Below are 72,089 nucleotides of genomic sequence, written 5' to 3' on the forward strand. Positions count from 1 at the left end.
AAATTAAAAAATATATTTGCATTGTATGCTTTCTAATGACTGTATTTTTACCATTTAAAATTTCAGCAATGGTTCAAGAAATAATCCATATGAAACCTGTTCTTGACTTTACAAAATTGATTCTGCCTCCCTAATAAAATTCCATCATCTTCTTCCAGTTATCTATAATTCCCTGAACGAGATGTAGTCTGCATTCCCTGGTAGGAACGCCTCAAAGACAGGAGTCAACTACCTTGTTGCAGGACTGTGGGTATCAGTGTTAGCCCTGCAAACTCAAAATAAAAATTAAAAAATGTAAAATGAGTTGAACAACGAAAACAAAGAATATCAAGGTAGAGAATAAATTTTATACAAAATTTATTTCCTCATAAATTGAAAAATAAATGGAAAAAGAAAACCCGGAAAGTTTCTCCTTAAATGAGAGTCTCTTCCTGTGACTGAAGTAATAAATGATCTTTATGAGATGAAGTGGAAATAGTTAAAATTCTAGATTGGATAGACCAGTTCTTTTCAGAAATACTTAAAAACATAAAATTTAACAAGAAAGTCATCCAGGCTGGTGAAGTAATGTTCTTTTAAATGAAATTAAAACGATCAGAATTCAATTGCTTGCTTCAACAAAGAAATCTGATAAGGGTAAAAATCCATTTCGACATAGAGAATTAAATGATGGGTGAGCACGAGTTTAACGTCACGAGGACGGAATCAATCTTATTGTTTACAGCATACTGAGCTGAGCTCAACTGTTTAATTTATGTGCGCAAAAGCTTATATAACCAGATTCACAACCCAACACAATGCAAACAATTCCATCAATATGACCAAACACACTACCAGAGCAACCTAGGCAGTTACTTGCTGAACGACTCTGGTATCATCTTTTTGTAGCCCGTGGACAAACTTATTTTCGCTGTAGGTGGGCCCGACTAAGACACTTACACACAATTCTTGAGCGCTTCCACACATGCCTGTCACAATATCTACCCTTGCTGTAATGATAGAAAGTTTAATTAAACATGGCAAATAGTGGATTAAATACTTGAAAGCTCACAACTAATTCAATTTCCATTGTCTTTCAAGGAAGAAAGTGTAGTATCTGTTCTGATGTTGCACTTAGTCCATTCTGTCTTCAGTCAGTATAAGAAAAATCGGCGGATCTGATTTTTATAGTATGTTTTAGAGTGTAGTATAGTTTTCAAGTTTGGGGGTGTTTATTCCTAAACCTGTTCTTAACATGGGGAGGTTGGGGTGTTTATACTGTGCTGGGTTACGTCGTAACAAAATACCAACTGCAGAATACTGGTTAAAATTGAGGGGGGGGGCGTAATTCTCGTTCAGGTTTGCTGAGAGATCCTTCTAGATTATGGCAATTTTTATTCTTGTTCCAATCAAGAGTGACTCTTTTTAGAAAGCTGGATTTTTCCCATAAAAAGAAAATGAAAAATGTGTTTAATTTTGCCCTTGTGGGTAGGCAAATAAGTAGGAACTCAGTTTGTGGACTCCTATCAAATGCAGTATGGATTCACTTGTGTCTTTTTTTACACAATTCCCTTGAGAGTGTCTAAATCATGGTCAAATGTTCGGTACTAGTAAGGAATTAACACCTAGAGGATTTCAGTTCTTATGCAGTTTTAATATTGATAGAGAATCCAAAGCCAGTGCTGAAAATGGCCGAATCAGTTTACAGTTTGAAAATTATTTTCCTTTTACATAAAACGTCTTTTGCTTTGGTAACTTTTTATTTACTTTCCACTTTAACAATCACCTTTAAAATGACGACTTTTATAGATTTTTGAGTATGCTGAAAACGAACATCATAAATTAGCGCACGTTTGCGTGTACAAAAATGGCCACCAGTCAAAACATAAGGAATAACATTGCTTAATATCCAGAAAACTGTGAAAATTTAAATGCGATATTCATGTTCAGCATATTCGAAAGTCTTTATTTTAAAGATGATTGTAAAGGTAGAAAGTAAGTAAAAATTTACCTTGTTTTTGTTTTTTTTTTACTTTAATGTTTTGATACTTATGCAGAATACGGACAGTACTGATGAATGATGTTATTATTAAGAAACCTATTCTTAACTTGGGGAAGGAGCGTTCTATAATTTCACATAACAATTTAATAAACAAAAGCTACCGTAAACTTGAAAATCCTATCTAAAAAAATTTTTTTTAAATAGCACGGTCCATATTCTGCATAAGTACCTTTTTTTTTTTTTTTTTTTTTAGTATAAACACACCCAACCTCCCCATGTTAAGAAAAGCTTTCGGAATAAACACTCCCAACCAAGCCGTTCTTAACATGGGAAGGTGTGGGCCCCATGTCGTAAAAAAATACCCATTTTTTTTTATAATGGAATTTTTTAAAATCCTAATCTAACCCTTTCCATGTATCGTCAGCTGTTTTTATAATTTGCTTAGCAGCTTTTAAATCGTAAACTGTTTTACCTATTTCCGAGACTGACTCGGCGGGGTGTGTACACATAGTTCGAAAAAGTTGTCAAAAAACAAATATATAACAAATAAATGTTATCAAAGGCAAGATAAGTTACTTTTCTACCAAACTGGATATATTTTTCGTGTTTTTATTCAATGTAACATGTTTATTCAGCTCGAAAACCATACAGTGTTTACCAATGTATTGGAACATTCAAGATGGCGTCTGATTCTCTCTTTAACACGGTAAGTTTGGGAAAAGATGTTATAAATAAAAAAACGGATAAAATACTGTTAAAAACTCGCTCAGACGCTCAATATATGTTACCGTGACATAGGTTGACATATATTCATTATTTGTTATATATTTGTTTTTTGACAACTTTTTCGAATCTATGTGTACAGTAATACAACCCCCTTTTTGGCGAAAACTAACGATTTCGAGAGTAAACAAACAAGTGGACGTAACGTTGCCTTAGGAACGACGCGACTGCAACGGCTTTGTGGCAACCAATTCAAACTGATCTTTTGAATAGTCACTGGCTCATTCTTTTTTTGCACGTGTTCTAGAACTAAAAACATTGTACAGTGAAATCAGTTAATTTTTGAATAGAAGTGTGGTTAGTTTAAGATAGTTGAAGCACGTGCTTTGAAGATAGAGCGGAAGTAACCTCGAATTTCTATATTAGTAGATTCGCAGTCAATAAGTGTAAGGCTTCATTTTTCACAGAATTAAAACAAATAGATACCTAAAATATTTTAAATAATTCTTGTTTTTAATGATAATTTTAATACGATTTTATCCGGTTCGAATTATGTAGAGTAAATTGTGGTTTTTGAACAACATTAATAACAATTAGTTCGGTGTTACTGTGAGCCTGCACTTCCGGTATATTGCTTTATTTGAAATCTATTCTATTTCAGCAAAGAGCGCTTCCTTCACTTCAATCTTCTTTCTGGACGCTTTTTATGAATTGAAAATAATAATTTAAACTTTTAAAAAATAAATTCGATAAAAGAGAAGAAAAATGGTGACTGTTGAACAGTTGTATAAAGATTTTGGAATACTACAGGACGCTACTAATAAGTCCGATGTAAGTATATATTTTTCTGTAATTCATTTTTATAGTTTTTGTTTCTATTTGATTTATTTTTAATTTTAGAAATGTCCACCGCCAAAAGATTATTTTTTATGGAAAAAGGTATTAATTTTCATAAGCATTTTACAAATTTAATATGTGAATATTTTTATTTTATTAATCGTTTTAATTCTCTCTTTGTAATTATTATGTTTTGGGGTTTAAAAAGAGAGGGAAAACATACAATCAATAATTTATATATTTCGTGTTTTTCATTTCCAAAAAGAAAATTTAGATTTTTACATTTTAAAATATATATTTAAAAAAAAAAAATAATAATTAAAAAGTGGAAAATTAAAAAAAAAAAAAGAAAACTTTTTAATTTAAGTTTTCACGTGTCGTCTTCGGCGTGTTGAGTGTGTGTGTGTGTGTGTGTGTGTGTGTGTGTGTAAAAACTAAATTTTTTAACAAAAGTTAAAAATACAAAAAAAAAAACGATTTATTTACATTGCATTTTATTTATTTTTACTAAAATACTTAGATTTGTAATTTGGTTTGAAACATGTCGCTTCAAAATGTAATTGTATTGTTATTTTTATGTTTTAGTCACGTGGGCAATTTATTTATTTTTGTAGATGCCTGCATTTCACGTGTACAGAAAATAACGATCGACGTGTTTATCTCAATTCTATCCCAAATATCTCATACCCTTAAATAAAAGGGTATTTGTACACTTTTGATACTGTGCTGAAATAATGTTATAATTTAGAAAGCTATTCTTAACATGGGGAGAAGAAGTTGTATTGTAACTATTCTGTACTTTCACTTCACAATTTAATAAAAAGATATCGTATAATTTTAATTTAACTTGAAAATGCGACAAAAACAAGCAACAATTTACAGATGATGATAATGTCTGCAGAAAACGGAAGTAAACAGATATACAGAACATGAACAAAGCCAATAATAATGAAAACGTACAGTGTAAATAAGTCTCTGTTTCAGGAACCCGGATTTCACTTTTAAATTCGGGATCGTGATATTATTTTAGGATTTTAAAGTTGAATACAGTTTTTACGATATCTTTTTGTGATATTGTTAGGTAAAAGTACAGAATAGTTAACGAAGGCTCCTTCCTATGTTTTTTTAAGACCGATTTTCTAAATCATAACGTCATTATTTCAGCATGGTCCATAAACTACAGAAGTACCTAAAATAAAATATGAATAAATCAGTATCCATTTTAAGAACCCGGATTTCATTTTGTGTGATTTCTCACCTTTCATTTGTTGACGTTGGGATTTTATCGAACGAATATCGGCGTCTATTTCGACATTTTTTTTTTTTTTTTTTTTTTTTTTTATTACATTTTCACCCCAAACAAGGCACATTGCCACTTTGTTGTAGGGGGCTACTATCAGGGACATAAGCATCAGGGGTACTGTGTAGGAAGTTGGGCAGCAAGATGTTGGTTCACGTTGCACTTGAACTTCTGCATGTCAGTACAGTCGGGGAAGCAGGGACTCGGAAGGGAATTCCAAAGTCTAGCCGTTCTGAGGAAGAAACTACTGGAGTAGAAGGCTCTCTTGCTGCAACGCTGCCTCTATGGATCTCTACTGTGAAGGGGTGGAACTTAGCTGCTTGTTGGGTTTGTGGGGGGTATTTACGTCGAGGGGGCACAAGCGCTTGCAGTTTGTCAGAGCATTCACCGTTAAAGTACTTGTAGAACAGGCAGAAGGATGCAACATTTCGTCGATGTGACAGAGGCTGAAGTTTAGCTGACAGTTCAGGAGTGGCGACTCTCTTTTGAACCTTGCACCAGCCCAAATATGACAACAATACGCCATACATGGGCGAATGGTGGCCTTATAGAGGTATAGGATACTTTCAGGTGTTAATAGCTTTCTAGCACAGTAGAGAGAACCCACCTTCTTCGCAACGGTCCTGGCAATATTCTCAATGTAATTGTTCCAACTCATGTTTCCTGTGAACGTTAGGCTGAAGAGTTTAAAAGATGTACTTTCAGATAAAGAGTCTTTGGCCATTGCTATTGGCACTAGGGAGGGTTTCTTGTAATTATTGAAGGAAACAAGTTTAGTCTTGGCAGCATTGAAGGTGACCATCCGTTTTTGTCCCCATTCTACTACGGCTTGGAGGCCTTCCTCTAGTGTTTCTGCCATTTCTTTAGATATGTGTTCATTTTTTTTCTTGTTGTGTCTGTTATAGAGTGTGGTGTCGTCAACATACATACCCATCTCACGGACAATTTTGTCAGGGAGATCATTTCTGAATATTAGGAATAACAGAGGTCCAAGGATAGACTCCTGAGGCACTCCTACATATCATATTGTTTAGATGTACGACCGTCAAGGACAACCTGAATTTTTCTCTTATCTAAGAAGGATCTAATTATGTTATGCATTCTTCCAGTGATGCCGTATGATCTGATTTTCTTGAAGACCCTCATGCCATACCCTGTCAAAAGCCTTAGATATATCTAGAGCTACTTCTCTACCCTCTCCTGCTTTGTCCAGTGACTGGTATATACGTTCTGAGATTAGTTATTTTGATAAGTTTTATTTTTTATTTATGTTTTTCAATGATTTTCAACCACATGTGATTATTTTGGCAAGGAATGAAATGCAATATAATCTTAAGTCCTATTTCAGTCACCTGAATTCTTAAGAATAGGAATAAATTTCAAAACCAATTTACTTAAGAGTAATTATTACTATTACTGGTCTATATTAGGTTGGTGCAAAAATAATGTCGTTTTTTGACGTTCAACTTCAAAAGATCATAAATCCTTTCATAATAAACTTTATTAATCGAAAAAATAACCATTAGAATCGACACATTTTTGCCAATGAGAAACAAGTTTATTTATCTCATTAGAATAGTAATGCGGAGTTCTGGAAGCAGTGAAGTCATTGAAGGCCGATTTGACATCATCTCGGCTTTTGAAACATTTTTCGCATAGGAAGTTGTCAAGATGATTGAAAACATGATAATCGGTGAGCGAGAGGTCCGGTGAATATGATGGATGAGGCAGTTTCATAACCCGATTTGTTCAGCTTCTGCAGGGTCCGTTGAGCAACATGCGAGCGAGTGTTGTCATGGAGGAGAATTGGTCCCTTCGTATTGACCAATGCCAGGCACATACGTTGGAGCTTCCGGTGTATTTTATCAATTTGTTGACAGTACTTCTCCGCCAGAATCGTTTTGCCCTGATTCAAAAAGCTGTGATAGATGAGACTGGCTGCAGACCACCAAACAATCACCATAGCCTTTTTTTGGTGCAATTTCGGCTTTGGGAAGTGTTGTGGAGCTTTTCTGGCATCCAACCACTGTGCCAAACGTCGCTGGTTGTCGTAGAGGATCCACTTCTCATCACACGTCACAATCCGCTTGAGAAATGGGTTGTTTTTTGTTGTGCAGAAGAAGCAAAGACACCTCAAAATTATGATTTTTTTTTTTAATTACATTAAATTCATGCAGCACCCATTTATCCAACGTTTTTTTACTTCCCTATTTGCTTTAAATGGCGAATGACTGTTGAGTGGTCGACCTCGAGTTCAACAGCAACGTTTCGTGTGGTTTTGCAAGGATCAGCTTCAATTAAGGTTTTCAAATGTTCGTTATCAACTGCAGTCGGCCAGTCACGACCATCTTCATCCAACGAGGCTCTTGTCACCGTTGCGAAATTTCTTGAACCACCGTTGTGCCACACGTTTGTTAGTGGTTCCTGGGCAAAACACATCATTGATATCACAAGCTGTCTCGGCAGCTTTTCGGCCTAGTTTGCTGGAACAAGAAAATTGTGCGAATTTGAATTTTGTCCATGCTATTGAAAAGGCTGCAAAAAAATGAATGAGAAGATTGAGAACGTCAACGAATAACACGATTCGATAGAGCGAAAAATGCGCTTCTATGTGACGTGTAACATGGCTATTTGAAATGAATGGCTCTCGTTTTCAGGAGACCTATAGTTTTGACAAGCTTCTGGGGTTGACAATTACTCCTGATCTTAAATGGAACACATACATCAAATCTGTTGCCAGGGCTGCTGGAAAAATGGTGGGATCTTTCTATCGATCCAGTAGATATCTCACTGCTGATGCAATTCTCTATCTATATAAGAGCCAGGTACGTCCAAGGATGGAATACTGTTGCTACATATGGGCAGGAGCTGCTAGAAATAACTTGTCCTGCCTTGATAGAGTTCAAAATAGACTTTGTAGCCTCGTAGATGTCCTTTTCTCTTCCCTGCAACCTCTAGCTCACAGAAGAGATGTTGCGAGCTTGTTTCTGATGTATCGTTATTTTCATGGAAAGTGTTTGACTGAGCTTCAGTCTATGGTCCCCCCTCGCCAAACTTTCACAAGAAACACTCGTCTAGCTGTAAACACTATCAATAATTTCCCCCACTCTTTATCTGTGCCTAAACCTAAACGTAGATTCCATGAACAAAGCTTCTTTCTTAGAACTGCATGACTGTGGAATTGTCTTCCGTTTTCCTGCTTTCCGGCTGACTACAATATGGTTGTCTTCAAGTCTAACGTAAATAAGTTCTTGATGAGCCGTTCCATATAAGTTAACAAATTTACCGAATTTTCATTACTAATGATTATTATATTTTCCAATTTCTACTGTACACTCTTTAACCCTTATCCTTGAGTGGCCTCTTGGCCTTGATAATGTGGTGATGCCTGTGTAAATAAAAATATATATATATCTCAATGAATTAATTCAGAAATCAGACATAAAAGTAACAGGTGAGAAAACGATATTGTTTTTTGCACCAACCTATTTTTAAAGGAGAGTTTAAAATCTGTCTTAAAAAAAAAGGTTTTTCTTTTTAAAGATTTTTAAGTGGTCGTAAATTTTTGATCAGCAGTGTATGAAAATTGTTACGCTGAAGATAACGCATTCATTCTGGCAAGGAAAATATAAGAATCTTACATATAAAAATTACGCTAAAAATGCAATCTAAAGAAACAGGAAATATTTTTTGCAATGATCATGTTTTTTTTGTGTGAAAATAGTAAACAATGCTTAATTTAATGATAATTCTGATAGTTCGAGAAATTAATTTTTCTTAAAGTTATATTGAATTCGTCATTACAGACGTTAGGGGCTTTTTTTTTATAATATTCGTGAAAGAAATTAATTTTTCCTTTTGTTTTTGTTACAACTAACAGTTCAGCCAGGTTTTGCTTGGGCCCGATATACTGTTCATAACTTTATGTGCATATGTATATATATATTAAAAAGTTTGATTTCTGTCCAGGTAACCTACATCTAAAATTTCAAGTGTATAGACCCAAAATTGGTGGAGGAACTTGATAGAATCTGCAAAGGTCAACTCTTTCAACTTTGACCTCTTGGCAACCAAATTTTCACCCTAAAACTGATTAAAAAAAACTTGTTGCATGTCTGAATACCCTTTACATGTAAAATTTCAAATGTTTAGACCAAAAATTGCCTTAATAGTTTGCTATACACCGCAAATCTTTTGAACTTTGACCCTTTGGCAGCTAAATTTTCAGTCAAAAACCGATTTAAAAGCTTGACCTATATCTGAATGCACTTGTAAAATCTCAAATGTTTAGACCAAAAATTGGCTGAGTAATTTGGTAGACACCACCGAGGTCAAATTTTTTTTTTTTAATTTTGACCCCTTAACATTATTGTTTTGGGCTCAAATCAAATTAAAAAGTTTGATCCATGTCCAAGTAACCTACATCTAAAATTTCAAGTGTTTAGACCCAAAATTGGTGGAGGAGTTTGGTAGAGTTTTCAAAGGCCAAATCATTGAACTTTGACAGCTAAATTTCTGGCAAAAAACTGATTAAGAAGATTTTCCCAAATCTCAATACCCCTTATGTCAAATCTGTAGACTGAAAATTGACAGAGTAGTTTGGTAGGGAAATGTACACACACACACACACACACACAATTTCACTTTTATAGATATATAGATTTACAATGCTTTATTTTCATAAAAAAGCAAAAATAAATTCATTTATTTTTTACTAATAAAAACCATAACTTTAGTGAAGCTGTTTTTTGTTTAAACAAAATAATACATTTCCACTAAGATTCAAATAAAAATTATATTCTGTGATCATTTGATAAATACTAAAAAAATTTCATTAAAATTGGTTAATTTCCTGATTTTTTAATTTTTAAGTAAAGGGAGAGCTAAAAATGTTTATACATTTTGAACATTGGCATTAATTTTGCACGTGTATCTAGTATTGATAATTTGAGTTGCATTATTTTTATCTTGAGTTTATTTTTACAATCTTTCAATCAATGTAACATCAACCTTCTTCAGGTGTGTCTTGTTAAACTTGGTGATTTTTCTGTCACACTCGATTTTCAGCAAATGTCTCAATTTTATCACACCCATCAAGTTGATTTCATACTCAGACATGATCATCATGCTATATGAATGTGAAAATTCTATTGTTGGCATTGGTTTCTTTGATATTTTTCTGGTCAGAATTCTTTCTAGAAAGACATCGGGTACTTATTACAGGAGGGACCACGTGAAAGTTGGCAACATTTTAAGTGAACATGATTGTTGTGAAACAAACTGGATTCGAACTTAGGACATCCAGTTTTTCAGTCTCTCCCTTAAACATGATAGCTGCGATAGACGAGGCAACCATAACTATATCCAAGGCACAAAGAGATAAACTAAGGGTGGAAAGTGAGACAAGCACTTGAGAATTAATTGCCTCGAAAATCTAATTTCTCAAACAAAGAAATAATATTGGTTATCAAGTCACTACACAGTGACAATATCATAATACTACACAGTGACAATATCATAATACTACACAGTGACAATATCATAATACTACACAGTGACAATATCATAATACTACACAGTGACAATATCATAATACTACACAGTGACAATATCATAATACTACACAGTGACAATATCATAATACTACACAGTGACAATATCATAATACTACACAGTGACAATATCATAATACTACACAGTGACAATATCATAATACTACACAGTGACAATATCATAATACTACACAGTGACAATATCATAATACTACACAGTGACAATATCATAATACTACACAGTGACAATATCATAATACTACCAGCAGAAAAAGGCAATATGGAAATGTTAATGGATAGAACAGAGTATTCCAAGAAATTGAAGGATCTAATCCATGGTCCTGTACTGTTCTAGAAGGTCCACTCTTCCAGGTTTTACTTTCTCCCTTTGATAAGGGATTAGTTTATTGCTAATCACTTGAGACATTTCTACTGCTTTACTGCTTTTTAATCCACATTTTGGGTCTTGTGTTACATCTTTCTGCAGTGAAGAGGACAGAGATACCTGCTTAAATCCTTATTTATTTATTGCGACAGGAAGAAGAAAAAAGTATCTGAACATTGGATTCGTGCTTACATTTTTTGATCCCCCGATTTATCGGAGAGGAACCTATGTTTTCAGTGGCGTCTGTGCGTCCGTTAGTCCAGACTTATATGGAATGGCTCATCAAAAACTTGTTTACATTAGACTTGAAGACAACCATATCGTAGTCAACTGGATGCTGCCTTTGCTGCTTCTTGTACAACTATCATAAGCTGCCAGATGCCATAGCTAAACGATAATGTTCCCCATTCCATTCTTTTTTCTGACACTTAATAGATCATCGTATCTCGTGTCGTTAATGAATATCAGGAATAATAGTGGTTCAAGGATTAATGTTATGATGTTTGGATGTACGCCCATTGATAACAACCTGGATGGTCCTATTAGTATACGTCTAGTAATACCGTACAATTTAATTTTCATTAGCAGCTCTTTGTGCCAGACTTTGTCAAAGGCGTTGGATATATCAAGAGCTGCAGCCCTGGCTTTGCCTGCCTTATCCAGTGCATTTTATATGCGGTCAGAGATGGCTATTAAAATATCTGCAGCAGAACGATATTGCCTAAATCCATACTGTTTATCAGAGAGAAGATGAGCTTTTGTGAGGTGATGGACTAGTGCTTGATTAATTAAGATCCTAAAGATTTTAGTGAAGAGGGTGAGGAGGCTGATAGGGCAATAATTGAGAGGGTCAGTCCTTTCACCATAATTCTTGTACACTGGTACCACAGAGACCATTTTCCAGCTATAGGGGAAACAAGATTAAGCAAGACATTTGTTGTAGAGTTTAGAAGCTAGCTCAGCTGAGCATTATTTAATTAGTATGGCAGGGATGAGATCAGGCCCACACGCCTTGGAGGTGTCTAGGTTTTTGATGTTACAGACATAAGAAAGGGTGATTTTCAGATCATCAAGTGTGGCTTCAGTCTGCATGGGGAAATTTGGGAGGGAGTCATTTGTTTGCTCTAAGGTGGAGTTGGCAGCAAATTGCCGGACAAGCAGTTCTACCTCCTTGGTTACCATGCATGCAATCCTGTTGTTGGACAGTGGAGGAATTTTCCAAAAATCATGAGTTCTTATCTTTTTATTCTAGGCATTTCCTGGTTAGTTCAGAATGCCATCTTTTTGTTGTGGTTATTTCTCTCTTACAATGATTTCTAGCATCTATAAATTTTTGCCTATTTGTATTTGACTTATGACGTATGAACCGGTAGAATGCATGCTGTCTTTATGCAATGGTAGCTGCACAATCTGTAGTGAACCATGGGGGTGAACGGAGCTTGCTATAATATTTCCGTGTGGGAATATATCCCTCAATGCCAGCTTTGCACTATTAGGTTGTTTTATCTGCACACTGTTCAGCAGTTCATGGCATAGTGGATAAAGCACTTGGTTAAATTCGGTTGTAAAGTTACATTCTTCTGGAGTTTGAAAGTTGAATCCTCAGTGTGGGCAACACTCAAAATACAATTACGAACTACTTGGGACTTCTATCTAGTCATGGCTGATGAAACAAGAGCATACTACTCCAGCCGATTAAATAAAGGCTTCCATGCAGAATCCCAAAGTTCAACAGAAAGATGCCTTGATTTTTACAAGATAACCTGAAGAAGGTTGGAAAGAAACGTAGTGAGAATAAAATCAAGATGAGAAGAGTGGTTTGAATAATTCAAATATGAAAAAATGTTCATTGCATTTTGAAAATGAAGTGGTGGGAGAGCAACCTGTTGCACATTTTGTCCTGGTGCGGAGGACTTATCAGTATTTCTCCAGAAGTCCCTCTACATTAAAAACAAAAGTAAAGGAAAATCTGTATCATGTACATAATTGTGATGGAAAGAAAATCATACACCAAAAATCGAGTAAATTAATCTAGTAGTTTTATTTTTAAATAAGTCAAATTTTCTGGCTAAATAAAAGACAATCTCTCAATACTATCTTGAAAATGTTCTGGAGGAAGTAGGGAGATAACTTCAAATAATTCTAACTTGTTAGGTTTAAATAAAGAAAAACATTCTTAATATGGGAGCGGAGATATTGGGGAAAATTTGAATTAAAAATGGTTTTCTTTATAAAAATAAAGTCACTTAACCAATTTCCATGATTTTGCACGTACAATATTTTCTTTCCACCATGGATATGTACAACATAACAAATTTTTATTTATTTATTTTTTTTTTTAACGTATGAAAACTTCTGAACTTGTAGATGCATGATGGGATGTTGCAGTCATGTGTTAACTCTTGTCATCTCCCCGCACTTCCATAACAAATTATCGAAAGATTAATTTCACAAAAAATTATTCGTTATGTATTATTTTAACATTTAACTTTATATGCTCTTACTGAAAAGAAACAGTATGATCTTTTTTATTTTTTTCATTTTTGATACATTGTTTCCAAAATTTTGAGAAAGAATATTTAGTCCATTTTGTGAATGTATCTCTGATAATGTCCTTTCACTACCCTAAAAAGCATAGAATGTAACAGATTTAAATAAGAAGACATGTGATAAATAGAAAACTGTGTTTAGAAGACAACAACCTAAGGAAGAGAAGAACTTATGAAAAGAAACATAAGTATTATTAAACTGAATTGTTGAGAAGAACTGAAGAAACATTGTGTTCGAGATGCGTGTCTTTGCTGATGATGCAATATTCTATAATATGCACGAGGGAAGAGCAAATGTATACAAATCTAGGACAATGGTAGGATTCTTAAAAAATGACCCCTAGACTGTAGTGGAATGGGGCCGTAAATGGATGGTAACATTGAATGCTAGTAAGACTTTACTTGCACATTTACAAAAAGCCTCCCCGACCACCAATATCCATGACAAATAAAACCCTACCTGAGAATTCTTCCTTCAAACTTCTTGGCCTAACATTCACAGGCAATATGAACTAGAGCAAATACACTGAGGACATTGCAAAGGCTGCTGCAAAGAAGGTGAGCTCCCTCTATTGTGCTAGAAGACTACTCACACCTGAGAGTATCCTGTACCTCTTCAAAGCCACCATTCCCTCATGCATGGAGTATTATTGCCACATCTGGGCTGGTGCATCTATCACTAGTCTCTCCCTGTTAGATAGGGTCCCAAAAAAAAGTCTTCAATCTGATAGGTCTCACTTTGTTAACTAAACTCCATCCCCTGTCCCATTACTGCAATGTTGCATCCTTTTGCCTGTTTTACAAATGTTTTAATGGAATGTGCTCTGATGAACTCCTTGCACTTGTGCCCCCTTGATGTACATATCCCTGACAAACCCACCTACCAACAAAATCACACCCCTTCACTGTTGAGATCTCTAAATGTCAGAAAACCAAGAAAGTCAGAACACCAGATTTGATTGACCAAATAAAGAATTTCATAGATAAAGACTGTCGTGTGTCTATAGAGACAATAAGTGCACAGTTTGATGTCAGTGTGGGAACTGTATGCACAATTATTTGCGAGGAACTGAAGATGCTGAAGTTTTGTGCAAAATTTGTCCCAAAGGTGCTCGGAGAAGATCAGAAAGAAGTTGTCATGGCCAAGATGGGCATCAAGACAGTTTCTCATCCTCCTTATTGTTCAGACCTTGCTCTCTGTGACTTTTGGTTATTCCCTAAGTAGATGAGTAGCACACCTTTCCTTAGTTGATGAGGTATGGGCGAAGAAACTGACGAGGGTGATTACACACGGCACTGACGATCTTGATGAAGTCTGAGTGTGGCCTCCAAGTTCCATACAAGTTTAGTTCCACTAAAGAATGCTGAGCGTTCTATTTCACAACATGAGAATGGACAATCAAAATTCTGATGTTGAACTTAATACAGCTGCTGACAGTTTCTTCTATTTATGTCACAATGTGCGTTGTTCAGACTATTCTCACTTGCGCAAAAACTAAAAGGTTCCATTTCAAAAAGTATTTGCACAAATATTCACAAACAGCCGTAATTTAAACTTGTTCGACATGCATTCCTCTCCCCCACAAGTTCATGAGGAATTTCGGGTGAGTGACATGAAAAAGTATGCTTTTTTACTCTACACTCTGAAACAATAGAGGAGAGGGTTGGTGAGGTTATGTCCTATGTGATGAGAGGAGACATTTACATTAGCTATCTCCCCCACCCACGGCGAGTTTTTTTGCGAGCACGACAAAAAAATTCTGTACAATAGTCCTCTGATGTTACATACACTGTACAATGTTGACTGGTGATGAAATCACTAGTCTTGGTTGTGCTGGGGCCGCAACCTACTCGCTGATGCAGTTTCTAAAGCACCAGGAGCGTTGTGTGGCATCAGTCGGCTCAAGGCCCTGGGAGCCTTCTTGGCAATTGCATGCATATTCTTGGGGGTGGTGTTGTTTCCAGCTCCAGCGTTCTTGGGAGTGGTCGCATGTGCGACTGGTACGGAATTCTCGGGAGTGCCAGAATCTCTAGCTGGGTCAGAACTATGAGGAGTAGTTGGAAGGATCTCTATGATGCGTCATAAAAATCTTTATCACCGGACTTAAGTATGGGACTATCTGTCGGATTACCAGCATGGGCTTCTGGTAGGGTGGCAAGAGAGTCCTCTGGCGCCCCTGGTAGGGTGCTGACAGAAGCGTCTTCTGGCAGCCTGGTGACTGGTAAGGACTCTATCACGTCTTTGCTAGTTGTGGTGTTGAAAGGCTTGAATTTCCGAAGGTGTTGTCGGTTTCTGAGTGTGAATCTCCCAGAACCATCTATCTTGACCACGTATTGGTGAAATTGTCTCCCCTCCACAACAGTGCTTGTTCGTTCCCAGCATTTAGGGTGATTTCCAGTTAGGTTTTGAATATACACATGATCCCCCACACTTAGAGGGGGCAAAGATCTTGTATGCTCGCTTCACTTTTCATGCTTAAGGGAGTGACGTTTTGCTAGTGCCTTCTCCTTGTTTACGAGCGTTTCAGACCATGTGGGGTGGGGGCAGTACCGACCCATTGGGATCGGGATCGGGATGAGATCTCTAATGGGTTGTCCGAAAACTATAAGAGCAGGAGATGCCTTCGTCTCTGGGTCAATGGAGTTGCGGTATATTAGCATCGCCCATTGAAACTTGTCCACATTGATGGACCCACCTGCTGAGGTGTTATCCATCAGCATTCGTTTGACAGTTTTGACTGCAATTTCTGCTCTGCAGTTGGCATGAGGGTTGGCAACAGAGGTAAGGCGATGGTGGACTCCCCATGATCGGAGGAAATCCTGAGTCTTCCCAGCACTGAACTGGAGTCCGTCGAATGTCAGCTCCTCAGGCACTCCAAAAGTCACGAAGACTTTTCTGAGGCGCTTGATGAGGCCATCTGCGCCGTTCTCTGCTTAAAATACCATTGGCCAGTTGAAGTACCGGTTGACCACCACAACATGATCATGGTTGTTGTGTGTGAAGTAGTCGCTGGCGATCTTGTGTAAGGGGTACTCCAGAGGTGCAGTGTTAAAAGGTGGCTGCATAGCATTGGACTTTGCGATCCGTTGGCAGTGGGTGCAATTGTCCCTGACACGTTGAATGTCGATGCTGATATTGGGCCAGTAAACCGAGTCAGCTGCACGGGCACACATAGAGCTGACTCCCTGGTGGGCCGCATGCAGGGCCTCCAATATCTCTTGGCGTAATGTTGCCGGTACAATGATGCGGTTGCTGGCAAGGATCACGCCATCAACGGTGCAAAGGCTGCTGAAGATGCCGTGGTATGGCCGGAGTGCGGTCCTTAGCTGTCAGCAGTCCAAAGGAAATCCGTCATGAATCGGTCGGTGCAATTCCTGTAGGTTTGCGTCCGAAGATGTAGCTTCACGCACATTGTCCCAGGAAACCACATTAATGACTGCATAGAGAGTGTTAGACATGGATGTGTATATCCCATCATCCTCTCCAATATCTGCAGTATCTTCTGGGCTAGAAGCATCATCTGCACGGCTGGCGGCGGCTGATGGGTACCAGTAGGCGTCGTCAGGCCCCAGGTTCTTCTTTCCAGAGATGTGAATGACTTCAAAGTTGTAGGAGAGGGTCTTTTCCTTTAGATTCAACAGACGTCGATTGTCTATCTCCGTCAAAGAGCGGTCATTGAGTATCCCTACCAGCGGCTTGTGGTCGGTAGCCACAGTAAAGTCACGGCGTCCGAAGATGTAATACCGTGTTTGGTGCAAGGCATAGGCAACAGCGCGGGCTTCTCCTTCAATGGTGCATACCTGGATTCTGCTGCGTGGGTGAAGCAGCTACCCACCAAGCAGAGCTTCCAGCCCTTCTTGCAGCACACAGGTGTTCTGGTAGTGCAGTCGCAGTACTTCTGCATCATGAAGTAGCCGATGCCAGTGACCAACCAGTCGGTTAACAGACAGGTTGGGCGGGATGGCTGGAACAACCTCACTCCTTCCTTTATTTCCTCTATGATCTTGAGCTTAGACTCAGCGAATATCTCATTCAATTCCTCTGTCCACTGAAATTTGGTGGATGGTTTCAGGAGATGCCAGAATGGTTGCATGCGCTTGGTCATGGAGGATGCATATGCTCCTTGATTGACCAATCCAAATCAAGTCCTTGCACCAGTGATGTTCTTCGGGGTAGGGAAATTCCGAATAGATTCCAAGAACTTCTCAGACGGGGTGACATTAGTGGGTGTGATCGAAAGGCCTGCAAAGACAACACTTTCTTCGGCGAACTGGAACTTCTTGAGGTTGAGGGTAATCCCATTTCTGGCACAAAGGTCCAGCCACTCGCACGCCTGGAAGAATGATGCCTCAACTGAGTCAGTCCACATGCACGTGTCATCCACACACTTAGCCTTGTTTTTGAAGTTGGCGATAATAGCATCAAATCGTTGGTTGTAGGCGTCTACACTAGCGAGGAAGCCCTGTGGTGCTACCTTGTAATGATAACGGCCCCATGGGGTTATGAAGGTCGTAATTTTTTTTTTTTTTACATGGAGGTCACTCAGGGATAAGGGTTATTGCATGTACAGTAATCAATGAGATAGTATTGTAGTAATCATTAGTATTGGAGATTTGATAGTGTCTTACTTAAGGGGGCGGTTTGTAAGGAATTTGTTTATGTTGGACTTGAAGACATCCAAGTTGTAGTCAGGTGGGGAAACAGACAAACAGGCTGAGAAAGAAGCTCTGCTCATGGAATCTACGTTTGGATTTAGGCACAGATAAAGAGTGGGGAAAATTATTGACAGTAGTTTCAGCCAGATGGGTGTTTCTCGTGAAAGATTGGCGAGGGGGGGGGCGAGAGATTGGAGTTCAGACAAGCACTTGCCATGGAAATAACGATAAAACAAAGACAGGCTCGCAACGTCTCTTCTGTGGGAGAGAGGCTGCAGGGAAAAGAAAAGGGCATCCCCACCAAGCCACGAAGTCTACTTTGTACTCTGTCAAGGCAGGATAGGCTGTTTTTAGCAGCTCCTGCCCAGATGTGGCAGCAGTACTCCATCCTTGGACATACTTGGCTTTTATATAGATAGAGAATTACATCAGTATTGAGATATCTTCTGGAGCGGTAGAAGGATCCCACCATTTTCCCAGCGTCCTTGGCAACAAACCTGATGTACGTGTTCCATTTCAGATCAGGAGTAAAGGTCAAACCCAAAAGCTTGCCAAAATATGGAGCCTCCCCAAGACGAGAGCCATCCATTTCAATTCATGCCAGATGGGGATCAGAGCGTTGATGATGTAAAGATAGAAGCTTGGTTTTGGATGCATTAAAAGTAACCAGCCACCTCTTCCCCCACTGTATCATGCGCTCAAGATCAGAAGACAGAATTAGAGAGAACATCATCATTTACGGCCTTTGATGTGTTGCCATAGATGGTCGTGTCATCAGCATAGATGTCAACGAATGATTTCAGTATGTGTTTTTGGAGATCATTGACGTAGATCAGGAAGAGAGCTTGGCTCAGTATGGACCCCTGAGGGACTCCAGCATTAATACTGTGGGCCTCTGATTTCTGCCCATCAACTACAACTCTTATGAACCTATCGGAGAGAAATGATTTAATGATTGAGAAAACATTACCAGTGATACCGTAACTGGAAATCTTGTAAAGTAGGCCCTTGTGCCATACCTTATCGAAAGCCTTCGATATGTCAAGAGCAATTGCCCTGGAAAGGAAGCCTTTGTCAAGAGATTCACTAATCCTATGAGATATAACCGTTAGCACATCTGTAGATCTTGCGGAGGGGAAACCATATTGCATGTCACTAAGAAGGTTATTTCTGCTGAGGTGGTTGACTACTTTATTTAATATGGATTCCAACAACTTACTCATGACACACAGGAGACTTATTGGTCTGTGCTGAGAGGGAGATGACTTATCACCTAAATTCTTAAATACAGGGCATGCTGATGAGGTTTTCCAGGATGTTAGAAAGCACTTCTCCTGAAGGCAACACTTAAACAGTTTTGTAAGTATGGGGGCAAGTTCTGGTTAGGGCTTTTTCAGCACTATAACTGGAATCAAGGTTCTTGATTAGCTTGGCGACCTCACGCACAGATATTTGTATGTTGCATAGCGTGTTGTCTGTTATAGGAGGGAATACAGGGAGTTGATGGCCTTCATAGCATAGAGTAGAATTAGCTGCAAAGTTCTTGTCTGATGCTGACGAGATGACCTCAGGTCCATTGATGATGGTTGGGATAGAACGCACGTTTCTGTTCAGGATCCTGTTTGCTATTTGCCAAAACTGGTGGGAACCAAGCTGCTGCTCAGCTACTTTGGATTTCGGACTGAGCATATAGCTCTCTTGCATTTTTTATTACTCTTTTACAGTAGTTGTTGGCAGTCCTTAAAGCAGCTTTAGTCTGAGTACATCTATTACGTTGGTAGCTATGGAAAAAGTGATTTCTGTGCGCAATGGCAGCAGCACATTCAGGGGAGAACCATGGCTGACTGTTAGGTTTTTGTTGGAATTTTTTTGATGGTATGAATCGGTCTATGCCTATAATTAACCATTCGGTCAGGTCTGATACTATAGAGGAAACATCCTTTTTAAACATCGATCAGATATGAATGTACGGAAGCTATCCCAGTCAGCCATAGAGTGTCGATATATAGTACGGTGGAGAGGTACGTCTGAAGACTTATTACATTTCATTTTTATCTTAACTGATACAACGCAGTGGTCGGAGGATCCCAAAGGAGATAGAACAGAACATGAACATAGCTCAGGGGAAGTTGTGAGGAAAAGGTCTAGAAGGCTTGCATACTGACCGGTAGTATTGGGCACACGGGTGGGCTCGTGAACAATCTGAGTGAGGTCATAGGCAGTGGCAAAATCGTGACAGAACCCCCCCCCTTGTCATCAGTCTTATTTGAGTGGGTCAGCCATTCCACATTATGGACATTGAAATCACCGCAAATGTGAATGTTAGGCGAGGGATGAGCAGACAGGATGTGGTCAATTTTCTCAGATATGCTCTTAAAGATAGTAACCCCACTGTTGTGGGGGCGATAGAGGGCAAATATAAATGCAGTGGTGTAAGCTAGTGCAACCCGGAAGCACATATAAGGTAAATTAGGGTCTTCTCTGGAGATATCCCTACCACATGGAAAGCAATCTTTAATGTAGGCACATAGTCCATGCCCATGGCGATCTTGGGGGTCAGATTTAGCTGTTAAGTTAGAGTATCCTTTAATTATGAATTCGTCTAGGGAAGTGGTTGGCCCTATGCCAGTTTCACTTGGAAAGAATATGTCCCGTTTTGTTTCCTGTAATTGTGTCTCAACCTCTGGAAGGTTGGAACGTAGACCCTTGATGTTGGAGAAGGAGACCTGGTAGAAGGGGTCTACGTTGGAGGATGAGGTTCTAGGTTTATTTGTGTTTTTTGGGGTTTTTTGAGATTTGTTATGTTGAGATGTGGTCGTAAATCAGTGTGTTTTGGGTACAAACACCGCCTATTTTCATCTTCCACTGTAGCCAGGGAGTCTTGAGGCCAACTTACTGGCGCAGTTGGGAAACTGGCAGGTATGGCCCGTAATGCCACCAGTGCTTCACGACAAAGGAAAGTTTTGCCAATTTTTCTAGACACATATGTGCCAGATACATCAGCTGTGGATACCTCCACGAAGATACCTCCTTCAACCCCTAGATCCTCCTCGATAGCTCCTCACATGGACAATTTGACGGGGAATATGTCAGTCTTGGCGATGCTCATCGCAAGTGCTGATCTGATGGTATGATGGAACTCTGATAACCAGAATCCGCCACCATAGGTATTTCGATTGATGTGGGGTTGGAGGATTTGAGTGGGCAGCCAAGCTTCTTGTGGTCATCTGGTAACGAGGTGAACTTCACTGTCATCATTGGATGGGGCTTGGAAGGTCTAGCAACCCATTTGCCTGTGTAAACATGATGTTCGATTGGCTTGCAGCTGCTAGTTAAGGGTTGAGTCTGGACGGTACAAAGTTGGTCAAGTAGAGTGCCAGCTTCGTCAACCCCCTGTGTGCAAGGCGTCATTACTGTACTTGGGCTTAACCTTACAGCGGGGGTTCTGAGAGCACCACTTGGAAGATCTCTCTCGGTGGCCCCATAACCTGTAGTTCAAGCACTTACTGCAGTTGGTCACAAAATGGCCTTTTACAGAGCACTTGCTGCATGTTACAGACCAAGCACTGCAGGACTTGGCTCTGGAATTTCGGCTGTTCGACTTACCGTGCTGTAGTTCTCCGCAAGCCCAGCACTTGCTCTGCTTGTTGCTGCGTGATGGTTGTGACTGGTGGGGTTTGTCGTTGCCATGGCTCATGGCGACGTTAGTTTCCCCAACAGCTGCCCTGGTGGATTTACCCTGTTCCTTCTGGGCTATATAGGCAACAGTTTTCTCCAGGGTTCAGTCTGTTTTGGGATCACCCAACAGATTAGAAAGAATCTCTGGATCAGCAATACCACGGATAAGATTATCCCTAAATAACCTCACTGTTGTAATCATAAGTGTGGCCACAGCCCGGTTCCTTACACTTTGCTGTATACTGGCATAAGGCGGACTGACCCCTAAGAGGAAGGTCCTGGTAGGGGTACCAGTGGCCTGTGTCATCCTACTGAGTTTGATGCAGTGGACCAGAGTGCTCTCTTCCCTGACTGCCAGGCACCTTATAGCAGCAAGGAGGTCCGCCTCAGTCATTGATGACACATCTTCTGAAATCTCTCATGAGGTCATTCATGAGGTCCTCATCACAGCAGTGAAAGAGGCCGTGGCACACGTAGCATCAGTGATAGCCATGCCGGTCTTATACATAGACTATTGTCGCCTGAAGGACGACCATTAAACGGGAGTGCTCCTGGCACCAATAGATGGGGACTTAAGCTTAAGCCTGGGAGCTGCTAGTTGTTGGGGGTTGGCTATTGGGGCTGGATGGGCAGTTTGGACATGAAGATTCATGGAGGTAATGAGCACATTACTGAGGGATTCAGGGAGTTTCTGGGATTTCCAGCCACATCCAGTAACTGGGCAGGTGACTTCAATTTTATTGCCCATTATTTATCCAGGTGGAATGAGTTGCTTTCGAAAGCGTCGAGATCTTGACAATGTGTAGTCGTAGAACAGCATAGATGAGTAGCATACCTTTCCTTAGTCGATGAGGTATGGGCAAAGAGACTGAGGAGGGTGATTACACACGGCACTGATGATCTTGATGAAGTCTGAGTGTGGCCTCCAAGTTCCATACAAGTTTAGTTCCACTAAAGAATGCTGTTCACTCTACACTCTGAAACAATAGAGAAGAGGGTTGGTGAGCTTATGTCCTAGGTGATAAGAGGAGACATTTACATTAGGAAAACCTTAGAGGCTGTCGATATGAGACTAGAGTTATTGACACATTCACACAAAAGAACTTCCATGATGGGCTTTCCAGAAGTTGTTGGAATGATACAAGTGCATTGCAGCTGGAGGAGATTACTTTGAATGTGACTCGCATTTCATGTGTGTACTCTCAATAAAATTGCCCATATGAAAAAGTCTGGAAACTTATTTAAGGCACCTCATATATATTAACACGCAAAACTAGCTTGTGATACCTATTTGTAGCATAACAGTGAACCAGTTCTGTGATTTCAGATTATCCAGATATCCGAGAGGCATGCAATAAGTAATGCCCCTGACCCACTTCCAGTTGTCTGATCTAGCTGAAATTTTGCATGTGCAATGATTTATATCTCTATGGGTTATGTGGCAAATTACAGCTCTGAACTAATTGTGGTTTCTGTTTTACAGGTGTTTGAACCAAGTCAGGTGTGAAATGGAGCCTGTTGAATGTCGAGCAGTGATCTGGTTTTTGTATTTGAAAGGACGCACACCACAGGAGACTTTTGATGAAATGAAAGAAACTTGTGGTAATAATGACCCATCATATGACCTTGTAAAATGCTGGCATCATGAATTCAAACATGGCCGGAAGTCTGTGGAAACAGCTCCCAGAACTGGTCGCCCCCTTCTGCCATTGATGAGGCATCTGTCCGTCAAGTTGAGGCTGCCATTTTGTAAGATTGGCGCATTACTATTTGCCAAATAACCCAAGATGTCAAGATTAGTACAGGGTCTGTGGAAACTATCATTCATGACCATTTGCATATGCATAAGGTGTCTGCCAGATGGATTCCCAGGTTGCTCACACCATTCCAGAAGCGAGAACGTGTCGAGTGCTTGAAGATGAATTTGGAGATGTGCCAAGAAGATGAGTCAAAGTTTTTCAAAAGACTGATTGCACAGGATGAAACCTGGGTCCATCACCATGATCTAGAGACCAAAGCCCAGTCAATGCAGTGGAAGCACTTGGACTCACCACCTCCAAAGAAGGCAAGGCTGCAGCCCTCCTCTGGCAAGGTCATGCTCCCAGTCTTCTGTGACCAGGACGGAGTAGTGATGACAGATTTCCTGGCAAAGGGTACCAAAATTACAGGAGCCTATTATGCTTCACTTTTGAGGAAATTAAGGGAAGCTATCAAAATCAAGAGGCAGGGCAAGATCAGCAAGATCCTCCTGCAGGACAACGCTCCGGTCCACAACTTGCATGTCGCCAGATCAGAAGCACGGGCGTGTGGTTATGAAATCCTTCCCCATCCTCCCTACTCTCCTGACCTTGCACCCTCTGACTTTTACCTCTTCCCAGCCATGAAGTTGTTTTTGAAAGGAAAGCATTTCCCAGTTTGTGCAGCCTTGATTTCTGAAGTCACGTCGTGGTTGGAGGACCAACCTGGGGTGTTCTACAAAAACGATCTCCAGAGCTGCATCAAACAATGGGAGAAATGCATAACTCTGGGTCGTTCTTATGTAGAGAAAGACTAATAACTGTGCCAAGTTTTGTTGCTCTACTTCTATGGGAAGTGGGTCAGGGGCATTACTTATTGCACACCCCTCGTAGCAACTCATCACCTAAGCAGCTGGAATCTTGTTGTGTAGATAACACATTGCAACAGTTCGTTCTCTCTTCTCTTTGTGTTTAGTAGTTCTGTCATGATTTATGATGCATCTTGATTAATAGCAATTGCAATGACAGAACAACAATTTCTGTTTTCACATTATATATGTATCATGTATACCTTGATGTTACAGAATAACTTAGGTCTTCCCCTGAGTTGTCCCAAACACTACCATTTTATTTCACTGTTCCAAAAGCAAGCAAAATATTTTATCAGCTTATTCACTATGTATCACCCAGCTTTCTGTCTGATATAATTCTAATTCTAATCTTTTAACTTAGAATTTTCCATTTTTCTACTTACTTGAACCTCATGTGGTCAAATACCGTTTTTAACATGATTTTTACACACCTATTTCCAATCTTGCTGCAACTTTTTTTTTTCCTGTAACAAACTGATGTTGATGGCAATATTTTCTTTCTTTTTAGCATGAAGAACAATATCTGTCTATATTGAGTGCTGTCAAAGGAGGTTCCAGCGAGAAACGGCTGGCATCACAGTTTATTGCTCGTTTTTTTAAACATTTCCCACAGCTGGCCCAACAATCTTTTAATGTTTTATTTGAACTTTGTGAGGATGAAGATATTAATGTAAGTATTTTTCTTTTTGTCTTTTTCTTCATTTCCTATTCAAAAAACCCCGCATGGACCAAAGATCAAGTTTGACCTTAAAACCTCCAGAAGACTGTCATTTTTAAGTGTTTATGTTTCTTTTGGACAATTCTGGTGTGAATTTTGTGAGCATTGAATGTAATCTCATGTAAAGTGAAAATTTGTTGGTCTCTTTTTCAGATTCGTAAACAAGCCATAAAAGATTTGCCAAGTTTGTGTCGTGTGACGCCCGAATTTATTCCCAAGATTGTCGAAGCCATGATTCAATTGATGCAGCAGTTTGATGATCATTCGGAGCTGAGTTTAATCCAATGTTCTCTCACCAATTTGTTCAGCATTAATTGTCAAGGTAAAGAGTTTGTTTCATATTTAAATATTGACCCCCCCCCCTGATAAATGGGTTTATTTTTTATAAGCAAAAAAAGTATGGGTTTTTTTTTTTTTTGTCCAGAATCTCTACTATATTTAAAAATAAAAAAATCTCTGATGTGCATATCTGTGACAAAACGGAATATATTTTAAAAAAATATATATAAATTGATCAAGATTTATAAAGAAAATCATTTTTAAACCATCAATGGGAATTTGTAGATATTACTACATAAATTTTACAAGTTTGAATTATTGTTGAACTATTTCCCTTTGATTTTTTTTATTACTATTATTGTTGTTTTCAGAGTGGCAGACAAAGATGATCACTTTTTTTTTTTTGCTTTTTTTCTGGTAAAATTTGATTGTTTTTTTTTTGTTGTTGTTTTTTTAAATAAAACTACTTGTGATTTTTTTTTTTTTTTTTTTATTCTTTCCATCACAAGTATGTACATCAGAGTTTCTTTATTTTTGTGCATTCATTCTTTTTGCAGACTGTTATTCTCATCTTCATAATTGATGTTTGACAACATTTTGGATGCATGGGAATAAATTACAAAACTCTGCATTCCTATCTCGTCACGGTTAATTACCTGAAGAAGGCCAGCACATGAGTTGGTCGAAACGTTGTGAAACAACTATGAAGATGAGGATAACAGTTTGTAAAACGAATGAATGCACAAATTTTGAAACCTCATCGCAAAGGATTCTAAAATAAAAAAACAAAAACAATTCTTTTAGTATTGGAGGGGAATTCTGAACAAGAACCAAAAGTACTTTCTATTTGATGATTATTAATCAAGGATTCTTTCTTGTAATTTTAAAAACTAAGTTTTCATTTAAATTACCTTCCTTAAAAATTCCAAAGGTTTTGGTAATTTATCCTTTTTTCTTATTAAATCACTGTTAATAACAAAACTATTACATATATATATATATATAGAGAGAGAGAGAAATAGGACAAAAAATTATAAATGAATAACAGCAAACCTTCATTTATTAAAAACTGTTTTCAAACAGTTGACCCCCAAGATCGCCACGGGCATGGAGTATGTGCCTACATTAAAGATGGCTTCCCGTGTGGCAGGGATATCTCCAGAGAAGACCCTAATCTACCTTATATGTGCTTCCGGGCTGCACTTGCTTACACCACCGCATTAATATTTGCCCTCTATCGCCCCCACAATAGCGGAGTTACTGACTTTAAGAGCATATCAGAGAAAATTGACCACATCCTGTCTGCTCATTCCTCGTCTAACATTCACATTTGCAGTGACTTCAATGTCCATAATGTGGAATGGCTGACCCACTCAAATAAGACTGATGATGAGGGGAGGTTCTGTCATGATTTTGCCATTGCCTATGACCTCACTCAGATTGTTCGCGAGCCCACCCGTGTGCCCGATACTACCGGTCAGTATGCAAGCCTTCTAGACCTTTTCCTCACAACTTCCCCTGAGCTATGCTCATGTTCCGTTCTATCTCCTCTGGGATCCTCCGAGCACTGCGTTGTATCAGTTAAGATAAAAATGAAATATAATAAATCTACAGACGTACCTCTCCACCGTACTGGATACCGATACTCTATGACTGACTGGGATAGCTTCCGTACATTCATATCTGATCTACCTCTGCATTCCATGTTTAAAAAGGATGTTTCCTCTATAGTATCAGACCTGACCGAATGATTACTTGTAGGCATAGACCAATTCATACCATCCAAAAAATTCCAACAAAAACCCAACAGTCAGCCATGGTTCTCCCCTGAATGTGCTGCTGCCATCGCGCACAGAAATCACTTTTTCCATAGCTACCAACGTAATAGATGCACTGAAACTAAAGCTGTTTTCAGGGCCGCCAGCAACCACTGTAAAAGAGTAATAAAAAATGCAAGAGAACTATATGCTGAATCCGTTAAATCCAAAGTAGCTGAGCAGCAGCTTGGTTCCCACCAGTTCTGGCAAATAGGATCCTGAACAGAAATGTGCATTCTATCCCAACCATTATCAATGGACCAGAAGTCATCTCGACAGCATCCGACAAGGCCAAACTATTTGCCAAGAACTATGCGGCAAATTCTACCCTGTGCAACGAAGGCCATCAACTCCCCGTATTCCCTCCTATAACAGACAACACGCTATGCAACATACAAATATCTGTGCGTGATGTCGCCAAGCTAATCAAGAACCTTGACTCCAGTAAAGCAACTGGTCCTGACAGTATTCCAATTATAGTGTTAAAAAAATTACAACCAGAACTTGCCCCCATACTTACCAAACTTTTTAAGCGTTGCCTTAAGGAAAAGTGCTTCCCAACACCCTGGAAAACCTCATCAGTATGCCCTGTATTTAAGAATTTAGGTGATAAGTCATCTCCCTCTCAGTACAGACCAATAAGTCTCCTGTGTGTCATGAGTAAGTTGCTAGAATCTGTGTTAAATACAGAAGTAGTCAACCACCTCAACAGAAATAACCTTCTTAGCGACACGCAATATGGTTTCCGATCTGCTAGATCTACAGCAGATGTGCTAACGGTTATATCTCATAGTATTAGCGAATCTCTCAACAAAGGCTTCATTTCTAGGGCTATTGCTCTTGACATATCAAAGGCCTTCGATAAGGTTTGGCATAAAGGCCTACTTCAAAAGATTTCCAGCTACGGTATAACTGGAAATGTTTTCTCAATCATTAAATCAATTCTCTCTGATAGGCTCATAAGAGTAGTGGTTGATGGGCAGAAATCAGAGGCCCACAGTATTAATGCTGGAGTCACTCAGGGGTCCATACTGGGCCCAACTCTCTTCCTGATCTACATCAATGATCTCCCAAAACACATACTAAAATCTTTCGTTGACATCTATGCTGATGACACGACCATCTATGGCAACACATCAAAGGCCGTAAATTGTTCTCTCTGATTCTCTCTCCTCTGATCTTGAGCGCGTGGTACAGTGGGGGAAGAGGTGGCTGGTTACCATTAATGCATCTAAGACCAAGCTCCTATCTCTACATCATAAACGCTCTGATCCCCATCTGGCATCAATTGAAATGAATGGCTCTCGTCTAGGGGAGGCTCCATGTTCCGATAAGTTTCTGGGTTTGACCTTTATTCCTGATCTTAAATGGAACACATACATCAAGTCTGTGGCCAAGGTCGCTGAGAAAATGGTAGGATCCTTCTACCGCTCCAGAAGATATCTCACTAATGATGCAATTCTCTATCTATATAAGAGCCAAGTACGTCCGAGGATGGAGTACTGCTGCCATATCTGGGCAGGAACTGCTAAAAACAGCCTATTCTGCCTTGACAGAGTACAAAATAGACTTTGTGGCTTGGTGGGGATGCCCTTGTCTCTTCCCTGCAAGCTCTTTCCCACAGAATAGACGTAGCGAACCTATCTTTGTTCTATCGTTATTTCCATGGCAAGTGCTCGTCTGAGCTCCATTCTCTGGTCCCTCCTCGCCAATCTTTTTCAAAAAACACCCGATTAGCTGAAACCACCGTCAATAATTTTCCCCACTCCTTATCTGTGCCTAAATCAAAACGTAGATTTCATGAACAAAGCTTCTTTCTTAGAACTGCACGCCTCTGGAACTCTGTTCCGCTTGCCTGTTTCCCCTCCCGACTTCAACCTGGATGTCTTCAAGTCCAACACAAATTCCTGATGAATCGCCCCCTTAAGTAATGACACTTCATCAATTCTCCAATACTATTACGACACTATTCCATGGATTACTGTACACACAATAACCCTTATCCCCAAGTGACGCTTGGGCCTTGATAAGTGGTGACCTCCATGTAAAAAAAAAAAAATAAATAAATAAAATAAAATAAAAGTTATGCAAATTAGGAATAGAAATGTTTAGGTCTTTGCTCTCTACTTTTGAGGGCATGAGATCTAGGAGTTAAAAATACACCCCCAAATGATAACTTTAAAATAAACGCATTTTCCATGTTATGTTGCCATGCAGAAGATGAAAAGTTATGGAACCCAATCGAGGCAGATATTTCAGCTAATTCTTATGTACAACAAGTAAAAATCTACCTGCCATTCAATGGCTATTAATTTAAATGTATTACTTATATTACATATATTTAAGATAAGTCTATAGTAATTTTGAAAACTAATAGTTTTCATTTATATCACCACCTTTGAAAATTAATGAACATAGAATTATAAGAAATTTTGGTTAAAAATTTTTTTAATGTAACCTCGCTTGTATAAGATATAGGCAACATAAATTAGAATAAATATGTAGAAGATACTGCCAGGTCTGATGCAAAGAAGGTGAGATCCCTTTACCAGGCTAAACAACAACTTCTGCATGTCTGCATCCTATATCTCTATAAAGTCATCTTTATCTCAGAAGTGAAGTACTGTTGCCACTTTTGGGATGGTGTAGCAATCACTCGTCTCTCCTTCTTGATCAGGATGTAACAAATAAGTCTCTGATTACATCTCGCATTGTCTACCAAACTCTAGCCCCTCGTCTATCTCTGCAATCTTGCATCAGTGCGCTTGTTTGTCAAGTACTTCCATGGAATGTGCTTTAAACTTACTGCACTTACACACTCAGTCAACGTGATTACCAGCAAAATTTCACTACTTTACTAAAGAATATATACTATACTATAGAATGTATACTTTACTATAGAATATATACTATACACGCTATGTGATATACAAATATCTGTACGTGATGTTGCCAAGCTAATCAAAAACCTTGATTCCAGTAAAGCAACCGGCCCTGACAGTATTTCAATTATAGTACTCAAAAAACTTCAACCAGAACTAGCGTCCCATACTTACAAAACTGTTTAAACGTAGTCTTAAGGAGAATTGCTTCTCATCACCCTGGAAAATTTCATCAGTATGCCCTGTATTTAAGAACTCAGGTGACCGCTCATCCCCTTCTCAGTACAGGCCAATAAGTCTCCTGTGCGTCATGAGTAAGTTGCTGGAATCTGTGTTAAATAGAGAAGTAATCAACCATCTCGGCAAAAATAACCTTCTTAGTGACACACAATATGGTTTCCGTTCTGCTAGATCTACAGCAGATGTGCTTACAATTATATCTCATAGGATTAGCGAATCTCTCGACAGAGGCAACCTTTCTAGGGCAATTACTTTTGACATATCAAAGGCCTTTGATAGGATATGGCATAAAGGTTTACTTCACAAGATCTCCAGCTATGGTATAACTGGAAATGTCTTAATTATTAAATCATTTCTCTCTGATAGGTTCATAAGAGTAGTAGTTGATGGGCAAAAATCAGAAGCTCACAGTATTAATGCTGAAGTCCCTCAGGGGTTCATTCTAGGCCCAACTCTTTTCCTAATCTACATTAATGATCTTCCAAATCACATCCTTACATCATTCGTAGACATTTTTGCTGATGACACTAATGGTAGCACATCTAAGACTGTAAACGACCAAGTTCTCTCTGATTCTCTCTCCTCTGATCTTGATCACGTTGTACAATGGGGAAAGGAGTGGCTGGTTACTTTTAATGCATCTAAAACCAAGCTTCTATCTTTACATCATCAACATTCTGATCCCCATCTGGCATCAATTAAAATGAATGGCTCTCGTCTTGGGGAGGCCTGAAGTTTTGACAAGCTTCTGGGTTTGACCTTTACTCCTGATCTGAAATGGAGCACGTACATCAAATCTGTTGCCAAGGCCGCTGGAAAAATGGTGGGATCCTTCTATCGATCCAGTATATATCTCGCTGCTGATGCAATTCTCTATCTGTATAAGAGCCAGGTACATCCAAGGATGGAATACTGTTGCCACATCTGAGCAGGAGCTGCTAGAAAGGACTTGGCCTGCCTTGATAGAGTTCAAAATAGACTTCATAGCCTCGTAGGAGATGTCGTTTTCTTTTCGCTGCAACCTCTATCTCACAGAAGAGATGTTGCGAGTTTGTCTCTGCTTTATTGTTATTTCCATGGCAGGTGTTCGACTGAGCTTCAATCTATGGTCCACCTTCACCAAACTTTCACAAGAAACACTCATCTAGCTGAAAACACTATCAATAATTCCCCCCACTCCTTATCTGTGCCTAAGCGTAAATGTAGATTCCATGAACAAAGCTAATTTCTTAGAACTGCACGCCTGTGAAATTGTCTTCTGTTTTCCTGCTTTCCAGCTGACTACAATATGGTTGTCTTCAAGTCCAACGTAAACAAGTTCTTGATGAGCCATTCCACTTAAGTTAACAAATTTGCCAAATTCCCATTACTAACGATTACTGTATTGTCCAATTGACTACTGTACACTCTTAACTCTTATCCTCGAGTGGTCTCTGCCTATGGTTAGTGAGTGGTTATGCCTATGTAAAAATATATATATATATATATATATATATATACTATAGAATATATACTCAGATGTTGAAAATTTTTTACAATAAAAACTTCTTCCCTCTGACTGGTTGTCGTTAAAATTCTTTCTCTGCTTCCCCACTGTAGCAACACGTGAAACTTAAATGTAATCTAAAAACATTTTGCTGCATAACTCCCCACTTAGGATACTCTTTATAACTATATCGCTTACATCTCAATTGTAATATGCCTCGTTTGCATTGAATCAAAATAATAAGTTTTTGGAATTTATCTTTTTACTGAAATCACTTTAGTTGCTAATATTGAGAAAATTATTGTGTATATAAGTCCTGGAGACTGTTCACGTTCGCCTTAAGAAGCCTTCCCTTTGTAAGAAAAAGGACTGCTTGTTGGGTTTGAACGTAATCAGCCTCTAAAAATTCATCCCCATACGATTGCTCTGGCTCCCGTCTCTTTTTTTTAATTTTATTATTAAGGAAAACAAATTACTAAAAAATAAATCCCTCGATTCCAATTTTGATGAGTGAGGGCGAAGCATGTCAATTGACTCGTTTTGATTTTTTTTTTTTTTTTTTTTTGTTTAATATAAAATGAATTCCGAAGGAATACGTCTTCCCTTCATGATTGCCTTAATAAAGTTTTGTACCCCCAAGAAAATCATGAAATATATATATATATATATATATATACACATTTATACACTTGTGTGTGTGCAATAATTTTAATATTAACATGTTTTTTTTAATTGCCAGATTTATTTAAGGTCAATAAAATGGATTGCACTTTCAGAGCATACATATATCATTTGTAAACAATTCAAATAGCACAAGTAATTTACACATTCATATCATTTTATTTGATATATAAGACAATGAAACTACAAACATCAAATATTAAATACAAAATAATTATACAAAACTATGGTTGAGTCTTTGCTCTTCACTATATGTATAATACCATTGATATCCATGATAAAATTACATCCTAGTTGAGAATTCTTCCTTCAAACGCCTCGGCCTAACATTCACGGGCAATATGAACTGGAACAAATACATTGAGGACATTGCAAGAGCTGCTGCAAAGAAAGTGGGTTTCTTCTATTGAGCTAGAAGACACTTAAAAGTATCCTGTACCTCGACAAGGCCACCATTCACCCATGCATGGGGTATTGTTGCCACATCTGGGTTGGTGCATCTATCACTAGTCTCTTTCTCTCTTGGATAGGATCCAAAAAGAGTTTCAACTTTATAGGTTCCACTTTGTCAACTAAGCTCCAACCTCTGTCCCATCGCCGCAATAGTGATTTCTGTGCCTGTTTTACAAATATCTTAATGGAATGTGCTCTGATGAACTCGTTGCACTTGTGTCCCCTTGACATACATATCCCTGACAAACCGGTTTAGCAACAAAATTACACTCCTTCACTGTTGAGGTCCCTAAGTGCTAGAAAGCTTTCTATTCTAATAGTTTCTTCACTCAAAAAGCTAGGTTTTGAAATTCCCTTCCTGCTACCTGCTGGTACTGATATGCAGAAGTTTAAATGCAATTTAAACCAACATCTTAATCTTTCCTATGCATGATCCCAAATAGTAGTCCCTTACATCCAAGTGACGATATGCCTTGTCAGAGAGTGAACGTGAATAATAAAAAAAGTATACAATATTTCAAAAGATTGTTGTATCATTGATTTCAATTTTGATGACAACATAGTTGTGATAAATGGAACAAAATTGCATTTATTTAGATGATGAATAAAATAAAATAAATCTATAACACAGTTTTTTTAAAAAAATTTTTTTTTGATATTAAATATTTTCCAATAATTCAATTTTTGCCAATGTCTTTTAACTACTAAAGTATTTTTTTTTCACACCACTTTTGTCTTCCAGGAACTTTAAAAGGGCTTTTTTCTATAATTTTGGGTGAGAATGACAGTCTACGTGATTTAGCGCTGAAGTTCTTAACCAACAAAGTCAAAGTCTTGCCTGATGAAACACTTGGTAAAGATGATGAAGATTTAATTGTCACAGAATGCAGAAAGGTTAGGAAATTTTTTAAAAGTATTGAACTTTTTCAGGAATGAAATTTTCCATTCTTTGTTATTTTTTATTCTTGACCAGAATTCTTTATATAATAAAACCCAAAAATAAAAAAAATCTCTGTACATATTTGTAATGAAATAAAAAAAAATATATTCCAAAAAATCATGTAAATTGATCAAATAGTTAGAAGTAGCTTATCCTACCTTGACAGAGTTCAAAATAACTTTGTAGCCTAGTAGGGGACGCTCTTTTCTCTTCCCTGCAATCCCTTTCCCACAAAAGAGATGTTGCAAGCTTGTCTCTGCTTTATCATTATTTTCATGGCAAGTGCTCTTCTGAGTTCCAGTCTATGGTTCCTCCTCGCCGAACTTTCACAAAAAACTCTTGTCTACCTGAAATCACTATCAATAATTTCCCCCACATTTTATTTATAAACCTAAACGTAAATTTCATGAACAAAGCTTCTTTCTTAGAACTGCATGCCTGTGGAACTCTTCCATTTGCCTGCTTTCCAACTGACTACAATATTGTCAAGTTCTTGATGCGTCATCGCCTTAAGTAATCCAATTTACCAAATTTCCACTATTAAGAATTACTACGATATTATCCTTTCACTAATGTACACTCCTTAACCCTTATCTGCGAGTGGCCTCCAGGCCTTTGATAAAAAAAAAATCATTTTCAAACAATGAATTTGTAGGCATTACAACATAAATCTAGATTGTATGAATTGTTGAGTTATCTCCCTTTTTTGAGACTTTACAAATCGCAAGCATTAGAGTCATGTCTCAGATACTCATAAAAGTTTAAATTTAAAATAAAATTACTTGATCAATTTACGTGATTTTTGGAATATATTTTCATTTCTCAGACTCATTCGACTTATGTTTAGATGCCATGTTGGTGTTTTCTGTTTCAAGTGGTGGAACGGTAAGAATTATCACTTTTGAAGTTGGTAGATATAATATTGTGTCATTTTTGTAATGTTACCATGCTGTTGCCTTGTTGGTGTCTCACTAATTCAATTTTTCTGATGTGTAGAAATGACAGGGCTATGATTTGATGGATATGTGCATCTTGAGGACAGTTTTGACTCCTTTACTGCTATGGCTGAAAATACCTTTTTTAATTTTTTTATTTTATTCTAGCAGAGGATAGAGCATCCTATTAGATGCCAGATGTTAATCCACTATCTCATACATTTTTACTGCGAAATCTTTTTTAAATTTTAACCGTCTCTTTCAGTACAATTGTATGTATCTGTTTTGCACTTTGTTCGCCAATTATATTGACCAGATAGTTTTTGAAATTCCTTTTCATGAGTCGTGTTGCTCCTATAATTACTGGAATGAAGGAGATCTTCCTAAGATTCTGGTTTCTTTTCATGTCATACATAAGATGTTGGTATTTCATTATCTTTTCACGCTTTGTTTAATCTTTGGGAACACTAACATTTAAGGTTGCTTATTTCTCCTTATTCCATGTAACTATGTGAGATTGGAATCCACTCTGCATGGTAACATATTTCTTTATCTTATATCACTTTTTTCTCCTTTTTTTCCTTCCCTCTTTTCTCCCTTTTTCCTCTTAACTTTCTCCATCTGGTGCTACCAAATTGGGCTGTCTGAAGATATTGGCTTCCTGATCTAAAATGCATTAAACATTTTATTTTTTCCTTTTCCTGTGCAAAACTCAATTATCTTCTGCAAAGCAAAAAACACAAACAATTTTCCTCTACAAAATAACCAAACCAAACATGAATAATAAATATTTGAAGATATAAAGAACTTTAAGCATAAAACCTTTTTCCCAAATTACCAGATTGAGTTTAAATAACTTCAAAACGATTGATAAGCTGTAGAACAAAGTCACCAAACCTTTTTACCCCCTTTTAAACATTTCTTTCCTTTTCTTTTTTTTTTCTTTCATTTTGTCTCCTTTTTTGCTTTCTTTTTTTTTTTTTTTTTTTTTTTTTTTTGGTCCCCTGATTTATCAGAGAGGGACCTATGTTTTCAGTGGCTTCCATTAGTCCGGACTATTGCCAGATAATTGTCCATTAGTTTTTCCTGAAATTTTGCCACAAATTGTATTTCATTAAATAGATGTGCACAGTAAAAAAAAAATTAGGGTGACTTTTAGTGCTAAAAATGCCCCTTTTTGTGGCTCTTTTTTCAAAAACTTGATATGTCTGACTATATAGTGGTTTTTCACGGTGGTCAACTCAAATATACATGTGTTAAGGCCTGAAACTACACCGTTATCCATTCACACTGGGATTCAATGTCCCCAGGGGCTCAAAAGAGGTAAAAAAATGTTTCAAAACGGCCAAAATTGACACTTTTTGCCCCATAGCGTTTGATATACCCGTTAGATTTTCCTGAAGTTTGGCTAAAATGTGAAGGCCATTGTTCTTAATATAAATTCAGTATGGGTGACCCTGGCAAAATTCTGGTTCGCATCCCTCTGAGACTTTTGGGGCTAAAAAAAAACATGCCTTTTTGGAGCTCTTTTTTCATATTACTCAAGAACTTGATATGTATGTCTATGTAGTGGTTTTCCATAGTGCTGAATTCAAATATACATGTCTTAAGGCATGAAGCAGCATTGTTTGTCCATTTTAACTAGGATTCGGCATTCCCAGGAGCTCAAAAGAGGTCACAAATGCCCCCAAATTGCAAAAAAATGACACTTTTTACCCCATAACTTTTGCCCCATCCATTAGATTTTTCTGAAACTTGGCGAAAATGTGAAGGCAACATTAGCCCTTCACACTTCTCACATTCATCATTTCTTCACTATTTTTTTTTGTGGCATCATCTCACATGCAGCACCAGAGGGGGGACCACACACACGCGGCTTTTTTTTATTGTTCCAATATTTTATGAGCAATTTTAAGGGTGAAGTCCAAATATATACTTAGCATCGATGATGTTGGTTAGGTGTAAGTTAACTAGTATGAATCAACAAAAAATTTCTCATCTTAAACCCCACCCCGTTTTCAAAACACACCCAGCATTTCCCTGAAATTCATGAAGATCTCTGCATTTTTGCTCCTATCCCTGGACCCCTTCTTAGCATCTCCACTTGTATTCTTTTATTTCTATAAATTCTAAATTATAAAAGTAAACTGTAAATTTTTCCTCTGGTAGACTCCTACAATATTTTACATCTTTTTATCAAAAAAAATATATTTATCCTTAGTAATATAGTTTCATAATATATATATATATATATATATATATATATATATATATATACTAGCAGAAATACCCGTCGTTGACTGGGTTCAAAAACAGCCTACAGAAAATGGACTGCGATTGATGAAAGTATGATAGGTTATGAAAAGGAGGAGGTTGTAAAGAGATAGGTTTTGATACTCAAAAATTTTACCCTAAGCAAAATATGATGAAAGTAAAGATAATTTTCGCAAAAATATATTTTTTTATATCAACTTTGTTTTCGTTCGTAGCCAAGAGTGACCAGCAAAATGATGTTTCCTTACAAAGAGAAAATGTTATATGTATAATAATATAAATATACAAGAAATAAAAGTTACTTTTATGGCAGAAAAGTTCATTGGTTTGTATTTTTAAGTAATTTGTAAAAAAAAAAAAAAAAAATTAATCTTTTTTTAATTCACGAACTTGTTTAAAAAAAAAATCAAAATGCCAGCGACTTTGAAAAGGAGAGCCCCGTTTTCAATTTGAAGGAGGGGCACCTGAGCATTCTGTGTTAACAATTCAAGAGAGTTCCGTCAATGTAAGGAATATTTATAAAAAATATTTTAATGTTTTCCGTTATTTTATGCTTAAGGAATATTCAATTATGGCCTGTGTAGTTTATATAAAAATTAATTTAAGTAGTTATCACCTCAAATTTCATTTTAATTTCGGTTTGCGGAAATTATTTCAAGTAAAGAGCATTAAAAACTATTTCAAAACAAAAAAACATGACTGAACTTTTATTGACTATGGTAACATTTATTTTTTGTATATTTATTTTTTCGGGTAGTCGTTTGTTGGCTTTTCTGCTAAACACTCTTACTAAATGATATCGACGAAATATCGAAAAACAAAGAAACAAAAACAGTTTTGAAAAATAATGAAGCTTTACTTACTTTAGTAAAATAATCTGAAACAGCAAAATGGGATATTTAAAATGTAAACACGTAATTACTTTAGTTTTTTTAAAGCAAAGAATCAATATAAATATGAATAAGAAGAAAATGGTGCCCTTTTTAAGCAGAACAGCTTTGTTTCAGTTTTACAGTATTGTACCGTCGGATTCAGGGTTGTACTATTATAATGTAAAGAACATGCAGAAAGGGTTGTAATCAACTGAATTCCTTCTAGTACACTAACAAAAAAAAAGCTTAAACAGATATATAAATAAAAATAAAAAGGTTATGTAAATGTTTTTAAAAAGACACATAATCACGTCAGCAGGATTTTTTCCTTCTTTTGACACAATAACAAGTAACGTTCTTATTTTTTATTATTTATCTATTTTCAAAAGAGTACCACATGCAAGTGGAGAAGGAAAAAAACACATTATGCAAAATTTGTGTCGAGAATTGTCTAAAGGTCCTACTTTTTTTTTTTGGCTTCCACTTTAATAAGAATGTGAATTTATGAGGTGAATTTATTCGACACAATATGATTCAACGCAAAAAAAAAATAAATAAAAGCTAACATGAATTAAGATTAAAGTTGAGGTGTTATTGTGGACCCTCACCCCTTTTAAAAAACCTTGTTAAACTTTGTGACATATTTACATTCTATGGAGGTCAGGTGTGAACGAACACCCAATAATTTTATTATACCATATTTCTTCAAACTGAAACATAATTATCAAAGTATACTTACGCAAATAGATATGAAAAGTCTTTGTTAAAGTTTGTGCCATATTTCCATGGAGTACAGGCACAAACGCAGACCGCGCATTTTTTTTTACACAGTGATCACCACTTATCAAGGCCCGGAAGCCACTCAGGGATAAGGGTTATTGCGAGTACATTACGTTACTGTGGAGATTTGATGAAGTGTTTACTTAAGGGGGCGGTTCATTAGGAATTTGTTAACGTTGGACTTGAAGACATCCAAGTTGTAGTCCGGTGGGAAGCAGGCAGACGGAACAGAGTTCCACAGGCGTGCAGTTCTAAGAAAGAAGCTTTGTTCATGGAATCCGCGTTTTGATTTAGGCACAGATATTATTATTTTTTTTTTTAATTTATTTTTTTTTTTAATACACAGTGATCACCACTTATCAAGGTCCAGAAGCCACTCAGGGATAAGGGTTGTTGCAAGTACATTACATTAGTGTGGAGATTTGATGAAGTGTTTACTTAAGGGGGCGGTTCATTAGGATATAGAGTGGGGGAAATTTTTTTTATGTATATCTATATCAAAAACCCTTGTGAACGTTTTTTTTTTTCATTTTTTATTTCCATACTTTGGGGGCCAGGCATGAATGCTGACCCCACAATTTTAATGAACCACCATTCTACCAGATCAATCATACCCATTCCTGATCCTCAATACATCTTCTATCATTATATGTAATCAATTTTTTAAAATAGTCGACCATATAGGAGCCTATTCGTGACCAGACACACACACACACACACACACACACACACACACACACACACACAGACGTTCAACTTTATATTAAAGATATATATATATATATATATATATATATATATATATATATATATGGTGGGGCAGAAATAACAGGTGATTTTGAAATTACTATTACAGTAATGTCATTTCTGCCCCCACAGTGTATGTTCCCCAGTCGTAAAATACACTTAAATATGATATTTTAATTTATGCAGATTACGTATTTATTATTTTTGAGCCTGTTCTGTATTGATTATTATATTGTACCCAAAATATAATAATGATTTCAAAAGTAAAAAAAAAAAAAAAAGTGACTTGGGTGCCACAATTAGAATCAAATTCAAGGCACTTAGTGCTCCAGCATTATCAGTTACCATCTTAGCTCAAGACAAAACTTTAAAAACATAAAAAGACATATAATTGTATATTAAAGTATGCATAGAAGATATACATTAAGTTCACTTATGTCTGCTAAGTTCGAGTTTTAAAATTTTGACCCCCCACCCCTCATAACAGCTATTTTTACTAAAAACCAAATTGAATTTGCTTCACAGGTTTGAATCCCTTATCAAGTTTTAAGTTTGTAGACCAAAAGTTAAGTTTGATATACACTGCATATCAAATTATTAACAAGTTTACATTTTTTTAAATATTTAAGGAACAATTGAATTAAAATCCATGAAACTTTGAGAAAGTGCTTCCTATAATGTTCAGCTACTCCAGTCAAAAAATAAAAGTATTTAAAGCAGTATTAGCGAAACTATGGCAGAAGATAGGAATATCTGTTGATTTCAATGTGTCAAAGTTATTAAGGATGTTGAGAAAAAAAAACGCAATATACCCATAACTTGTTTATTGAAATGAACTAGGAAAAATCCTTAGAACACAATAACTACGTAGCAATTTCTACGTTGACATAATTAGTAGGGTATATGCGCGAGCCTTTTTTATGGATGAATTGTAAATGACGTTGGTCTACAGAATTAGTCAAATTTGTGATTTCATCAATAGTCATTCCTCGAGATACCTTTTGGAGAGCATCCCACAACTCATCTTTGCTCTTAATTGGCATCCACTTGCATAGAGGCATCGCTTTATGATACTCCAAAGGTTCTCAATTGGGTTCAGATCTGGTGAATTCGCAGGCCACTCCAATTTCCGTAGCCCAGAGAACCCCAGTTGTTGCAAATACTCTTTTGTTTGCTGCATGCAAGGGAGCATTATCTTGCATAAAAATAATGGTTCTTCTGAACGTCAACCTTTGCTTCTTCAGCCATGGTTCAAAGTACTCCTTCAGAAAAGCTATGTTTACTTTTTTTTTTTTTTACATAGGCATCACCATTTATCAAGGCCAAGGGGCCACTCGAGGATAAGGGTTAAAGAGTGTACAGTAGAAATTGAACAATATAGTAACCGTGAGTAATGGAAATTCGGTAAATTTGTTAACTTATATGGAAAGGCTCACCAAAAACTTGTTTACGTTAGACTTGAAGACAACCATATTGTAGTCAGCTGGAAAGCAGAAAAACGGAAGACAATTCCATAGGCGTGCAGTTCTAAGAAAGAAGCTTTGCTCATGGAATGTACGCTTAGGTTTAGGCACAGATAAAGAGTGGGGGAAACTAGTGATAGTGTTTTCTGCTAGACTGGCGTTTCTTGTGAAAGTTTGGCGAGGGGGAACCGTCGAATGGAGCTCAGCCGAGCACCTGCCATAAAAATAACGATAAAGCAAACTTGCAACATCTCTTCTGTGAGAAAGAGGTTGCAGAGAAGAGAAAAGGACATCCCCCACAAGCCTACGAAGTCTATTTTGAACTCTATCAAGGCAGGATAAGTCCTTTCTAGCAGCTCCTGCCCAGATGTGGCAACAGTACTCCATCCTTGGACGTACCTGGCTCTTATATAGACAGAGAATTGCATCAGCAGTGAGATATCTATTGGATCGATCGAAGGATCCCACCATTTTTCCAGCGGCCTTGGCAACGGATTTAATGTATGTGTTCCATTTAAGATCAGGAGTAAAGGTCAAACCCAGAAGCTTGTCAAAACATGAAGCCTCCCCAAGACGAGAGCCATTCATTTCAATTGATGCCAGATGGGGATCAGAGCGTTGATGATGTAAAGATAAAAGCTTGGTTTTAGATGCATTAAAAGTAACAAGCCACCTCTTTCCCCATTGTACCACTTGCTCAAGATCAGAGCATTTGATGTCATTTTTCCACCTTCTGTGACTCTCCATGGGCCAATAAAGTACCTCTGATAATCTCAGCCCAATAATTATCCCACCACAACCTTGTTGGTGCCTTAAACGCTGATGACGATGTTGTCCGTCTAGGACCCATCCCTTGCTCCAGTCATGTGGGCCGTCAAGAGTGACACGCACACAAACTTTAGAAAAACCCGTTTTCATGTTGTCCTCTGCCCATTTCAATCGGTTTTGTATGTGATGTTGCTTTAATGGAGGTTTTGTCACAGGCTTAACAGACTGTGCCACTTCTTTCAGAAGACAATATTGAGTACTTTTGAGACATTCTTCAATCCGGCTTGGTCAAAGACTTCTCGACTTGTCTGCCCAGGGCTCTTAACAACTTCGCGTTTAATTTGGAGTAAAGAACGGCATGAAACAACTCTAGATTTACCTTCATCAGCTAATCTTACGTACCTTTGTAAGGTCCTTGACAGTTCTTCAGTTTGATGGTACCTTCCTATCATTTTCGATATTTCGAGTGTAGTTTTACCTTTTACTAACTGTTCTGTAATAGTACTCTTTTCAGAACTACTCAAACCACCTTTACAACCCATTTTATTGACGAAACAAACTGCCTTGTTAATAATTTGACACACCTCAAATACTGTGGATTCAGCAATTACGATGGCAAGTTGTTTACATTGCGTGGAACAGTACAAAAATTTCACAGTACGCGCAGCTCAGCATTGCCAGTGTTTCCGAAGCTTTTGATATGAAAGTTTCTGAAACTGGTAAAAAAATGTTATTTCATTAATAATTTGACATGCAGTGTAGACTGTTCCACGCTCACACAGTTAAGATCACTTTTATGTGTAGATGTTTAAAGGATGATAGCTCTAAAGCACAAGGAGTTTGTCAACAGAGATATGTGTGTCTAAAAAACAAATGTTTATTTATTTTATTTGTTGAAATATAGGAACATAAAATATCTTTAAGAAAAAAAAAAAAAACTATTTTCATCTGCTTCCTGTGACCTTCTTCAGTGTAATGAGATGTTTATCCAGTATGTGGGAGTATCATGGAAATAGAGTAGAGCCAGGGAGATAACAAGATATGTACACGCAATTGTTGTGTACTAATCTGTGTGTTTTGATCTCTTCCTTAAATTTTCACACCTATGTGTAAAGAGGTATCAGATCTTTACAAAATTTAGATATAACACTGTTTGTTACTTTAAGTTGTGACAGAGATAGTGTTCTCTTATAAGTCAATATGCTCAATAAATTCATTCAAATCAAGGCAGGAATTTTATCGTTTAATTTCTTCTGTTTTAAGCTCTGACTGATTTAAATGTGTGTATTTTGTATGTACTTAATCTTTTTTTCAAATTTAAGAATGTTTATATATTGAATTTTTTATTATTCTTTTAGGTTCTGCAAGATGTCACCTGTATGGAATTTATAGCCATCATGAACTTGCTGAAGGGTCTCAAGACAATGAGCACTGTTGTGGGTCGACAGCAGCTGGTGGACATTATCGTTATGCAAGCAGAATTAGATAATAAGTTTAAGGTCTTACCATTTTACTCTATAGTCTCCGTTCTCTGCTTATATCATATTTTCCTCTCTTCCTCGTCTCTTTTTTTCTTTTGTCTCTCTCTCTCTATAACTTCAGATAATATAAATTAAAAATTTTTACCATGTTGGTCTTTCTGGCAAAAACCAATATTTCTTAATTTGATAACAGAAAAATGCTGACAAAAGTGCATCTAGAAAATTCAAATCGATTTCAGGCAAACTGGTGAAAACAGGCACAGGTAGATCCTCAGAGTGCGCAACAGGATGGATAGCAGAATCCAGGCTCGGATACTGCCAATTTGCTTTCTTGTGCTTGTTAAACCCCGTCATGTCATTGAGACAGAAGTAGCAGTCATCAAAATGATTGTTGGGCTCTCTCCACACCATTGGTACAGCAAACTTCAACTTCAGCTTACCGTTGGTCCAACCGCGGAGACTTTCTACACAGGTTTTGCACACCATATGTGGGGCCCAAGACTTGTCTTGGTCACCAAGTATCATATCGAAGTATGCTTTGTACGCCCTCTTAACAAAGTCTGTAATATTCCTCTTTTGTTGTGCCATCATATACTGTCCACAGATGTAACAAAAGACATCCGGTTCATATCTGCAACATCTTCTAGAAGAACTCATTTTCTCTCTGGAACTCATTTTCAACTGTGGAATTAAAAAGAAAATTCTTAATTACTGTTTAATTTATACTGCAACTATATTTATGGAACATGTTATTAAGTAATTACAGTATATAATTATATAAAAATTATCCCTATATAAATAATTATATAAAAATTCTCCCTGAAATACTTCAATATATACATAATCATTATAATGATTCAATAATATCAGAAAATTATTATTTACTGCTTCTATATTGAAGTATTTCAGGGAGAATTTTAGCAGTTTAGGCTTATTTGGGGCTATCAGTATCTTCTAAACTAGAGGCAATCTGGCAAAACCAATGTTATATTCGTAATCAGCGACCTTCAAAACCCCAGAAAACACTCCTAGATGGTCTGCCAAAGAAAAAAAAATAAAAATTTGTTGACCAGTGTTATCAACAAAGTATGATATTAAATCTATTATCAACAAAGTATATCAAATCTATTATCAACAAAGTATGATATCAAATCTATTATCAACAAAGTATGATATCAAATCTATTATCAACAAAGTATGATATCAAATCTATTATCAACAAAGTATAATATCAAATCTATTAACAAAGTATGATATCAAATCTATTATCAACAAAGTATGATATCAAATCTATTATCAACAAAGTATGATATCAAATCTATTATCAACAAAGTATGATATCAAATCTATTATCAACAAAGTATGATATCAAATCTATTATCAACAAAGTATATCAAATCTATTATCAACAAAGTATGATATCAAATCTATTATCAACAAAGTATGATATCAAATCTATTATCAACAAAGTATGATATCAAATCTATTATCAACAAAGTATGATATCAAATCTATTATCAACAAAGTATGATATCAAATCTATTATCAACAAAGTATGATATCAAATCTATTATCAACAAAGTATTATCAACAAAGTATATTATGTTGTCAATAACATGGTACAACAATAACAAAATTCTTTAATCAGAAGAAAAGCTTTATTTGTTAATTTAAATGTTATTTGCATCTGGCTTTAGAAATCCAATAAGACAACTTTGTATATTAAATATAGTTTGTTCACTTTTGAGATTAAAATTTTGCAATATTTTTTTAATGATCTTGTCTTCCTTTCAGCCTGATGACCCTGATTGTGTTGACCGATTAATGCAGTGCATCAAACACAGTTTACCTTTATTTTCTGTAAGTTGAATTTTACAGTTTTGCAGTTGTACAAGAATTGTCTTTACTATCAAACAAAAAAGTTTTTTTTTCTATAATTTTTTTTTGGAGCAATTAACTATGGAATTTTGGTTTGTAAAGAAACAAAAAAAAAAAAAACCCTGATGGGGGAAATTACTAATCTTGTTTTTAAAAAGCTCTAGCTAGGAAATGTCTAGTGATGTAGCTATCTGACAGCTATTTGCCAATTTTTTTCAATTAAATTTTAAGAAGACTTGATGCTTTCGTAAGTCTTCCCAAATGAAGGTCATTTTCAAAGTCGTTTCTTTTTCCAGTGAATCGTTGAATCAACTTTTAGACAATCTTTGTTTAGAACACAAATTCCATGAGCATTTATTTCAATTTGATATTTGGCCTTACCTCAAAATATGCTTTCTATGGTAAAAAAAAATTAGCTTCGGTTTTAGAAGATCTAAACACTACAGAGACTTGTATAAAACATGAAAGCAATGTAAACCTCCAATGGAAATGCTATGACATAATAAAACTTTAACTAATATAAGCTTGATAATTTTACAGCTGTGAAAAAATTCACCAAATGTTTGGATCCACCCTCATTATATAACACCTACTTTATCTTTTTTTTTAATCTGAGTGTTAATGGTGAATTACTTTAGTAATAATTTTTTGTATTAATATGATTTTTTTATTTCGAATGCTTTTTATTTATTTATTTATTTATTTTTTTTTTATTCAGAAAAATGTCCATTCCAAAGTCTTTGTTGGCTATATGTGTGATCAAGTGATCCCTGTATTGTCTGACTTGGCCTCTGTTGATGGAGGCAGCAATGTGCAACTGGAAATGTTAAAACTGTTTGCTGAGATTTCTGAATTTCCTGGGGAATTAGAAGACATTGAAGAAAGAGTTGAACGAGTTTATGAAAAACTCATTGTAAGTAAACACAACTATGGCCATGTTTGTTTTTTTCCAAAATATTAAGTGAAATATTTATTTTGAACTCTTTAGAAATTATTGATCAGACGTAAAAAAAAAAATCAAGATATATGTAATTAAAATAAAAGTATTTTCATTTGTTTAAAGGTTATTAAAGGCTTAAAAATGTATTTTGATGGAAAAATATTTTGTAGTAGTTCTATTAAAATGTCTTTTTCTTATTGACTTACATTTAATTTTTTGTAGGAATACATGCCGCTTCCTCCTTCAGATGAAAATGATGATATAAGTGGAGAGTCAACGTCAGAAGAACACAAATTACAGTTTTCATATGTTGAATGTCTTATGTACACATTCCATCAATTGGGCCGCAAACATCCAAATTTCCTCTCTGATGAAAGCAATGCTGACAGATTGAAAGACTTCAGACTTAGGTGAGATTATTTTTATAAGTGATTTTTATACAAAAGTCTGGCTTTAATTTTCTCTGCTGGTTTGATTTTATTAAAATGAAAAATCTGACCGCTCTTTGGTTTAAAAAAAAAAAAAAAAAAAAAAATAACACCAAAAGAATAGCTTTTAGTATCCTTTTTCTTTCTTTATTGACCAAAATGAAAATAACACCAAAAGAATGGTTTTAAATTATTGAAACAGGGGAGGGTAGAGTGATAGCCCTCGATATATCTAAGGCTTTTGACAGGGTATGGCACGATGGTCTCCTAAGGAAAATTAGATCTTATGGTATCAGTGGAAGAATACATATTGTAATTAAATCCTTCTTAAGAGAAAAATCCAGGTTGTTCTCTACGGTCGTACATCTAAACAATATGATATAAATGTGGGAGTACCTCTGGTCTATCCTTGGACATTTCTTATTCCTGATATTCATAAATGACCTCTCTCATAAAATTGTTTCGGAAATGGGTATATTTGCGGATGATACCACTCTCTATAACAGGCATGAAGGAAAACAAACGAACACATATCTAAGGAAATAGCAGAAACATTAGAGGATGACTTCCAATCTGTATTGAAATGGGGACAAAAAATGGATGGTTACATTCAATGCTGCCAAGACTAAGTTTGTTTCCTTCAATAATTACAAGAAACCTTATCCTTGAGTGGCCTCTGGGCCTTGATAATGTGGTGATGCCTTTGTAAAAAAAAACAAAAAAAAACCGTCTCTACCACCAATAGCAATGGCCAAGAACACATTACCCGAAAGTACTTCCTTTAAACTCCTCTGCCTAACGTTTACAGGGAACATGAACTGGAATAGATACATTGAGAGCATTGCCAAGGCTGCTGCAAAGAACTTGGGCTCTCTCTACTGTGCCAGAAAATTACTTACGCCTAAAAGTATCCTGTACCTCTATAAAGCCACTGTTCGCTCATGAATGGAGTACTGTTGTCACATTTAGGCTGGTGCATCTGCTACTTGTCTCTCACTCCTGGACAGGGTTCAGAAGAGAGTCACAAACCTGATAGGTCCTGAACTGTCATCTCGGCTTCAACCTCTGTTCCATCGACGAAATGTTGCATCCCTCTGCCTGTTCTACAAGTACTTTAGTGGTGAATGCTCTGTCGAACTACAAGCACTTGTACCCCCTCGACAAACCCAACAAGCAACTAAATCCCACCCCTTCAGATTAGATATCTCTAGATGTAAGAAAGCCTTCTACTCCAATAGTTTTTTTCCGAGAACTGCTAAACTTTGGAACTCCCTTCCAGGATTCTGCTTTCCGACTGTACTCACATGCAGAAGTTCAAGTGTAATGTGAACAGACATCTTGCTACTCATCTCCCTTCATAATACCCGTGCAACTTATATCCTCGATAATAGCCTCCTACTTCAAAGTGGCACTGTGCCTTATTTGGGGTGAAAATTGAATATAAAAAAAAAAATTCAGCCAAAATAACACCAAAAGAATGGCTTTTAGTCTTTTTTTTTAAACCAAAATAACACCAAGGGAATGGCTTTTAATTATTTTTTCAGCCAAAATAAAGTATTTAATTTTTACTCCCCTATGACATACCTTGCATCTCTAGGCCTCTTCATGCCAAATATGGTGCAATTATATCTAACACTTCAGGAGCTTTTAGTGTTTTATTAGTAGCAGCATTATAGTTTGTCTATGGGGTAAAAAAATAATTTCTTTGTTTTTAATATATATTTCCAAAAAGGCAGACTATAATAACAAAGAATTGAACAGTGGAAGTTCTGCTACATCCAGCCTATTTTCCAGATGTTGCTCCATCAGACTACAGTCTATTCTAATCAATGTGGCATTTTATGCATTTTCACAGATTTTATTTATTTATTTATTTTTTTTTTTTTTTTTTGGTGCGATTCAGAAGCCTGTCAAGTATTTCTCGGGTCAAAACCAAAATATTGGTACTTTAGGCTTGCAGGTTTTTTGCAGAAGGTTACGGACAATGGTGGTCTTTATTTTGAAGAATACTTGTTTCTGAATAAATTCTTACATAATAAATCATTTTTTTAACAAGGTGCATAAACATTTTTTTTTAATTTATTGGAATGTAGGATTAAGTTAAAATAACCAAACAGATGTGAGCATGCCATAAAAGAAATCTTTTTGTATGTAAAAGATTGTAGTGAAGTCTGTACTTATTTCTGTATTGCATTATTGTTTTGTTGTATTTTTATATTTTTATAATAGAATTGCATTCTTTTTACATTTAATGCTTATCCAGAATTCCTCCTCACATTACAAAAAGCAAAAATAAAGTAAAATCTGTATGATGTACGCACCTGAAAGAAAATATTGTATCCCAGAAAATTACGTAAAATGATCAAGTAGTTTTATTTTTGGTTCCCCGACAAAAGAGGGATTAGACTTTGTAATTTGCTCCCATTTGTCCGTTCGTTTGCTTGCACTTTTCTCAGTAACCACACCTTGGATTTTAATTTTGCCCAGTCATGGTGAAAGTAAATTTTTGCCAGAGTGAATTTTTCAAAATAACTCTGGTTGTCCCTGCCCCAGGAGGCATTATAGGGGTAAAATTATGCCCAAATCGTTCATTTGTTTGCACTTTTCTCCATAAATGGATTTTTTTTTAATTTTACACAATCATTGGACATGGTAAAAGTAAATTTTTCACTTGAGGAGGGGGACGCCGCATACTCTGTTTGTTATAAATATAATTTTTAAATGATTAATGGGAATTTGTGAGCATTACAACAAACTTCGCAAGTTTGAATTGTGTTGTCCATTTTTTTTTTAAGACTGTTTTCAAGATGGTGTAGTGAGACGGTCATGATACCGTTAGCCATGAAATTTGACTTTCTTATTTAAAAATAAAACTGTGATCAATTTACATGACTTTCGGAATAGATTTTCTTTCCATCACAGGTACGTACATCATACAGATTTTTTTGTTTTTTAATATAGGAGGAATTTAGACAAGCACTTTACATTTTTTTTGTCTCGGTTTCTTAAAGAAATGTAAAATTTATTTTCAGGTTACAATACTTTGCACGAGGGGTACAAGTTTATATCAAACAGTTACGATCTGCATTACAAGGCAAAACAGGAGAATCATTAAAAACAGATGAAGTAAGTTTTTGTTTTTCATTTGATGTCTCGATAATATTCTACCAATTACATCTTGATTTGTTAACCTCAAGATTTTGTTTTCAATATTAATAGCTTGCCACTTATCCAGTTCAAAAGCCACTTGAGGATAAGAGTTAATGAGATTTCCAATTGGATATTGACAATTAATCAACAGAACATAACAGATATTTGCTAACATCGGACTTGAAAGCGACTATATAGTTTGTGGGGAAACATTCCTGCAGTAACGTGTTTTACAGATGGTAAATTTTTGAAAAGAAAAAAATTCAAAGAAGTTTCATTTGATTTTAGAAACTTGGGAAGAAAGTTCTTTGTAGTATTGATAGTAGCAAGACAAGATTTTAAGTTTTTCCTGATGATTTGAGGGCAGCGGAACGCTTGAATCTCAGTTGAGCACTTACCATGAAGTCTTCAGACATGCGGTTTTTGCGGAACATCTGCGTTCTGGTGTTACCAGATCAGACTATCTGAAGATATTGGCTTTTTGACCTAAAATGTACTAAACATTGATGTTATTGTTATTTTTTTTATTTTTTTTTCTCCATTGGCTACCCACATCCTTGAGTTCTGAATACTAATTTTTTTCTTTTCTTTTTTTTCTAGAACAAAATCAAAGTAATGGCATTAAAGATTACTTCAAATATCAACATTTTGATCAAAGATTTGTTTCACAATCCTCCTGCTTACAAATCACTTGTTACATTATCATGGAAACCAATTCATGTATGTATTCAATTTTATTTATTCAAAACCATTAACATCGGATGATATCTATATGTAGAATTGATACAAATATGTTATAGAAGAAAGCAAAGTACTGTCAGCATCTTTATAAAAGAAAGTCTTTCCGCTCGGCATTCTTTAAAGGAGTGCCAAATTCAATAGACTTCAGTAGATAGTGTCTATCTACCCTTAAGCATGTCGCCCAAGTTTAGAAAATTATGTCCACTTTATCAGCTTTATTTCTCTTGGTCACGAATGCTTCCTTTGCTGTAGCTAGTTTCCAAACTTGGCATTTTGAGTATCAATTCTGTTAAAATTCCTTTGTCAAAGATTGTTGTTGATGGTTTTAATCCAACTTTTCTTAGATCATCCCATTTTCTTTTGGTTTTCTACTTCAAGATCTCTGTATTGTTTTTAAATCCAAGAATTGTTTATCTCAATATGGCCAAGCCAACGTAGCTGACTGATCATCAGATCAAGCTTTGGTGTATTCAACTTTGCCAATTGCATATCAAGGCGGACATGCTGGGTCTGATCCAACTAGATATTGCATATTCATCTGATCATGGCTTTGTTATTATAGTGAAAACAAACAAATGAGGATTGGGGTGGTGTATAGCATTCACCTAATCCATACAGCATCACATTCTTACCTTGGCTAAACCAGACTAAAATATTTGAAGAAACCTGCTGACTCAAAATATGACATCATTTTTACTTGAAAATCAACCATTGGCAACTAATGTGTGGATGCATCATTCTAATAATTATAAAGAGCAATTGGACTAATGAAAAAGAATTTCAAAAACTACCTGGAAAATATACCCGGTGAATCAAGTGTAAGAAAGTCAAATGATTCCACTTGAAGGGGGCGATTACAATCTTAAAAAGATCTCTCGGTTGGAATGTATGAGATAGCAGGTGAATATCTGATATCTGGTAGGATGCACCATCTCTAGCTAGAACAAAATGATAAAATTTAAATTTAAAAAAAAAAAAAAAAAAGACATCTTCACTTTTAGATAAAGATTAAATCACTTCAATTTGTCTTGAAAATATTTTTTTTTTTTTTTTTTGTAGCAAATTTTTTATATGATTATCTTTCAATATTAAAATGTTCATTTTCTTTTTTTTTTTTTTTTTTTTTTAGACAAAATCTAATCCTGCAAGTATAGGGTGAGTATTTAGCTTTCTGCATTTTCCAGGGTGAAAAGCATTATTTTCTTCTCTTTGAAATATTTGTTTTGATTGATGTGGAGAGTTCATCATTCCAGACATTGCCTCCTCCTTTTGTAGCAGGAGGATTATTGCCAGTCAATTGAAGCATGTTGATCATGACAAAAATGCTTCAGTTTGTTTTTGGAACGTTCACTATAAATTGGATTTGTGCCAGACTTTGTTGCAGTGAGACAGATAAACAAAGTTAAATTTTATCCTCTTTTTTTTAATATATTAGCTGTATTTACACAGCATTTCCCAAGAGTAATAGAAAAAAATTTCTTGTTTGCAAAAAAACTGAAATTTATTTTGTATCCAAATTATTTTGTGAAGCAATCTTTTAACAGTTTGTTTTAATACTTGACATTAACTGATTAACAGTAAAAAACAACTAATAATGTTTAATTAATGTGTCAAATTTTTTTTTTTTTTCATGTTTAAAAATTATAAAGTGCTTTTGATATTTTTGCAGAAGTCAAGGAAAATAAATCACTACATGATTACTTTTACTGTTTAAAAAAGCATTCAACAAATAAGGAAAATAAATCCACTCTAACTAGAATAAATAATTTGAGAAGAATGGCAATACAAAATAAAATATATTTGTGGCAATAACATAATGGAAGAGAGGAAATAAAAAGATGGTATCGATATGTGAAATGAATTTTTATTTTGTGTTTAATTTTGAAAACGTGGCAACAAAACTTTACATGTTAGATAACTGATATCCCCATGACTTGTGAAAAATATTAAGATTTAATAGTGAAATTTAAATGAAATAAATTGTATACTTTTTTCTCTGATAAATCAAAAATGTACAAAAATAAACTTAAATTGTAATTTTTGTCGTAGAATTAAATAGATTATTTATCTTCTTTATGTAAAACTCTTAACGTCTTCCATTTACATGTGTTAAATTTTATTTGCTTTTTATTTATTTAAATGTACAAAAATAAATGATTCTGCATTTACTTCATAGATTTTGAAAGATTATATATCTTGTCATATCAAACTTTTGAAATTCTCCTGTACATGTGTTAATTTTGATTGCTTTGTTTGTTTTTGTTTTTTTTTAAATCTATTTCTTTTTGTTGCAGAATAAAACGAAATAGCAGTGACAATTCTGAATATGGTGCCAATCGTAAATCGCCTAAACAAGACAGAGCCTTGTACGCACCCCCTGGGGGTAAATATAGCCAAAAGGCTGGAACCTTTCCTCAACGTAAGTCTATTTCAGATATATTAGGTTGGCAAATAAGTTTTTGTTTATAATTTAAAAGAATGAATAAAAAATAACTATTTAACCAACTTCTTTCCAATGTTAACAAGATTTTCATTATTCCATCACTAGAAAAATAAAAAAATAAAACTTTGACATTTCATTTTAATGAGGTGAAAATAAAACAAAAAAAACTTTTGAAAAGAAATTAGAATTCTAAAATGGAATTCTCAAAATATAAATTCTGAAATTTGAAAATGCAATAGATTTTAAGATCAAAAAATGAATAAAAACGCCAAAACTGGGCATTTAGTGGTCAGCCCATACTTTTGTATAAGCAATATCACCTGAAGAGGTCTCTAGTTACTTGTAACTGACTGAAATGTGTAGTGATATTTTAATGCTTGTGTAAAATAAATAAAAAGTATATCTTGCCCTACTTCGGTATTGAGCACTTTTGTATTAACCTCGTTAAAACTGCATTGGTTACTTTACCTCTGGAAAATATTAATCTGGAATTATATATATATATATATATATATATATTGAAGTTTTTAAAAGGCCATTGATTTGTTCAGGCTGAAAAAATATGCCTGTTCTCTAGGTTTTATCAAAAGATTTAGTGCTTAATAATAATGTTAAGATTTTTATCTCTAAAGTTAAATAACAAAAAAGATTTTAAACAGTATTTGTTTGCTAATTATACCTTGAATCTATAGGGCCACCAGTTAATTTTTTCTTTGTTTTTTTTATCATTATCAAAAGAATTTTCATTGTCTTGAATTTAAATTGAAAGACATTTAATTTATTTAAGACATTTGGTATTACATGGGGCTTCATACCAAATTTTGTACAGTTCTCACCAGTGCTTTCTTTTTCATTTCCAACTGCACACTTCATTGGTTTGCACCAAATTTAGTGTAATATTGAAGCCTTTCACACAAAATATTCGATTGTAATCTCTTTGTATAAAGTTAGGTTTGTGTATATTTATATGTATAAGATTTGCTCCTAGACTAATTAACCAATGATTATGAATTATGGAAAATTGAAGTATCTCCAGTCTTTGTAAAATTTTAATACTGCATACTAAACATCAATCTGTATAATATTCTGCTTGTTTTTTTTCCTTAATCCATACGGTACGCTTTTGAAAAAATGCCAAACTGCTTTTAAAAAAATGGAAAAATTCATGAAATTTGACTTTAAAACAAGCCAATCTGGCAACTCTGGACAAGTTACCTTCCTTTGATGTAGCCTCGTTTTCGAATATCATATGTATGACATTCTAAAACATGTCTTTATATTTATTTCTAAAACTAAATTTTTCTGCTTTTCAGAAAAATATCAGCTTTATCAAAATATTTGTTGATTAAATATATTTCTCATTTTGTAGAATTTCTATGATAGTTAATAAATATTCCCCAAATTTAAGAAATGTAGAACACCTTTTCAAAGAAGACTTTTTTTTCTTCCTTTCATTCTTTTACATTTTTTTTTTCTTTTTTTCAGCCAATCGTGGTGGTTGGCAGCAACAGAGAGGTGGCTTTGGTCGTGGCAACCGAGGAAGAGGAGGCAATGGTGGCATTGGATTGAGTAATGTGGTCGGTGGCAACAACAATGGTGGACAAAGGGGTGCCAGCACAGGGTTTAGAGGTCGTAGGTTTTGAAACCCTTTTGCTGAAAGATTTTTGGGTGGGTGGCAGGGAAGTTTTTTTTTTTTTTTTAAACCTAGGTTGAAAACTGATGTGAGGGGGATTTTATAATGTGGTCTTCAGATCAACCGCTAAATAAAACAAGTCTTTTGTCGAATAACAAAACCATGAAAGACTGAACTGGAATTTTATGGTGTCCTTCCCCCCACCCCTTTTTTGTTTTTTTTTAAAGATCATGTAAGTATTATGTTGAAATTAGGGAGTTACGGTGCTGGGGAGGGGAATGGAGAACGGGGAGAAAAATGGAAATGATAGAAATTGGTAATTACAAAAAACAATTTTGTAATTATATACCAAATATTAAGCGTTTAGTTATGACCAAGTGGAATATGATGTAGATCATTTCAATGCTTCAGAGATAATCTGATATGATTTGTTTGTGGATAATAAATCTTCAAAAGAATGGTACTTACACACAAAAATAAAACAAAATCAGTCTATATTTGCATATCTTTGTGACCCTGAAAATTCTATTCACAGATGATTTTATCATATATACTGTTTTTGTGCGAGTCTCATTTTCAGTAAGCTAAAGCTTGTGTGCATATAAAATTCTATTTTATAATTTAAGATTTAGGTCTTTGAAAATCGTATATGTGAGTATATGCAGTAAATTATTTGTAGACAGTTTAACTAAAATGTTTCATTTTTTGGCTTCTGCAGAAAGACAGAATTAATTTAAATTTCAGTAATTTTATAGAATCGCTCTCATATCCAGTTAGGTTAGGGTTATTTTTTTCCAGGTGGGGGATTAGAGGGATTTGATGGTTTTAAGTCTGAGTAACTAGACAACAAGACATTTCTATCACTAACACTGAATGGCAAGCCCTCTGACCTTCAATGGCCCAAAATACTTGGGAGGAAAAACAGAAATGTTTGAAGATGAGTGATTCTGTAAAAATACCAAATTTTCTATTAATTTTTTGATGAAATTTAATTTCTTCAATTTGGATCTCCCTAAAGAAGTTGAAAGGCAAATAAATCTTTTACAAATAATTTTTTTTTTTTAAAACTTTTCTAAACTGTTCCGAAAGTAAGATATAGGAAAATAAGTAGCCATTTATTTTTATTTATTTTTATTTTTTTACTTTATCAGATTTCTTCATCTTCATGAAATTTCCTTCCCTTTCATTTGTCATCTCTTGTAAAATGCATTCTTATTCAATCATGCATCGTGACACATCTTTTAGTATTTAACTAAATTTCTTTTTTCAATCAGTCTTTTTCTGTTTTTTTTTTGTTTTTTTTTTAAATAAAATTATCTTAATATTCCTTTGGTTATCTTTTTTTCTATAAACATCAAATTCTTTAGCAATATTTGTTTAACTATTTCATCTGCTGCCAAAGACAGTTGACTATTTCTCAAAGAGGTTGTCATTTTTTTTTTTTGTTGTTTACCCAAATCGTAGATTTCATGGTAAGTTGTTGTTCTTATGTTCTGAATGTTCCTGCCATAAATATATGATCAAAGAAATTCAAATACTACTATTATTGTTTATGAATTGTGTCAATTTTCTCTGAGTTTACATATATACCAAATTACCTCTATATAGTTTTTCCATCTCTCCTGAACACCATCCCAGTTCTAATAATATAAACCAACAGGTTTTTGTTAGTAAAATCTCTTGTATTTATACAGTTTTCAACAGTATATGTGTTTTTATTACTTTAAAAGCAAAAGAAAAAAATGTGCCAAAGGTCTTATCTGAAAAAAAAAATGAACGGAAAACGTAGGTTTTTCTGCAGTTTAGTAAAAATATTAAAAAAAAAAAAAAACGAAGACAAAGAAAAATTTGTCTGTTCCGATTATGGAATGAAATTCTCATTAAAAAAACATTGCTTAATTTGATCAAGTATTTTTTTTTTTTTTTTTTTTTTTTTTACAGGAGAAAATCAAATTATATTCCAGTCCCTTTCGATGCAGCCATCTTGGCAAATGTAGCTATGAAGGGAGGGCAAGGAGAGATAACTCCTTCTAATTCTTGAAGTTTGTCAAAATGCACATGAAGTTGTGATAATTTTAGTAAATTTTGAAACGATTTCTTGAAAGAAAAAAAAAAACAAAGAAAAAATAAATACCTCAAATTATTAAAAATTGTAAAAATAATTTCATCAAATTTTGGCAAGCTTTAAGAATTAGATGAAGTTTTCTTCCTCTTGGTGCCCCCACCCTCATCTTATTTAAAATCGCCAATATGTGTTTGTCACAATTGTCTGAATAAATTTGATTTTCCTCCGTAAAAAAAATACTGAAATTTAAATGATTTTTCTTGTATGAGAATTTCATTCCATAACAGGCATGCACACAATAGATTTTCTTTATCTTTGTTTTTTTTTTAGTATGTTCGCTAAACTGCAAAGACATCAAAAGATAGGAAGAGGAACAAGTGAATAAGACTAGGGTCAGAAAATTGATGATAAACATATCCTTGCTGAGTTCGTATAATTAGACTGGACTAGTGTTCTGGAGAAAAGCTGATATATTGTTTTGAATAATTAAAACCTTTCTGTAACTTGAAAAAAAAAAATTTCATTTTTCGTCATATTGCTGTTAGATGGAGTTAAATGTTTTGTGACTTTCAACTTGTGTTTGTTGCCATTTTGTGGCACCCGCCAGGATCAGGTTGTTAATTGATCTCCGTATATTAAGTGGCCTACCGCTTGATTTCGATCCATCAACATTAACGTGAAACTCACTTTGGAGCATTTCAGATGATGTGCCCATACTAGTTGAAATGTTGTTGGATAACATACTTTCACATAGAGGCCTGTAAAATCAACAATTTTCTCTATACCATCCACTACGACCAGGAATGTATCGTTCGGGTGTTTCATTGCTGACTATGTCTTGCAAGCGGACATGTGTTGTATGTTGCATTTAATGGGATTCCTGTGTTTTCTAAAGTTATTGACAACTGTACCAAAGGCTCTCCACATGACTGATATACATCGTCTTATAGTCTTTTATGTAAATCTATGCAAATCGGATTATTATCAATTACGAAAAAGGTAGAAAAAAAATTACATCTTGGAAATAACTCTTTTATAATAAAGAATAAAGATCTGCCAAATTTTATTTCATTGATATCAAAGGTTAATAGAAACGAACACATGATCATAAGAATAAAAAAATTATTGCCTGCCTTTAAATGGTTTTGAAAATTGTATCTCATTTTTCCAGGTAGTTTGATTGTGTAACTCCTAGTTCATATGTATAGAGTCGTTAATCGGAATTCATTATTGATTGCGATAAAGTAAGCGGTTTTAGTGGAACCGAACTTACTCAAAATTAATTGTAGGTCTGCAGTTCAATTTCTCATCAGCTGGTGTGTATTCTCAGCTATTGTCAGCTTTTTCATAAAGGCACAATCTCTAGTGCTTCCAGAACAGGCTGTCTGAAGATACTGGCTTCCTGACCTAAAATGCATCAAACATTGATGTTTCTGTTTTTTTCCCCCCTTTGCAAAATGAGTTTTGCAAAGTCAAAAACAAAAAGAATTTTCCTCTACAAAATCAACCAAACCAAAAACCATGAATAAATATTTAAAAATATAAAGAACTGAAGTGGAAAACTTTTTCCAAAATCACTGGATTCAGCATTAAATAACCCGAAAAGGGTTGATATGCTGTAAAACGAAACCATCAGAACCAAGTATGCAAGTGCGGATTTCTTTTTACAATTTCTTACTTCATCACAGAATCCATCATCTTTCAAAACATTTTAAGATGTACGATACCAAACAATTAAGACATTGATTCATGTTTTTTGTTTTGTTTGTTTTTTTTTATTTTTTTTTGCAATTAGTATAAATAATGTACATCCTTTTGACGATTGCCAACTTCAATATAGTTTAGGATACTGCTCGATCAAAGCTGTCTCGGTTGTAGTAGTGGGCCCACATTAGCTACAACTCTTCTAGGTGTAATGTTTTCTCTCTTGTGGGAAACCCAACAATGAATTGTTTTTCGGTCCAATATGAGATCATGATGATGGAAAACAAAATGCTTTTATAAAGAATGATACATCGTTACAAACTCCCCATGCTTTAGGGATTCCTTTACAACAAATTCATGATACACTCCAGTTTTAGGCTATGGTGGGTTATTACTAGGGCTAGGACAACAGCATATTCTTTTCATTGCTTTGACTCTCGAGTGTGTATCCGTTGATATCTTATATGCTTTTATATTATAGAGTAATGTGGTTCTCAGTTGATTAACTGTGTCTGAGTCAGAGAGTCAAAACAATGAAAAGAATATGCTGTTATAGCCTTAGTTATTACTTGAAACAGAAAACAGATTGTATCTAATATACTTCATAGATACATTTTTCTTTTATTGTCATGAATGCTTTTTTTTTTTATATTAACCTTTGAAATCAAAGCCACATTTGTGCCTCACGATGTATATCTTCATTATTTGTAAATGTATTAAATTTTTATTTGTTATGTACGTTTTTGGATTATATCATTATGAAACTTAGTTTTGATCAATTTGTAACAATACTACTCTTGTAATAAGCAATGTATATCATTTTGTGGGGGAGGGAGTTCATTGCAAGCAACCAATTGATGTTGCTCATGCACAGAAACAGCTGTTTGCCTCTCTCGTTGATGCATAAGTCATTGGTCAGTGGAAAGTGACATTTCTCGGAATGCTGACAGTAGTATATGCAGAGATTTTGATCTTTTCAATTTCTTTCGCTGTGACTGGAATAATGAAAGAACAAATGTTTGCTCTGAGATTAGATTTACTTCTTGCAGTAATTCACAGTAAGTACATCCAGATGAACTGCATCCACTCGACCAACTAGATCACTTTCACACCTAACTACCAAGAAGCAAGAAGTCTAACTTTTCTGTCATGTACTTCCTTTCATGACGTAACTTCCTGTACACATCAACCTAATTTCTCACTTGACTTTTAATGGAAAATTTTATCTTACTTTATCTAACCTTATATTGATATTTTTTTTTTTTTTTGCATCTAAGATTTTGTCTTGTTGCAGTTCTAATGTTTCTCAAATAAAATACACAATCATAAAATATCCAAACGGCAAATTTTGATGGATTTATTTCCATCCGTTGATTGAAGCATGTTCGGACATTTTTGCCTTTGTAGTCTGATTTTTCAAGCCATTCTCTCGTGTGATCGTTGTTTTAGACTATGCTGTTTTTTACCATTGAGTTACCATTTAATAAGGCTAAGAGCCACTGGAAGATAACAACTAATACACTGGAAATTAATGCCAGTCAAAAGATGAGGAACGCTGTGGCCATACTAACATTGATCAATGGTATGAACAGTTTCATTACATTTTGGGAGGCATTTTATGACAAGAATTTGTTCACTTCGGATTTGAAGATGACCAAATTGTAATCAGCAGGCAACCATTCCTGCAGTAATGTGTTCCATAGGCAAGAAGTCCTTGCAGAGAAGCTTGGTCCATGCTTGATGCAAAGTGCTTGGAAAATCTTTTTCAGTTGTGGTAGATATATCTTTTATATCTTGTTGAAAATGTTTTACAAATAAGAAACAAAGATTGGAGCTATGTCGAGCAATTTCCATGGGAATATTGATATAGTAGAGAGAGATAGACTAGCAACGTTTCTTCTGCCTCCACGCACATACACACTAGGTTTTAAAGTTGATTTTCAACTCTGTCAAATGTTTTCTGCAGCACCTCTCCCACATGTGGCAGCAGTATTCCGTCTGGAGCAGGTCATTAAGGGGGTATGTAAATGTCATTATATGGCATAATCACGTTGATACACCAGTTCTCGTCGGATCACCATAGTTAAGCAATGCTGAGTCTGGCTAGTACCAGATGAGTGACCATTTGGGATTTGTAGGCACTGTATGTGCTCTCCGCTTATCTCTGCATTGTTTCCAGTCATCCTGAACATACACTTGCCACTGGTATTTAACAATGCCAACTCAAGAGGTGTGGTTGGAGAATGTGCAACTCTTGCCACAAAACTTCCATGTGCAAGCATCCTTACAGTGAGTATCCATCGTCTGTCAAAACTGAAAGAAGCTAGTGGATGCTATATGCAATAGAATGTAATCTCGTTGGTACACTAGTTCTCATTAGGACATTGAAGTTAAACAATATTGAGCCTGGCCAACACCAGATAAGTAACAATTTGGGAATATAAAGCATTGTATGTAGAAGAATATCAACACTTCCAGTAGCTCCCGCATACCCCCCTCCCTGTCCTGTTGCTGGTTGAGATGAGAGTGAGGCTGTATCTGTTTAGACCAGCTTTACTTTAAACCAACTTCTAGTGTCTCATCCATCATCCTGAGGATAATCAGATGGTCTTTGTAATTCCGACAAACTCCTCTATATATACCATTGTCATTGCTATTTACTATTGTTAGACTGGACTAGTATGCAAGAGAGGTGGAGAAACTTAAAATGCTGATTTTCTCTATGGTGATGAATGTTACAGGATGTTTCAGAAAACCACTATGCAATTTAAGTTTGAATTAGCATTTTAATTGTGAAATCGTTGGGGAAAGGTAGCATATTAGATATACTTATAGGTCTTTTTGAGTGGCTTTGTTGAGTCAGCATGTGGTCTGTCATGCAAAAGTTTAAAACAACTTAATCTCTTCACAGGTTTTCTATGACATGACTGTATTTTACACTCGAGTTATTTCTGATAATATATATTGCGTATTTTGCTTTTTTTTTTTTTTTTTTTGTACATTTATTATTTGACATTCACGCTTTAAATGGGTAATACCATAAACAATTTACTCATGGGAATAAATAAAAAAAATCACAGTAAAAAATGACTCTTACAGGATTTGGACTCTAACCTCCTAATGAGCGAGCATCCAACATTGGTGTTGTTTTAAAACATTTTGCTCGTTAGTCAAGCAGTCTAAGAAGACACCCATTTTAGATGATCCCTCTTTTGGAGGTACAGGTTCCAGCTATGTACAGGTCTGATTTTTCAATTTGTATTTTTTTTTTGTTTATTCACAGCTATGTGGTTTAAATTAGTTATTTAATGGTACAACTGATGCAGGCATGAGTCTGAACAACAATAAAATCATCTTAGTATTTAAGAAAATACTTCAAATTTTTTGTACCATATTTTGAGTTTGGTTTGGTTTGGTTTTCGCTATCTTTCATACACTTTTCAATTGATCAGTCAATCAAGTCTCCATAAATTTTGACTAAATATTATAATTTATATCCTGGACAGAGAATTATGGTCTTAAATTGATCTATAACTCAAAATATCAGCTAAAAAGAAGTTGATTATTAAAAATCTTCTTCCCAGACGATTTTACTAATGTTTTTTTTTTTTTTTTTTTTTCTATGATGTCTCAGTGATTTTGATTCTTTTGTATTTGTCAGTTATTAAGATTTTTTTGATTTTTAATGTTTTTTCTTTCTTTCTTAAATGTTCTCAGTCAGTTGGTGTTACCTATGGAAATTGCAAAACTCCGATATGATTTTGCACCTAATTTCAAGAGTTCTTTGAATTCAGTTTTGAGTTCAATTATAGTTTACTTCCAATTGAAAAACTCCACTTTTTCACTATCACCCCGAAAATGTATTTAGGTTTTCAAATAGATATTTTAAATTTCAGAAATATATCGTTTTAAAATTCTTATCTATACTAAGAAAACTTACTGAAATTTTTTATTTATTTATTTTTTATTTTCTTGAGTAGTCATGCCTGGCTTTGATTTTTTTTTTTTTTTTTTTTATCTTTCGTCTTTATAAAAAAATGCTATTTACAATTTTTTTTTTTTAAACAAAAACATACATTAAAAAAATGAATAAAAGCTTGTAATATATAAACAAAATATATTACAAGATTTTATTTATAAATTATCGTTTTGTGGAAAAACAAAACAAAATGGGGATGACTACTCAATAAATCAAAATTAAATGATTTTAAAATGCTGATCTTAAAACTTAAGTTTTGCTACAATAATGAATGTGCAAATTAAAAAAAAAACTTTTCGCTATTGAATGCGGTTTATTTTAGTATCGTAACCAAGATTTGTTGCGCTGTTGAAAAATAACCTTATTGCATAAAAGGACTTGTTAACAGCATTGCCTCTTAGAAAGGTTGAACCAACTTCCCTGGAGGAGGATTTTCATAGGAATATAAAGTTATACATGCGACTGGGGATTGCTTGTAATCTTGGTTAAGGGAGATGATAATATTAGTTTTTTTCAGTTCTTGCAGGGACATGTCCTTTTACATACAGCACCAAATAGTCACCCATCTGGTTCTGACCAGATTCAGCATTGCTTAACTTTGATGATCTAAAGAAAACCAGTGTGTGAACGTGATTATGCCACATAGGACTTAGTTATAATTGGATAGAAATTTGTTTAACAATTGCGCAAACAATTTATATTGCATTTTTACAAGATCTTCACAAAACATAAGGTATCATTATATACGGATTCAACATAAGAGTTAAATTTATTACAAATTTTTTTCCTTACGAAAACAAAAAAAAGTATTTCATAATAGTTATTTTTCAGTTGATAATTTCCCCAAGAAATAATCTAAGTCTAACTTGAAACAAAATGTTTGCCAAAGATACAAGAACATGTTGAATTGCTTCGACAAGAAAATAAAAATTTCGTTTACTTTTTTTTTCTCTATGCAAATAATTTCCAAAACACTGAATAAAATCTTATTTTACAAAAAATTTTGAAGAAACTTTACATGCTTTTTCTTTTTATTACCCATATTATGACACTTATTTCTTTGAAAAGTTGCAGAGTAAAATGACTATTAAGGAATAACTATTTAGAAAATTTTTTTTTTTTTTTTTTGTTACTACTAATAAAATATATATATGAGGATGTGATGTGAGTGAATCATATACACTTCCGGAATCAGACAAATAACACAATGCAAACTACAGCAGCTGTAGACTGTGAATCTTAGGCTCTAATTTCACCCTCCTTTAGCCTCTTCAATAGGATACATCATGATAGCTCAGGTTTTGAATCCTGGGTTTGAATGTGTCTTTCTGAAAATATCATAGGAGGGCAAAACTTAAGTACAGGACTTTTGGACTATGGTTGCGGTGCATTATTTGTTTGGTTTATCATCATCAATTTTATTTTATTTTGCTGGTTAAGGCTCTAACGTTTTCTGACAGCCTGCAGTCTCTTGTGAAAATTTATATAAAATTAATTTCCCTACTGATTTACATAATTTCATATTTGATTGAAAAAGCCAACAAGAGTTGGCAACATTTTTCAGTTTTACTTTGAAAAAAAACAAAACTATATTTTTAACAATATATATCTATCACGCTTCAAAAAAAAAAGTCCAATCAAAGGAAAGGAATTTAATAAACAAAACGATCAGTTGCAGTAAGTTACTTGTTTTTGTTTATTTCCATCAATAACGTACATAGATGGGTAGTTTTAGGTTCAATACTTGGCTGGGGATGAGTCCTGAAGAGCTGTGATTCATGTACAGTAGAACCCTAGGATATGGCATTAAAAATTAGTAACAAAATACAGTATATAATACACATGTATATAATCAAATAACATTATAAATAACCCTGTAAGGTGGGGCAAATACCGTAACTAGGGTCCGGAAAAACATTGTATTCCACATCGTAATCTGAAGAAACTGTATCCTGAGGTTGTATTGTTTTTCCACAAGCTTGGAGAAAATATTGTTAGTATAATCACGTTTTCTAACTAAATCACAAATATTTTGAAGTTTTTACTTAGATCCATAAATAAGAAACTAAGTGGCATATTAAAAATCAATCCATCAGTGGATGAAGATTGAAATATGATTTATTTTGAATTTTATATTGTATTTTTTATTTCTATTTAAATAAATATCCAATTAATAGTAGATTAAAATATATATATATATATATATATATAGCAATTATGAGAGATTTCCATGTTTTGTCCTCCGTAGGGAACTGTCAGGATAAAATGCATGGAATTCATGTCACCAGGTGTTTTTTTTTTTCTTCTTCTTATATATATATAAATTACACACGCACGGTCTTTAGCTAATCAATAAGATTCATTGTTATTCCCTCCCACGATTTAATGTTTTCATTAACCAATGGCAGCACTTCTCTCAAACAAAGATTCGCTTGACATTTACTTCTTCTTTTGTTCTGTTTTGTATAAGGATGATGCATCCTTTTTATGACTCAATAGATGATCTTATTTTAACAGGTATGTGCTTGGAATAGTTTTTCTATTTTAAGTGTTGGTTTAATTTTAGTTTTTATTTAATTATCTTATTTTTTCTTATGTATTGCTATCCTATATACTATAACAATTGTTCTATTAAGATCACCAAAATTAAATCAGTTAGATAAGTGATCACTTGATATTAGCAGGTGAAACACTCCACGTGGGCATAAAACAAGTCCTGTTATGAGGCTACACCAGAAATTTTCCACAGAATGCAGAGAAAATGTTTAGTGATAAATGTTCAGCTTTTCTGATGCATCCAAAGTTGTATTAGTTAAAAAATGAAAAAAAATAAGTATTCATCCCTTTTAATATCATCTCACGCCGTTCTCCATCTTGTATCCAATCTTGTCCAATTTTCTTTTTGTAATTCTGGATACCTAAAATTCCTAAGCCGGTTGTCAATTGCAACTTGACCCAGATCCTCTCTCTCTCTTTCTCATCAAAATAACTTCCTCATTGTATATTCCATTTCAAACATTGTTTATTGTTCTAGGAGGGATGGGGGGGGGGGGGGCTAGTAAGGGAACTTGAAGGACCTGATCCACTTTTAGGTGTGTCCTATTCTTTACTTCAGTGTATGAAAGGGGGGGGGTCTACAGTTGACGGGTTAAAAACAAAAACATGGATTCTCAAGGGAGCATTTTTTTTTTTTTTTTTTTTTTTTTTTCATCCAAACAAAAAAACAAAGAATTTTGAAAATAACTTTTTTTTACAAAAGACATTAATCTCTCTTCTGCATATTACACTGACTTGAATAGTGGTTAAATGTCCAAATTAAAATTTAAAAAAATGTATACCATCTGCCATTGTTCATCTTCCAGAATTGTTGTACAATCTTCAACATTAATTTTTCTGAAAATAAAAATAAAAAATTTTTTTTGTCTTTTTTTTTTTTCTTAATGTTTATTTTGTAAAATATTTTTATCATTTTTTTTGTGTTTTTAGTGCTCAGTTATAATTGAATTTATTGGTATTGACTTGTGTGACAATTTAAAAATGTGTAGAAGAATGGTGTAGACAACACAAAGAAGCAACGCATAGGTTACGCAACGATCACCTACTAAGCAACTTTAACACAATATAAAAACTGTTAATTATAAATAATACTGGTAAACAACAAATTTTTTTTTTTTTTTTTTTTTCAGTTGATTTAGGATAAATCTGATGTGATAAATTAAAAAATCGCATTGGTTTTGCTCAATCAGGTCCAGCTGTTGCTTTTTTTTTTTTTAGATATGGCCACATGTCGATTTTTACTTTTTTTTTTTTTTTTTTTTTTTTTTTTTTTTTTTTTTGGTCACATGTATGCATGTGTGGAGCATTTCAGAAAAAGTTGGTAGGGTTAAAATACTTAACATAATGATTGTTTTGATTGAAAATGAATATTTTAATGACCAGTATTCAGGTCTGCATGCTTATGTTCAAAAAGGATCAGTTCAAAGTTATAAAACCTTGAAATCTAAAAAAATGGTGCTTGGCATACGCAAAGAAAGACTGGCCTAAGTATGAGTAATTGGTGTCTTGCAAAGAAAAGAACACCAGCAACAATCTTCTGGTGGCCAAAGAACGGATACTCTTCTCACTGCTACACATCATGTTTGGCTTCAACAAGCAGTTCACTAAGGATATGAACAAGGATGGTGACTGCTTCACTTATTTGTGCCAGGATTAATCATGGAGGGGATGAAAGCTGGCATCTTTGACAATCCTTATATTCAGCAGCTCATCAGAGATCCAGAGTTTGAAGAAAGTGGAAGCGTTGAAGGCATTTGTTCTGGTAGTGAAGAACTTGGTGACAATAAGACGAGAAACTTTGCAGAACTTAACATGCTGAATGCTTTCAGAAACCTGGACTGCAACGAAAGCATCAAAATGTATTACTTGTTTTCACATATCGACTGGTTTCCTGGGCAGCTAAGTTCCGTGAGTGACAAGCAAAGGGAGAGGTTCGATCAGGATCTGAAAGAGAGGGAGACCAGGTATTAGGGTCGCTGGAATCCAATCATGATGACTGACTGCTGTTGAAATCTGAGGAGAGACCTCCCTGTCAATGAGCATTCCAAGATTTTAAAGAAAAGGAAGTTGGAGCCTTGAAGTTTTGTGGTTTGAGTTGATCAGAGATCGCAGCGAGAGAGACGTCCGCCATGTTGGTCGAGCGACTACGTGATGGGTTGACATGTGATGATCGTGTAGATCAAGGAGGCGTGTGGTTTGAGTTGTCCCCCTTTGCAAATTGGCTGTTTGGAGAAATGGAAAACTAGATGGCTCTGGTTGATAGTCAATTTGCATAAGTGGAGAAATGGGCAGCATATAAACGGTACTTTTTTTAAGCAGGGTGAAGAGCGCAGAGAGTGAAACGACGGTTGGAAGGAGTGACGGCGAATTCTTTTTGTGACGGTGAATTATTTTTGGACGTTGAAGAGCTCGACCTTTTTCTACTTCACTACGTTTGAACAATGGTGAAGCAACATGCAATTTACATGTACTTACCTTTATCACTATTTCCACCATTCAGTTTACCTGATAGAAACATCGGTTTATGTAATCAATATATGTTGTTCGCAGAACATTTTTCCTTTCAAAACATATTTAGGATGATATGTGTTGAGAAATCAGCTGATAATGCCACAAAAATGTAATCGATTTTATTACAGGATCTGATTTTTTTTTTTTTAAATCAACTTAGCACAAAAACATGACCTCGAGAGAAACAGATTCCCTGATTCAACAATGCAAAATTACCCTAAATCATAAAGGTCTAGACAGCATTCAAAAAATGAAGAATTGTTGCCCAGTATATATATATATATGTGTGTGTGTGTGTTTATCATTCAAACAATACCATGTTTTCATTCAAACACTACTGTGTTTGAATATATGCTTAAGTGGCAGTTTTAGTTATTTAGAACTTCTTTAAAGCTTCACTGTTTACTTATTTTTCGACCAAATTTCAAAGACTTTTTACAGTTTATAGATCACGTATATATTTCAATTTTCGTTCAGTAAAACAAAAGTTGTGATGAATTTTCTGTTGTTTAAAATTGTAAACATATATAAGGAGGCGAGCGTTGCTTTTTATGACTGGTTTCCATAGCAACCATGTCACTTCAGCAACTACTGTTGCTACTAATTCACTCCTGTCGCTAAAAGAGAAGTAACAAGTAACAGAGAGAATGAAAGCATGAAAGAAAGATAATTGGGGGATTTTATTGAAAGCAGACGAGTGCTGTACATTGTTATTACATATGTATTTATGGGGCAAAAAATGAGACTGAAATTAAACAAAGAACAAGTGAATTTATTGAAACCTTGGAAAAATGAATTACAATAGAAAAATGTGAGCATGAAAAGTAATATGGTTAAGCTTAAACATGGAAAAGTAAAGGACTTGTTGATGAGAGATGGGAAGGAGTAAGGAAGTCAAAACACCAGAGTTAACTGGCCAAATAAAGAATTTCATGGATAAGGGCCATGTGATACTATGAAGGTGATCCATGAGTCAGTAAATCCTAAAGGAGAAAAATAGGAAGTAGCAAACAATGAATCTGTAGGTATTTTTAGATTTGACAATGACAATAGAAACCTACAGATAACACAGAAGGGCAGATTCTGGTAGCTGGGGTAGGGGGGGGGCGACTTCAGATACCAACGCAGAGGAGACAGTGAGTTGACAACTAGATGCCCTTCACGGCGGATGGAAGTTGATTGTGACAATGGTTGGACAGTTTTTAGAGTTGACTGCGAAACAGAAATAGAGACGAATTGCGACTGACAGACGAACGTAACAGCGATAAAACGGGGAGAAGACACACACACAAGTCCAACCGTCAATTATATGTGAACATTGGTGTTTGTGTTTTTCCTTTCTTTGTTCCACGACTTATTATATTTCGACTTTGTGAAACCACATGTGTTCCCATCGACAGTCACCAGCGAGAAAATGACGATCCGGCCATAAGAAGAATAGTCAAACGAAAAATCCACAACACACAACGTTGGGAGTCAGTGATCTGTCAGAGCCACACACATCTGGTCACAACCGTCGTGTGTCTATGGAGACAATAAGTGCACAGTTTGATGTCAGTGTGAGAACTGTACACAATTATTCACAAGGAACTGAAGATGCGGAAGATTTGCGTAAAGTTTGTCCCAAGTGTGCGCCATCCTTGTTATAAACTATTTGACTAAGATGAGCATCAGGAAAGTTCCTCACCTTCTGTATAGTCAAGACCTTGCTCCCTGTAACTTTTGGTTAATCCCTAAGCTCAAGGAAAACCTTAAAGGCTGTCATTATGAGACAATTGAGGAGATGAAAGACACTGTGACGAGGGTCATTGACACGCTTGCACAAGAGGACTTCCATGGGGCCTTCCAGAAGTTGTTGGAACGATACAAGGGCATTGCAGCCGAAGGAGATTACTTCAAGGGGGACTAGAGTTTCATACTATCAATAAAAGTGTCCATATGAAAAAAGTTTGGAAATTTATTTAAGACAGCTCATGCATTAAATTTGTATTTGACACCATTACTTATGTACCATCATGTCCTCCATCTTAAAAACTGCTGTTTTCCATGGGTTTCTCTTCATCTTCATCTTCATCTGCTCTCGTCATGTTGGCATCTTTCACATTAGCAATTACCAAGAACATGAGCATTGGTTTACAAGTATAAAACTAAAAGAATGCAAACTTGCAAAAGAAAACAACGCATTGTGCATAGAGCAGGTGTGCTTTAAGTACGTGTGTGATAAAGAACCAGCAGACGTTCTGTTGATCGCTGTCAAGCGTCTTTGTCGATTGGTTGATCAGTTCATATCATCTGCTAAAAATCTGCTTGGTCTTCTCTGAGACGTAGACTCATCAACTGTCGCAAACTGAAAACTGTCCATAAACTCTGACTCCTCAATTTATTGACTTAAAATCAGAAATCCTATGACCGAACTTTAGTCTAAAAGTAACCAATAAGAGCAAATTTTTCGGCCACACAAAGCTGACCACCCGTACTATTTCTGACCAACTTTGTCTGTCTTGGTTAATCATTTCTAACCATTTGTAATGCTGTCACTTAAACGGAACCCCACTGCCTCGCCAGTGTAGCTAGTCCCAGGAGAATCAGCCCTTAAGCCAACTGAGATGAGACTGGAACTCTCCGCGAACAGCTATAATAGCTATGGGTCTTGATTACATTAGATACATCCACTAGTAGATATAAGGCAGATGGATATGTGTGTTTATCTGAATAATAGATTAAACACACCAACCAGGTGAAAATGGAAAATAATTAACTCTTTTGGTTAAGATTGATTTCCAAGTGAAAAAGAAATGTCAATTCACTTTAAGATTTCAATTGATAATAAAAGAAATTGTAAACTCCAAGAGCTGACGCTGACTAATTGCTCGGGAAATGAAATTATATCTGTCCTTGGAAAAGCCTGAGTCAGGTCAGGTGGTCTAGTATAAATGATTGACTAATCATCTTTCAATGAAAATCGATGTGTCATGATTTAATTGGTAGATGGAAGGGGAAATTGTACCCCTAACCGACCACACCCTCAGTATAAATTGCCCCCACACAGTTGGTTTTAGTCAGTTCGTCTGTGAGATCAGTTGAGTTCAGTTCAAGAATTCGGGAGACAAGCTTGGTCTGGCATAAAGCAGACCAGTTCTACCAAATATGTACAGACAAAGAATCTTCAAGATTCAAGAGATTCGTGAAACTTTTCTGAACAATAGCAACTCAGAATCCTCAGGATGAGGACTGTAAGATTAACTCGAAACGACAAAGATATTCCCCCAACATATTATAAAAGAACGTTAGAAAGTCTGAATGCGATAAAAACCAAAACCAAAAAGTGAATAAAAAGATTAAAACCTGATTTCATAATAACTCATAGGAGCGAACAACCACTCCTCTGGCTGAGGAGAAGAAAAATTAATTAAAAAACGAAAAGGAGAGAAATTAAAAGCGCCCATCACTAAACGTGTCGAGTTAAAATGTTGGTTCATTCATTCTGCCTCTCTTTCCTTTTACGGACTATTTCTTTTTCTTGTTATCTATTTTTGATTGTTTTACCGACATGAACTCTGACATTGTTTTTAAATATATATGTCTGAAAGATCAAAAGAACAGTTTGTGCCATTATTTTACATATATTGCTGCTAACAGCCAATGTCGCTTCTGTTTTGTTTTGTGTTCTTTCTCTCTCTGTCCTCACGCCGAGAATAACGACACATCAACCTGCTTTTCCTATTTTTTAACCTAACCCAATCTTACATTAACTCTAAGTTTAGTTCGGCAAAGATCGATTTGGTTTATTTCAAATATAGAAGCACCCAAAAAAATAATGCATAAAAGATTCCAACTTAATAAATTATCATTCTGTTTACAAAACTATTTCAAATAAGTTTCTGCCTTAACTTACATTAAATAAGTCATGGATATGTTCTCCACAATTAGTCCGATAGTGACTTCGTTGCTGTCAGGCTAATATGAGTTCTCATTAAGTTTCAAGGGGTCCACTATGAAAAGAGGTTAGTTTTTTTTTTTTACTAACTGTTTGAGGTGCTCCTAACAGAGAAAGTTGACAGGGCTGATCAGGTATTTTTTGCTGGCCAAAGTGCGTTAATCCAGATTGGCACTGACTCTGAATTTAACACTTGACTTTATGTCTAATCTCCTGGGAAGATAAATACAGGGGGGAACAATAAAATTATCGCCTTAGAAAAGCCGTCATGATTCCATTTCCATTTGATAAAAACCGGTTTTCATTTTTTTTTTTTTTTTTTTTGCAGACCACTACTAGTTGGCCAGTTGTGTATAAATCCCAGGAGCAATAGTAGCCTTCTATCATATCTGAAAGTGACACAATGTTTAACGAGCGAGATCGGAGATGCAACGCTGTACAACTAATGCTCTCTACCGATCCAAGTTATGACAATAGGACTATGGCCAGCACCCTCAAAATACATCGCTAGATTGCCACGAATAATAAGGACGTGGCCAGAATGATGAAAAAGAGTCTGGCCACGGTTTTGGGTGTGGTTTCAAGTGAGGACCACATCATGTCACCTCACATCTTCGAAGTTGGCTTGAAAATCAACACCAAAGTGGACCTGGATGTGCTGAAGAGTGTGGTGATCCTCTGATGCAATCAGGTGGCTGCTGGTAGACCCTGGGTGTGGCAGTAGGACTCGGCGCCGTCCCACAAGTCCAAAGAGACCCAGACTTGGCTTCAGAAGGAGTGCTACGACTTTATACCTTTCTTTCACTGACCCCGCCTCCTCCTGAACCTACTGGACAAAACTTCGTTTGGTCAGACGTCGAGAACATCACCAAAATTACCTCTCACAGCACCAAAGCCAGCCTGATCACTGACATCTGCTAAGTATTCGCCAAGCTCCTGCCGGTACTTGTGGAAAAGGCATGCTCCCAATTCCGGACCGATATTGAGGCTGAAGGCGGCTACATTGATTATATGTTAGCTTTACTACATAATCAAGTTA

The 72,089-nt window shown here is 35.6% G+C and overlaps 2 protein-coding genes across 4 annotated transcripts in view; one reads left to right on the forward strand and one right to left on the reverse strand.

Annotated features, from left to right (window-relative positions):
- Positions 1–3,326: 3,326 nt before the first annotated feature.
- Positions 3,327–55,601, forward strand: LOC145292917 (apoptosis inhibitor 5-like). Its single transcript, XM_080139079.1, has 13 exons — positions 3,327–3,535; positions 24,778–24,939; positions 25,141–25,309; positions 33,568–33,719; positions 42,963–43,103; positions 44,880–44,945; positions 45,682–45,876; positions 46,126–46,313; positions 49,364–49,457; positions 50,082–50,201; positions 51,352–51,377; positions 52,517–52,641; positions 54,151–55,601. Exons 1-13 carry the CDS (start codon positions 3,470–3,472, stop codon positions 54,306–54,308), a joined length of 1,662 nt encoding a protein of 553 aa, XP_079995205.1. The 5' UTR covers positions 3,327–3,469; the 3' UTR covers positions 54,309–55,601.
- Positions 55,602–65,318: 9,717 nt separating this feature from the next.
- The window catches only part of LOC145292916 (uncharacterized), a 122,546-nt gene continuing 115,775 nt past the window's right edge, over positions 65,319–72,089 (reverse strand). Inside the window, exon 7 of one of the 3 annotated variants that reach the window (XM_080139077.1) lies at positions 65,319–65,439. In XM_080139077.1, the coding sequence (XP_079995203.1) occupies position 65,439 (1 nt within the window). In that variant the 3' untranslated portion in view covers positions 65,319–65,438. Of the gene's footprint in view, positions 65,440–66,378; positions 66,547–72,089 lie in introns of those variants that run through there. The other 2 variants (XM_080139074.1, XM_080139078.1) reach the window with 2 other exon arrangements.

The sequence above is a fragment of the Euprymna scolopes genome, chromosome 14 (genome assembly GCF_053919585.1).
Source record: "Euprymna scolopes isolate OS-2025 chromosome 14, ASM5391958v1, whole genome shotgun sequence".
Taxonomy (NCBI): domain Eukaryota; kingdom Metazoa; phylum Mollusca; class Cephalopoda; order Sepiida; family Sepiolidae; genus Euprymna; species Euprymna scolopes.

Coding starts and splice junctions, on each gene's coding strand:
- LOC145292917 (XM_080139079.1), top strand. CDS start 3,470: ATGGTGACTGTTGAACAGTTGTATAAAGATTTTGGAATACTACAGGAC. Junction 43,104..44,879: donor AATTAGATAATAAGTTTAAG/GTCTTACCATTT, acceptor TCTTCCTTTCAG/CCTGATGACCCTGATTGTGT. Junction 45,877..46,125: donor GAGTTTATGAAAAACTCATT/GTAAGTAAACAC, acceptor AATTTTTTGTAG/GAATACATGCCGCTTCCTCC.